Genomic DNA, 72,089 nt, shown 5'->3' with positions numbered 1-72,089 from the left:
ATCCAGGCGCATCCACACTGTAGCCTGCGTCCGAGCGCCATTGTTCCCTGGGGTCGCATCTTGTTCCCTTGTGTGGATGGACCACGTTGTGTTTTTCTTCATCCACTGATGGTCATTAGGGTTGTTTTTTAACCTACGACTCAGGACACCTGGACTAGATTATTATTCATGATTTCTTCCAGGTATGTGATCTTAGATTTAAATAAATAGCAGTGTGCCATTTGGATCACATGTGCTAGCTCTGTGTGAAACACATCAGTAGATAGGAAGAAGACGTTTAAAGAAGAGAAAATACAGACGGGCTGTGAATAGTACCTGGGAGGATACTGAATCTGCAACAGGGAAATGATGATAAAGGTTTTGGTGTGCAATGGATTATAAAAGGTGCTGTACGACAGAGAGAAGGTGTTCAGAGGGTGAGAAGGTACGCAGGTTTGTCTGGCCTTGAATTTTCAACCCACTACCTCATCATTATTTTATTAAAACAAAACTTAAATGCATTTCAAATCATTCTCTTTTCCAGATTAGGTAAAATTACATGCTGTTTTTCATTGGAAGTATTTTTGGTTTTTGGTGGAGTAATGCTCTTAGGGGCATTCCTCATTTTGTTTATTTTTGAGACAGGATCTCTCTGTGTTGCCTAGGACTGCAGTGGCATGGTCTCGAGTAGCTGGGATGAAAAGCACACACCACCACGTCCAGCTAATTTTTTATTTTTATTTTTGAGATAGAGCCTCACTCTGTTGCCCAGGCTGGAGCGCAGTGCTGCAATCTTGGCTCACTGAAACCTCCACTTCTCAGGGTCAAGAGTTTCTCTTGCTTCAGCCATCCGAGTAGCTGGGATTATAGGCATATACCACCACATTCGACTAATGTTTGTATTTTTAGTAGAGGTGGGGTTTCAACATGTTGGCCAGGCTGCTCTTGAACTCCTGGGCTCAAGTGATCTGCCTGCCTCGGTCTCCCAAAGTGCTGGGATTACAGGCATCAGCCACTGTGCCTGGCCAATTTTTAAAAAATTTAAGTTAAGCTTATTTAATTTTTAGTTTTTTAAATGTTTATTTTATACTCGGGTGCACGTGCAGCTTTCTGACCTGGGTACCCTGCATGATGCTGAGCTTTGGGCTCCTAATGAACCTGTCACCAGGTGGTGAGTGTCACACCTGGTAATACCTTTCCAGTCCTTGTCCCCCTCCCCACCTCTCCCCGCTAGCAGTCCCCAGAGTCTGTTGTTCCCATCTTTATTTCCATGAATACCCAGTGTTTAGCTCCCACTTGTAAGTGAGAAGATGTGATATTTGACTTTCTGTTCCTGCCTTAATTTCCTTAGGATGATGGCCTCCAGCTGCATCCATGTTACTGCAAAGGACATGACCTCATTCTTTTTATGGCTGTTTAGTATTCCTTGGTGTAGATGTACCACATTTTCTTTATGCAGTCCACCATGGATGGGCATCTGGATTGATTCCATGTCTTTTTTGTTTTGTTTTGTTTTTTTGAGATGGAGTTTCACTCTTGTTCCCCAGGCTGGAGTGCAATGGCAAGATCTCAGCTAACTGCAACCTCCACCTCCCAAGTTCAAGTGGTTCTCCTGCCTCAGCCTCCCAAGTAGTTGGGATTACAGACACGTGCCACCACACCTGGCTAATTTTTGTATTTTTAGTAGAAACAGGGTTTCACCATGTTGGCAAGGCTGGTCTCGAACTCCTGACCTCAGGTGATCCATCTGCCTTGGCCTCCCAAAGTGCTGGGATTACAGGCGTGAGCCATCATGCCCGGCCTCATTCCATGTCTTTGCTATTGTGAATAGTGCCATGATGAACATAGGTGTCCGTGCACGTTTTTGGTAGAATGATTTATTTTCCTTCGGGTAGATACTGTTTTTTAAAAAAAATTTAACAGCTTTATTGAGCTGTAGTTTACATACGAATTCATTTACCTATTAAATGCATGCAGTTTAGTGTTTTGTAGTGTATTCAGAGTTGCGCCACTATCACCAGTATCAGTTTTAAAGCATTTGATTTCTTTTTTTTTTTGAGACAGAGTCTCGCTCTGTTGCCCAGGCTAGAGTGCAGTGGTGTAATCTCAGGTCACTGCAGCCTCTGCCTCCCGGGTTCCAGCAATTCTCCTGCCTCAGTCTCCTGGGTAGCTGGGATTACAGGCATGTGCCACTACGCCCAGCTAATTTTTGTATTTTTAGTAGAGATGGGGTTTCACCATGTTGCCCAGGCTGGTCTTGAACTCCTGACTTCAGGTGATCTTCCTGCCTAGGCCTCCCAAAGTGCTGGGATTATAGGTGTGAGCCACCCTGCGTGGCCAAGCATTTGATTTCTTCAGTAAGATACTTTGTACCCTTTAGCTATCACCACCTTAACACCCCCTGCCCCCATCCCTAAGCAACCGGGAGTCTACTTTCCATCTCTATAGGCTTCCTTGTTTTGGATTATCTTATAAATGGGATTACACAGAACACAGCCTTTTGTGACTGGCTTCCATCACTCAGCAAAATTCCTTCAAGTTTCACTCATGTGGTGGCCTGTGTCAGTACCTCATTCCTTTTTAGAACTGAAGAATATTCCATTATATGGATGGACCACATTTACTTTATGCATTCATTTGCTGACAGGCCATTTGAGGTTGTTACCTTTAGGCTACTATGAATAATGTTTCTGTGAATATGTGTGTTTAGGGAGTTTACGTGGACACATATTTTCATTTCTCTTGGAGTTATACTTCGGAGTGGAAACCCACTGTTAGAAATAAACTTTCAGTGCTGCAAAACAAATAGCACTCGAATATAAATTTTATCAGCAAGGCAATTTACTTCTATAGAAAGGCGTGTCTTGCGGATGGAGCAATGGTGAGTGCATACCTGAACAAGGGAAGGGAAGGGGTTCTTATCCCTGACACAGGTAGCTCCTACTGCTGTGTTGCTTCCCTATTGGCTAGGGTTGCACTGCACAGTGTCAGTTAATTTCGATTGTCTATTTTAAAGAGAGCAGGGGTACAAGCCAGAGTGGCGGGGTGAGCAGTTTTGGCGGGAAAGACGGTTATGGTACAGGTGACTAAAGGTGACTCAGGTCAGAGCAGGTGACCAGCGGTGACTCAGACAGAGCAGGTGACTAGGATGAGTCAGGACTGTAAATATGTGGGCTGGGAGGGGGATGCTTGGAGGGGGATGTGCAGTTTTGGTGAGAGGAATGGGAACAGGTAAACAAGGGAACAGATGTGAACTACTGATTAGAGCTGGCGGGAAGGTTGTTTACTGAAACTAGGGGCAAGGAGACGAAGAGAATGAGGAAGTTAAACTTTAAAATGGAGAACAAAGAACAAGGAAACTGAACATACCGACATACCGATTCTTTGAGGAGAAACTTGGAGCTCACCGTATTTAATACCACCATGTTTTAGCTGTGAAATATTAGACTTGTCTTCATGTCTGCACACCTTTGTTTCCACATTTATAAAATACAGTAGTACTTTCCTGGTAGGATTTGCGTGAGAACTACATGATTTTAGTTTGCAAAAAAAGAAGTGGATGGTGCATCATGAGTGCTTCAAAAATAACAGCTATGACTATTATTTGTAAAAATAAGTTTGCAGAAAGGGAAAGCCTGTATAATGAAGGGGATGGATGAATGCTTGAACGTACAGGAGAGTTTACCATGGATTCACATTCCTTTGTTAAGGGTTGAATCAATGCCCAACTAAGATATGTTGAAACCTGAACCCCCAGTACCTGTGAATCGGGCCTTATTTGGAAATCGGGTCTTCGCAAATGTACTGAAGGGTGTACGTGATGTAAGCGATGCAGATGGAGGGTAAGGATCTGAAGGTGAAATCATCCTGGATTGGGGGGCCCTGAGTCTCCCGACAAGTATCCTTCTAAGAGACAAAAGGAGACAGACACAGAGAAGGAGGCCGCATGGAGAAGGCAGGGACTGGAGTGATGCGGCCACAAGCCCAGGGATGCTGCAGCCCCCAGGAGCTGGAGAGGCAGGAAGGATCCTCCACTTGAGCCTCTCAAAGGAACCAAACACAATTGCAATTGATTGAATGGTGATTCCCCCAAAATATGTTCAATTCCTAACCCCTTTAAATTCACAGAGCCTGTGAATGGGATCTCATTTGGAAATAAAGTCTTTGCAGATGTTATTGACTAAGGAATCCAAAATGAGCTCCTCCTGGGTTAAGGTGGGTCCTGCAGCCAACGACAGGCATCCTTCTAAGAGACGGAAGAGGAGACACAGACACAGAGGAGAAGGCCACGTGGAGACAGAGGCAGAGACTGAAGCAATGTGGCCACAAGCCCAGGGATGCTAGAGCCCCCAGGAGCTGGGAGAGGCAGGAAGGAGCCTCCCCTAGAGCCTCCGGAGGAGCGCAACTCTGACATATGTTGATATCAGAGTCCTGGCCTCTAGGACTGGGAGACGATACATTCCTGTTGTTTTAAGCTGCTCAGGTTGTGATACTGTATTACGTCAGCCCCAGGAAAATCACTTGGGGGAAACACATTTGACACTCAAGAAGTGCTTCCTGCTGGGCACAGTGGCTCACACCTATAATTCCAGTGCTTTGGGAAGCTGAAGTGGGAGGATTTCTTGAGACCAGGAGTTTGAGACCAGCCTGGGCAACAGGGCAAGACCCCATCTCTACAAAAAGTAAAAAAAAAATAGCTGGGGCTGGGCACAGTGGCTTACGCCTGTAATCCCAGCATTTTTGGAGGCAGAGGTGGGCAGATAACCTGAGGTCAGGAGTTCGAGACCGGCCTCACCAACATGGTGAAACCCTGTCTCTAGTAAAAATACAAAAATTCACTGGGTATGGTGGTATGCATCTGTAATCCCAGCTACTCAGGAAGCTGAGGCAGGAGAATTGCTTGAACCCAGGAGGTGAAGGTTGCAGTGAGCCGAGATCGCGCCACTGCACTCCACACTCCAGCCTAGGTGACAGAGAGAGACTCTGTCTTACAATAAATAGATAGATAGATAGATAGATAGATAGATAGATAGATAGAAAAATAGAAAAATTAGCTGGGGCTGAGTGCAGTGACTCACACCTGTAATCCCAGCACTTTGGGAGGCCAAGGCAGATGGATCACTTGAGGCCAGGAGTTTGAGACCAGCCTGGCCAACATGGCAAAAACCCATCTCTACTAATAATACAAAAATTAGCCAGGTGTGGTAGTGCACACCTGTAATCCAAGCTACTTGGGAGGCTGAGGCATGAGAATCTCTTGAGCAGTGAGCCAAGATTGCATCACTGCACTCTAGCCTTGGCAACAAAAGAAAATTCTGTCTCAAAAAAAAAAATAACAAAAATAAAATAAAATAAAATAAAAGGTCTGGCCCAGGTAGAATTCGTAGGGTGTTTCCTTCCTTCCTCCTTTACAAAAAGAACACCAAAACAGTAGCAAGATGACACCAGTGTTTCCTATCCTCTGGGGTAGCCCATTGGTGCTCTGACTTAGATCACTTGGACTGCTATGACAAAATACCATACAATGAATGGCTTTTAACCCATTTCCCATTTAGAAAAAAAAAAGGGACTGGACAGATCCATGATGGCCAAATAGGAAGAGCTCTGGAGTGCAGTTCCCAGTGAGAACGCAGAGGCCACCGCAGGTGATCCCCAGGCAAGCAGGGCCTGGAGTGGACCTCCAGCAGTCCTACAGCAGAGGGGCCTGACTGTTAGAAGGAAAACTAAAAAACAGAAAGAAGTAATCTCATCATCAACAAAAAGGACATCCACTCAGAGACCCCATCCGAAAGTCACCAACTACAAAGACCACAGGTAGATAAATCCACAAAGATGGGACGAAACCAGTGCAAAAAGGATGAAAACACCCAAAACCAGAATGCCTCTCCTCCCACAAGGGATAACAACTCCTAACCAGCAAGGGAAAAGGCTGCATGGAGAATGAGTGTGATGAATTGACAGAAACAGGCTTCAGAAAGTGGGTAATAACAAACTTCTCTGATCTAAAAGAACATGTTCTAACCCAATGCCAAGAAACTAAGAACGTTGAAAAAAGGTTTGACGAAATGCTAATGAGAATAAACAGCTTAGAGAAGAATATAAATGAATTGATGGAGCTGAAAAACACAGCACAAGAACTTCGCGAAGCATACGCAGGTTTCAATAGCCGAATCCACCAAGCAGAAGTAAGGATATCAGAGATTGAAGATCAACTCAACGAAATAAAACGAGAAGGCAAGATTAGAGAAAAAAGAGTAAAAAGAAATGAACAAAGTCTCCAAGAAATATGGGATTATGTGAAAAGACCTAATCTACATTTGATAGGTGTACCTGAATGTGACAGAGAGAATGAATCCAAGCTGGAAAACACTCTTCAGGATATTGTCCAGGAGAACTTCCCCAAACTAGCAAGGCAGGCCAATATTCAAGTCCAGGAAATACAGAGAATACCACAAAGATATTCCTCAAGAAGAGCAACCCCAAGGCACATAATCGTCAGATTCACCAGGGTTGAAATGAAGGAGAAAATACTAAGGGCAGCCAGAGAGAAAGGTTGGGTTACCCACAAAGGGAAGCCCATCAGACTCACAGCAGATCTCTCGGCAGAAACCCTACAAGCCAGAAGAGAGTGGGGGCCAATATTCAACATCCTTAAAGAAAAGAACTTTCAACCCAGAATTTCATATCCAGCCAAACTGAACTTCATAAGCGAAGGAGAAATAAAATCCTTTACAAACAAGTAATTGCTCAGAGATTTCATCACCACCGGGCCTGCCTTACAAGAGCTCCTGAAAGAAGCACTAAAGATAGAAAGGAATAACCAGTACCAAAACATACCACTCCAAAAACATACCAAATGGTAAAGAGCATCAATACAATAAAGAAACTGCATCAACTAATGGGCAAAATGGCAGGATCAAATTCACACATAACAATATTAACCTTAAATGTAAATGGGCTAAATGCCCCAATCAAAAGACACAGACTGGCAAATTGGATAAAAAGTCAAAACCCATCAGTGTGCTGTATCCAGGAAACCTATCTCACATGCAAGGATACACAAAGGCTCAAAATAAAGGGATGGAGGAAGATTTACCAAGCAAATGGAGAGCAAAAAAAAGCAGGAGTTGCAATCCTAGTCTCTGATAAAATAGACTTTAAACCAACAAAGATCAAAAGAGACAAAGAAGGGTACTACATAATAGTAAAAGGATCAATGCAACAAGCAGAGCTAATGATCCTAAATATATACGCACCCAATACAGGAGCACCCAGATACATAAAGCAAGTTCTTAATGACCTACAAAGAGACAGACTCCCACACAATAATAGTGGGAGACTTTAACACTCCACTGTCAATATTAGACAGATCAATGAGACAGAAAATTAACAAAGATATCCAGGACTTGAACTCAGATCTGGACCAAGCAAACCTAATAGACATTTACAGAACTCTCCACCCCAAATCCACAGAGTATACATTCTTCTCAGCACCACATCACACCTACTCTAAAATTGACCACCTAATTGGAAGTAAATCACTCCTCAGCAAATGCAAAAGAATGGAAATCATAACAAACAGTCTGTCAGACCACAGTGCAATCAAATTAGAACTTAGGATTAAGAAACTAACTCAGAACTGCACAACTTCATGGAAACTGGACAATTGGCTCTTGAATGTTGACCAGATAAACGATGAAATGAAGGCAGAAATAAAGATGTTATTTGAAACCAACGAGAATGAAGACACAGCATACCAGCATCTCTGGGACACATTTAAAGCAGTGTCTACAGGAGAATTTATGGCAACAAATGCCCACATGAGAAGCAAGGAAAGATCTAAAATCGACACTCTATCATCAAAATTGAAAGAGCTAGAGGAGCAAGATCAAGAAAACCCAAAAGCTAGCAGAAGACAAGAAATAACTAAGATCAGAGCAGAACTGAAGGAGATAGAGACACAAAAAACCCTTCAAAAAATTAATAAATCCAGAAGCTGGTTTTTTGAAAAGATCAACAAAATAGACCACTAGCCAGATTAATAAAAAAGAAAAAAGAATCAAATAGATGCAATAAAAAATAATAAAGGGGATATCACCACCAATTCCACAGAAATACAAACCACCATCAGAGATTACTACAAACAACTCTATGCACATAAACCAGTAAACCTGGAAGAAATGGATAAATTCCTGGACACCTGCACCCTCCCAAGCCTAAACCAGGAAGAAGTTGAAACCCTGAATAGACCAATAACAAGGGCTCAAGTTGAGGCAGCAATTAATAGCCTACCAACCAAAAAATCCCAGGTCCAGATGGGTTCACAGCTGAATTCTACCAGACATACAAAGAGGAGCTGGCACCACTCCAATAGTTTCAGAAAACTATTCCAAACAATCCAAAAAGAGGAAATCCTTCCCAAATCATTTTATGAGACCAACAGCATCCTGATACCAAAACCCGGCAGAGACTCAACAGGAAAAGAAAACTTCAGGCCAATATCCATGATGAACATAGATGCAAAAATCTTCAATAAAATACTGGCAAACCAATTGCAACAGCACATCAAAAAGCTTATCCATCACAATCAAGTAGGCTTCATCCCAGGGATGCAGGTCTGGTTCAACATACGCAAGTCTATAAATGTAATTCACCACGTAAACAGAACCAAAGACAAAAACCACATGATTATCTCAATAGATGCAGAGAAGGCCTTCAACAAAATTCAACAGCCCTTTATGCTAAAAACTCTCAATAAACTAGGTATCGACGGAACGTAGCTCAAAATAAAACCATTTATGACAAACCCACAGCCAATATCATACTGAATGGACAAAAACTGGAAGCATTCCCTTTGAAATCTGGCACTAGCCAAGGATGCCCTCTGTCACCACTCCTATTCAATATAGTATTGGCAGTTCTAGCCAGAGCAATTAGGCAAGAAAAAGAAATAAAGGGTATTCAATTAGGAAAGGAGGAAGTCAAATAGTCTCTATTTGCAGACGACATGGTTGTATATTTAGAAGACCCCATCGTCTCAGCACAGAATCTCCTGAAACTGATAAACAACTTCAGCAAAGTCTCAGGATACAAAATCAATATGCAGAAATCACAAGCATTCCTATACACCAATAACAGACTTAAAGAGAGCCAAATGAAGAACGAACTGCCATTCACAATTGCTACAAAGAGAATAAAATACCTAGGAATACAACTAACAAGGAACGTAAAGGACCTCTTCAAGGAGAACTACAAATCATTGCTCAATGAAGTAAGAGAGGACACAAACAGATGGAGAAACATTCCATGTTCATGGTTAGGAAGAATTAATATCGTGAAAATGGCCATACTGCCCAAAGTAATTTACAGATTCAACGCTATCCCCATCAAGCTACAAATGACCCTCTTCACAGAACTGAAAAAACCCCCTTAAACTTCAAAATGAACCAAAAGAGAGCCTGCATAGCCAAGTCAATTCTAAGCAAAAAGAACAAAGCTGGAGGCATCACGCTACCTGACTTCAAACTATACTACAAGGCTACAGTAATCAAAACAGCATGGTAGTGGTACCAAAACAGAGATATAGACCAATGGAACAGAACAGAGGCCTCGGAGACAATGCCACACATCTGCAATCATCTGATCTTTGACAAACCTGACAAAAACAAGCAATGGGGAAAGGATTCCCTATTTAATAAATGGTGTTGGGAAAACTGGCTAGCCATGTGCAGAAAGCAGAAACTAGACCCCTTCCTCACACCTTACACTAAAGATGAATTAAAGACTTAAACATAAGACCTAACACCATAAAAACCCCAGAAGAAAACCTAGGCAAAACCATTCAGGACATAGGCATAGGCAAGGACTTCATGACTAAAACACCAAAAGCATTGGCAACAAAAGCCAAAATAGACAAATGGGATTGAATTAAACTCCAGAGCTTCTGCATAGCAAAAGAAACAATCATTAGAGTGAACTGGCAACCAATAGAATGGGAAAAAAATTTTGCAATGTACCCATCTGACAAAGGGCTAATATCCAGAATCTACAAAGAACTAAAACAGATTTACAAGAAAACAAACAAACAAACCCATTCAAAAGTGGGTGAAGGACATGAACAGACACTTTTCAAGAGAAGACATATATGAGGCCAACAAACATATGAAAAAATGCTCATCGTCACTGGTCATTAGAGAAATGCAAATCAAAACCACATTGAGATACCACCTGATGCCAGTTAGAATGGTGATCATTAAAAAATCTAGAGACAACAGATGCTGGAGAGGATGTGGAGAAATAGGAACACTTTTACACTGTTGGCGGGAGTGTAAATTATTTCAACCATTGTGGAAGACAGTGTGGCGATTCCTCAAGGACCTAGAAATAGAAATTCCATTTGACCCAGCAATCCCATTACTGGGTATATATCCAAAGGATTATAAATCATTCTGTTATAAAGACACATGCACATGTATGTTCATTGCAGCACTGTTTACAATAGCAAAGACCCGGAACCAACCCAAATGCCATCGATGATAGACTGGACAGGGAAAATGTGGCACATACACACCATGGGATACTATGCAGCCATAAAAAATGATGAGTTCATGTCCTTTGTAGGGACATGGATGAACCTGGAAACCATCATTCTCAGCAAACTGACACAAGAACAGAAAATCAAACACCACATGTTCTCACTCATAGGTGGGTGTTGAACAATGAGAACACATGGACACAGAGAGGGGAGCATCACACACTGGGGTCTGTTAGGGGAGCTAGGGGAGGGGACAGCAGGGGGTGGGGAGTTGGGGAGGGATGACATGGCGGAAATGCCAGAAATAGGTGACGAGGATGGAGGCAGCAAACCACATTGCCATGTGTGTACCTATGCAACAGTCCTGCATGTTCTGCACATGTACCCCAGAAGCTAAAGTGCAATAAAATATATTTTAAAAAAAGGTATAGCTCGCTGCCTAACTCATTTAATTTTACATAAACATGCTCGCTCTTTGAGGCTGAAGGAAATCTAATTGATTTTCAATGTGAAAATAAAATACAAAAACTGTTCTTGGAGTTATTTCTAAACAGAGCTTGTGTCTAATCCTAATGTAAAATCGTATACATTTCTGTTACATTGGGATTAGAGGCAAGAGTATTCTCGGGGTGAATGGGAAATGGGTTAAGCACAAGACATTTATTGCTCATAGCTCTGGAGTCCAAGATCAAGTCCTGGCAGAGTCAGTGTTCATAGACTTGGCATCTTCTCGCCGTGTCGCCACATGGTGGAACAGGCGAGGGAGCTCTCTCGGGTCCCTTTTATTAGGGCACTAGTGACATTCATGAGGCTCCTGACTTCATCATGTTCCAAAGGCCTCACCTCCTAACACCATCACCTTGGGGGTTCAATTTTGATTTGGGGGTAACATAAATCCTGTCTTTAGCAAGCTCTATCAATGCAAGTCATTGTTTGACCACTTATTTCAGAAAAATCACTTTGCCCCCAATGTTGTACAACGAAGATCATTTTATTCTTCTCAAAAAAGCTTTTTTTTTTTTCCTAAAATGGTAACTACTGGTGTTAAAATACTCACAGTCAGCCGGGCGCAGTGGCTGACGCCTGTAATACCAACACTTTGTGAGGCCAAGGAGGGCGGATCATGAGGTCAGGAATCTCGCCAACATAGTGAAACCCCATCTCTACTAAAAATACAAAAATTAGCCAGGCATGGTGCCACGTGCCTGTAGTCCCAACTACTTGGGAGACTGAGGCAGGAGAATCACTTGAACCCGGGAGGTGGAGGTTGCAGTGAGCCAAGATTGTGCCACCGCACTGCAGCCTGGCAACAGAGTGAGACTCTGTCTCAAAAAACAAAACAATTAGCTGAGCATAGTGGTGCGTACCTGTAGCCCCAGCTACCAAACAGGCTGAGGCAGGCGGATTGCTTGACCTTAAAAGTTAGAGGCTGCAGTGAGCTGTGATTGCACCACTGCACTGCAGCCTGGATGACAGACCTGTCTGTCTGTATTTCTCCCCTCTCTTTCTCTCTCTCCATAGATAGATAGATACCTTTGCAGCCCTGTCCCCTCCCCTCCTCTCCCCTCTAGCAGTCCGCATGTCTACTGTTCCCATCTTCATGTCCATATATATATATGAATATTTTGTTGGACCAACTTCGGTACATTCTCAAACCTTTTAATCATTCACCCTCGAAGTACTGGTTTGTCACATTCTGAAGCTCCCTGTAATGGGATAGGTTTCTGATCACCGTTGAAGTGCTGGCCTGACATCATCTCAACCTCCCTGCATTAGAGTGGTTCCTGATAGGGAAACTTCATGTTTATTTCACATGTAGGCTAATTGTTCTGTCTGTTTGCGAGCCCTGGGAATTATGAAGGAAAACCACACCTGTTTCTTCTTTCCCACTAGCAGTGAGAGAGTTCCCGGGAGAGGGGGACAGATGCAGTCCCGGGAGGGTTTATTAGCAGCCCCAGTTGCTGATGCGCTCTCAGCCTGGGAGGAGCCCTGGGGCTTCACTAACCACAGGCTGGAGCTGCCACGCACCAGCTCCAGTGAGATCGGATTTTCATTTTCCTCCAACACTTTCAACCAGTTTCTGATGAAAGGACTTCTCCCAGTCACCAGAGAAAGTGACTTTGTATGTTCTTCCTCCAAAGCATTGCTGCGTGGTTCACGATTAGGGCTGCTTATGACAAAATATTCACTTTGGCAGTTTTGGAGAAAAAGGACAAATAAAATAATGCATTCCTGGGAGAGGTGTGCAGCTCATGCCTGCGATGGAGCACAGGGACAGGCGGCTGGGCGCCAGGAACCTCGGCTCTTTCTAGTCTGCACGCCTTCACTGCTCTTCCTTTAGGAAGATAACAAGTCTCTGCATGGCGTTTTAGAAATTGTGGCAAACACTGGGCACAGTGGCTTATGCCTGTAATCTCAGCACTTTGGAAGGCTGAGGTGAGAAGATCACTTGAGTCCAGGAGTTCAAGACCTGCCTGCCCCACATAGCAAGACACCATCTCAAAAAACATTGCGTGGCAAGGTATACATAACAGCGAATTTACCACTTGAACTATTCTCAAGTGTACAGTTGAGCGTCATTAAGTGCACTCGTATCGTACAGCCGTCACCACCATCCACCTCTGCAAATTCTTCATGTTCCCCAAGTGAAACGCTGTCCCCATGAAACTCTCCCAGCCACCAGCAACCACCATTCTGTCTGTCTCGATGAATCTGCCTACTCTGGAGGTACTCATATCCGTGAAATCATACAAATCATACAATATATGTCCTTTAGAGTGTATTTCTTTTTTAAAAAATTTCAACTTTTATTATAGATTCAGGGGGCACATGTGTGGGTTTGTTCCATGGACATAATGCGTGATGCTGATCCGGGGCGTCGTTCTGAAGCGACTCTGAAGCGATTCTGAAGCCGCGTCGTTCATCTCGGGTGATACCTGAGGTTCGTTGTCTCACGCTGAGGAAATCAAGGATGTGGACACACAGGAAGTGAGGTTAAGGGCGGAGGTTTAATAGGTGAAGGAACGAGAGCTCTAGAAAATTTCTTTCTGACCCAAGCGGGTTTTCTGGTCTGCGATGAAATGCAATGGGTTTCATAGATGAGCTTGATGAGGTGCAAGAGAATGCTTGGACCAGGTGTGTCATTTGCATAGAGCTCAAAAAACTGGTTATGGCTAGGCATGCCATTTGCAAAGGGCACCAAAACCTGGCCACCCTCACCCTCTTTTATTATGCAGATAAGTTCTGTACCTGGCTGGCACCATGTTGCCTGTTCCTTTAAGGTACACGTGGTGACGAAGGAAAGGGAAGGCGGAGCCTCCATGTTGAACATACCTGGCCCCCAGGCAGCCCTTTTCTGTCGGCGCAGCTGCCGGCTTTCACCCCTGCAAGCTTCCAGCTTGCTTATCTATGTCTGCAGCTTGATTTTTCAGGCTGCTCTTTGCTAGAAAAGAAGTGATTCTGGAGCTGCTTTTTGTTAAAAGAGAAATTCCGCCGAGGACTCTTTGACCCTGTGTGTCTAAATAATTCTTTCTAGCTCCTGTATGAATCCCATGACTCAGGTAGTGAGCACAGAACCTGATAGGTAGCTTCCCAGCCCCGCCCATCCCCTCCCCTCCCCTCTAGGAGTCCCCAGTGCTTATTGTTCTCATCTCTATGTCCATGAGTACCCAATGTTTACTTCCCACTTTATACGTGAGAAGATGACCGTATTTGGTTTTCTGTTCCTGCATTGATTTGCTTAAAATAATGGTCTCCAGCTGCATTTATGTTGCTACAGAGGACATGATTTTATTCTTTTGTATGGCTGTGTAGTATTCCATGGTGTATATGGACCACATTTTCCTTATCCAGTCCGCCACGGATGGGCACCAGGGTTGATTCCGTGTCTTTGCTATTGTGAGCAGAGCTGCAATGAACATGTGCGTGCAGGTGTCTTTATGTTAGAAGAATGTATTTTTCCTTGGGTATATAAGCAGAAGTGGGATTGCTGGGTTGAATGGTAGTTCTGAGTTACTGGAGAACTCTCCAAACTGCTTTCCATGGCGGGTGAATTAATTTACAGTCCCATCAGGAGTGTATTTCTGTGTTCAGCATCCATGCTTTGAGTTTGCCAGAAGGTGTTGGATTTGATATTCTACCCTGGGAGTGCATGTATCTGATTCTTCCACTCTCAGAGTGTTCATTGGAGTTGGAGTTTTACACTTGGCAGTGATGACTGAGGACCCCCAGATGAATCTTGGAGTTTGATCTCAGAATGTGGCAGAGGCTACACTCCCATGACCCAGCAGGAAGAGCATGCCTCCTGCATCCCATGGCTGAGGAGAAAGTGGCTTTTACAGATAGTTACAGGCACCGATAGCTCCACTTCCCTGAAAAGCTGTGTATTTTTTCCCTGCTGTTCTGAAGTATAGTTGCTGCAGGATTTGCATAGAGTGAAATGTGAGCTTATATTAGGTTGGTGCAAATGTAATTGCTGTTTTGCCATTAAAACTAATTGCCAGACTGGGTGCAGTGGCTCATGTCTGTAATCCTAGCACTTTGGGAGTCCGAGGCGGGTGGATCACTTGAGGTCAGGAGTTCAGGACCAGCCTGGCCAACATGGTGAGACCTCATCTCTACTAAAAATACAAAAAATAGCCGTGCATGGTGGCACATGCCTGTGGTCCCAGCTACTTGTGAGGCCGAGGCATGAGAATCACTTAAGCCCAGGAGACAGAGGCTGAAGCGAGAGATTACATCACTGCACTCCAGCCTGGACAACAGAGCAAGACTCCATTTAACACACACACCCCACACATTCTCAAGGGCAGACTTGAGGATGCTAGAACAATTTTCTTTTCTTTTGGTTTTGTTTTTTGAGACAGAGTCTCACTCTGCTGCCCACGCTGGAGTGCAGTGACACGATCTCAGCTCACTGCCACCTCCGCGTCCCGGGTTCCAGCGATTCTCCTGCCTCAGCCTCCCAAGTAGCTGGGATTACAGGCACCCGCCACCACGCCTGGCTAATTTTTGTATTTTTAGTAGACACAGGGTTTTGCCATGTTGGCCAGGCTGGTCTCAACCTGCTGCCCTCATGATCCACCCACCTCAGCCTCCCAAAGTGCTGGGATTACAGGCGTGAGCCACCGCGCCTAGCCTAGAACCATTTTCCACAACAAAGACTCACCACATTCACGCTTCCATGGGACATGGCAAGTCCACTTTGAGATGGGGCCTTTACTTTCCTGTGATTCTTCTTCACCATGCACCCATCTTACTGTGGTGTTCACAGAACAAGTGAAACTTTAGATTTCTCAGAGTGACAGAGTTTACTACAGCCTACATATCTGAAAACAAAGTCAACCACCAACCACCAAACCCACAAACAAAAGACAAAACTAAACAAAAATTCCCACAAATAAACAAGAAAAAACTCTCCCTGAGACAAGCCACAGAACTTTATTTTGGGAAAAGGAAACATTTTTTGTTGGTCAGGCTATCAGCTGCTATGCAATACTCTTAAAGATTTTTATCCTGAGCTAGTTTTTCGGAGGGAGGTGCTGTTTACATGCTATGTTAAAAATAACAAGCAGAAATTCATGAGACATTAATGATGATGGTTATACGAATAATGAGAATAATGACATTGGCATACATCATGTGAGTGAAAAAAATGGTGATGGTGGTGATGACAATACCATGAAAACTGCTTTTGCTCCGTGGAACGCCCTGTGAAATGGGGACCTGGCTGTGCCATTTGCAGTGTATTTGCCTAAAGCGCCATCTGGCGGCTATGTAGAGGAAGAATGCTGCTTTTCTGACCTTTGTTTTTATAATTCTTCAATTTCTCTTTATGCTCCTAAAAATTCTACATAATCCCATTTCAAACATTGCATTCATTCTTTTTTTCTCTTAGAAAACAATAAGGGTTTTCATTAAGAAGTAAGTCATAAGACCGCAAGAGAACAAGTAAAACTCTTAACAGGTCTCCCTCCGTCCCTCCCTCCCTCTTTCTCTCTGCAGGCTGGGGGTGGAGGGTTCAAATGGAATTTTCCTTGAGAAAGTAGCCTGCTCACTTCAGAAAACTGAATATTTTATTCAAAAAAGGTGAATTTTGCAGAATCAATTTGTCACACCTTTGCATCATTCACACTACCTTCCCTGCCCCGTTATTTAGACAACTCTAAGAAATACAATCTGTATGTGGACATAAAGTTGGGAACAGTAGATACTGGGGAATAGTAGAGGGTGGAAAGATGGGAGAGGCCAGGGCTGAAAAACTACCTGTTGGGTGCTACCCATGAAACAAACATGCCCTGTACCACCCGAATCTTAAAGGGAAAATTATATATAAAAAAGGAATACGATCCATAGAATATACCAGACAAAAGATGTCTGTTATGGTGGCTAATACACTTGGGGTTTAGAAAGGCAGTGGCGGCCACACACGGTGGCTCATGCTTGGAATACCAGTGCTTTGGGAGGCTGAGGCGGGAGAATCATGTGAAGCCAGGAGATTGAGACCTCACCGCTACAAAAAGAAAATTAGCTGGGTGTGGTTGTGCACGCCTGTGGTCCCAGCTGTAGGGTCCAGCCCTGCTGGGTCTAGAGGGTACTCTCTACGGGTGCCGAGACGAGAGACTGCGGAAATAAAGACACGATACTCTGAGATCGAGAGAAAAAAGAGTTTGGGCCCAGGGGACCAATACCACCAGTACGCAGAGATCGGCAGTGGCCCCGAGTGCCTGGACACTCTGACTTTTATTAGGTACAAAACAGCGGGCAGGGTAAGTAGGGTGAATCTTCAAACAGATCACATGTCTAAGGAGCAAGAGGTGCGGGACTTTCAAGTAGCCGAAGCAGGGGGCAGTGAGATGCGTCAGCACTTTATGTTGTGTGGGTTACCCCCATGTGGGCACCGAGGAAGGAGAGCCAAGCAGATCCCTGGCACAATTAGTGCCTGAAGAATATCCTAGTTTACAGTGTTACTCCTCAGTCATTTTCTTTATATAATCCTTCATATATAATCATGTATTATAGTCAGAACAATTGGTGCCTGAGGAATATCTTACCACTCAGTTATTTCCATATATATATATATATATATATATATATATACACAATTATATCTTAGTTCATAGTTGGAGGAATGCCTAGAGCAGACCTGGTACAGAGCATGAATTAAGGGATAAACAGCTGTACTTATATAAGCATATCTTGCTTAGAGTCAGAGGAATGTCCAGAGCAGACCCGGTGCAGAGCATGATTTAAGGGAAAAACTGTTTTACCAGGACAAGAACCTGGCCCAGGCAGCAGTGTTCTGTGTCGTAAAGATACCCACTGTATGGCAGGCTTGGGGTGAGAGCCTCTCCTCCTGAAAAGGAGTTGCAGGACCTTGCGTCCAGTTCCTGTGGAAGGCTGCCCTCAGACCGGCAATCCTGTGGGTAACCCCCCATGTAGGCATCGAGGAAGGAGAGCTAAGCAGAACCCTGGCACAATTAGTGCCTGAAGAGTAGCTCAGTTTACAGTACTGCTACTCGGCTATTTCCTTTATCTAATCCTCTCTATATAATCATATATTAGTTTATAGAATTAGGGCCTGAAGAGTAGCTCAGTTTACAGTACTGCTACTCGGCTATTTCCTTTATCTAATCCTCTCTATATAATCATATATTAGTTTATAGAATTAGTGCCTGAAGAGTAGCTCAGTTTACAGTACTGCTACTCGGCTATTTCCTTTATCTAATCCTCTCTATATAATCATATATTAGTTTATAGAATTAGGGCCTGAAGAGTAGCTCAGTTTACAGTACTGCTACTCGGCTATTTCCTTTATCTAATCCTCTCTATATAATCATATATTAGTTTATAGAATCAGGGCCTGAAGAGTAGCTCAGTTTATAGTGTTACTACTCGGCTATTTCCCTTTATGTAATCCTCTATGTATAATCATATATTAGTTTACAGAATGAGTGCCTGAAGAGTATCTTACCACTCAGTTATTTCCATATATATATATATATACATATATCTTATCTATATCTTAGTCGGAGGAATGCCTAGAGCAGACACGGTACAGAGCATGAATTAAGGAAGAAGCAGCTTATAATCGGAGGAATGTCTGGAGCAGACACAGTGCAGAGCATGATTGAAGGGAAAACAGTTATACCAGGACAAGAATCCATGGCCCAGGCGGCAGCGTTCAGTATCGTAAAGATACCTGCTGTGTGGCAGGCTTGGGGCGAGAGCCTCTCCTCCTGATAAAGGAGTTGTAGGACCTTGCTCTAGTTCTTGTGGAAGTCTGCCCTCAGACCGACAATCCCTCAAGCATCCGAGGGCTCAAAAACCCCTCCGGATAATCGCACCTTGGTGACTGTGAACTTTATCATCAGCTCTTGTTACTGTGCTGCTCGAAAAGCATCTTCCTACAGAACTCATTGGAAGCTGCCAGCAGGTGGCAGTAGACCCCGACAGCTCTGTCACTGCTGTGGGACTTAAGCATTCTCCTATGAATCTTCTTAGAAGTAGCATGCCCATAGACAGAGGTATTGCACACTGCACCCTCTTCACTGCGCACGGCCCACCTCCTTGCCTCGGTGACCTAATGGGGGTGGACCCCTTGTTTATTGCACACGTGATTGTCTTGACCCTATCACTGTCCTTAAGATGACCTCACTCACTACCCTTCCCTCTTTTTGGTACCCAATAAATACAGACGCTCCTGGACGTTCGGGGCCTCGCCTGTCTCCGCTCATAGGTGACGCGGCCCCCTGAGCCCAGCTGCTCTTTTCCAGTCCTTCTGTGTCCTGTCTCTTTCCCTCTTGGATCCTGCGCCTCAGCACAGCAATGGGGGACACTCCACGACCCTGTAGGGCTGTGGCTCTCCAATGTTATGCTTGCCAAGTAAGAACAAAGGCTTCAAAAATTATGCTACTTCTTACTATCTTCAAGAGCAAGCAGGTGCAGCAGTAGGGAGGGAAAGCAGACACGGACTGTAACCAACATGGCACACACCACAGACAGGTAAGCCCCCGGGAAGCTGCGGGGCGGGCTGACTGATCTGTCTTTCCACAAGAGTGTGGGGGAGTGGTGTTCTCCAGCTCACCCAAGGACGGGGATGTTCCCTTCCAAGGTCTGCTGAGTAGCGTGTGCTTCCCCAGCACTGGCAATGCCACAGATTTTAGACGACCTCCAGCAACCCTGATGCGGGTGTGACAGAGGGCTTGGTTTCGGCATTCAACAGTTTATCTCTGCTGATCGCCACCAGTCGATGTTGGAACGGTATTAATGCTCTTGCCTTGTGGTCACATTCCATAGTGTCCCCATAAGTCCCCGACCACAGCAACCCCAAAGTTCCTAGATAATTATGCATAAAGTATAAGGCTTTAATCAAGGCTTAATATTCAATAAGACTAATATCTAATCACTCATGATATTTATTCCTAGATTTTTCTTTCTAAATTCTATTTATTAAACAGGAACTGGCTGAAGCTTCAGTCTCCTGCCTTGGCACTTACGAGACTTTCTACCCACACCCAGCTACTTGGGAGGCTGAAGTATGAGGATCACCTGAGCCAAGGAGGCTGCAGTGAGCTACGATTGCACCACTGCACTGGAGAACAGAGCGAGACCCTGTCCCTTAAAAACTTAAAAAAGTTGGTGGGGATGTGAATTCTAGAACTTTCTCTCCTCAAATATTTAGAACAGGGTGACATGATACACAACCTTCTTTAAAGAGCTTAGCAAGAGGACAGAGGCTCAGCATTTGAAGGAAGCTGAGTGAGACAGATTAACCGATAAGCCAAGTCACCAATTAACAATTAGTTTTTCCCCGGTACGGTGGCTCACGCCTGTAATCCCAGCACTTTGGGAAGCCAAGGTGGGAGGATCACTGAAGCCCAGGAGTTTAAGACCAGCCTGAGCAACGTAGCAAGACTTCATTTCTACAAATAAATAAATAGCTAGGAATGGTGGCACAAAGCTGTGGTCCCGCCTACTCAGGAGGCTGAGGCGGGAGGATCGCTTGAGGCTGGGAAATGCAGTGGCGTGATCACAGCTCAGTGCAGCCTCAACTTCCCAGGCTCAAGCAAACCTCCCTGTGTCCTCACATGGTCATCCCTGTGTGTGTGTCTATGTCCTATTATTTTTTCTGAGACCTAATATATGTATGTATTTTTTCTAGACACGGAGTCTCCCTATGTCGCCCAGGCTGGTCTCAAATTGTGGCCTCAAGCGATCCTCCTGTCTCAGTCTCCCAAGTAGTTGGGACTACTAGCAAGCACCACCATGCCCAGGCAATTTTAAAACGTTATGGCTGGGCGTGGTGGCTCACACCTGTAATCCCAGCACTTTGGGAGGGTGAGGCAGGCGATCTCTTGAGCTCAGGAGTTCAATACCAGCCTGGCCAACATGGTGAAACCCCTTCTCTACTGAATATACACAAATTAACCAGGCGTGGTGGCGGGCACCTGCAATCTCAGCTACTGGGGAGGCTGAGGCAGGAGAATCGCTTGAACCCGGGAGGGGGAGGTTGCAGTGAGCCTAGATCGCGCCGCTGCACTCCTGCCTGGGCGACAGAGGGAGACTCCGTCTCAAAAAACAAAACGAAGAACCCCACAACAACAACAACAACTAACTTTTTGTAGAGACAGTCTAGCTATATCGCCCAGGCTGGTCTCGAACTCTTGGCCTCAATACATTCTCTCGCCTGGGTCTCCCAAACTGCTGGGTTTACAGCACTCGGCCACAGCTTGACCTTTGTTGGTAGAACTACTCAGAAAATATAGCTGAATCAGAAATTGGTTTGTGCCAACTGAATCCCACCCAATCTATCATCGCACCAGTTCTCATCTACCTTTTTCGCGTGTTGGAGAACTAACTAGCAAGGCAGGGGCTGCAGCTCGTGGGGCCTGGCCTCCCTCACGCGGCTCAAGCTCTCACAGGGGCTCTTGCGCCGCGGCCGCCACACGCCCGAAGGCCGTTCCCACCGACGGCGGAGCGAGCATTATCGCGCAGGAGAGGAGCTGCGCGCCCAGAGCCCGCCCCGAGGCCACAGTCCCACCCCTCGCCACCGCCCCAGGGCTCTCCGAGCCCCGTGACACTCCAGGGCAGCGCGGACGGGAGCCGGGCCTTCTGGGGGCGGGGCGGACATGGCCCGAGATGCCCGGGGTCAGGCAAGAGACCACGAGTATGCGGTGGTCACCAGCCTCACCGGCCCGCGAAACGGACGTTTTGGTCCGCAGCGCTTCGATACCAGATTTTGTTTCCGTATGCCTGTCACTTCCGGCACTTAGAAAAACCAATCGTCAGGCCCGAGAATGCAAGACCAACGCACTTAGTGAGGGAGGCAGCCAATCCAGTTGCTCGTTACTTCCAGTGTCGCGGGCACCCTTACGCCAGACTCTGCCCAATCGTTACCTGGAATTCCTCCTAGTCCCGCCTCAGGGCCGTCACAATTGCTATCAATCCCGCCTTATCCCTTTACCCCATTGGTGCACTTCTTCCTGACGCCATGACGTTGCAGCACCTGCGGCCGGCCAGGGCAGGCCAATGACGGTGGCGGATACCCCAGGCCAATAGGCGGGAGCGTGTCATGCGGCCAGCGTCCGCCGCTGGGTCCTAGGGTCCGCCTCTGAGTCCTGTACAACGAATCAAGGGCTCCAGCCGGGAAGTCGCTGCCGCCAAGCCCGCCGGCCGACGGCGCCTGAGTAACGCCTGCATCGGTGCCGCAGCGCTCGCTCCAGCCGCGGCCCCGACCAGGGTAGACCCTGCGGGGGGAAGTGTTCGCTACATGCAACCCCTTGAGGGAAGGAGTGTGCGCAAGGAAGCCCCACGTGGATTCTTCCAGACTCTACTACCTGCGCCTTTTCCCTTACCACCCAGCTCTGTGTCCACAATACACTGCTGCCGGGAATCTTAGAGCCGAGTACAACTGTATGCTGTGTCGAGTCTTTCTAGAAAATCCCCAAGCATGACGGCAGTCTTGGGGACCCCCAACACACCCTGGCAGAACAAGACTGTGAGCAGGGTCTAGACCACTCAGACATACCGCGCACACCCAAAGGCGTGTCCACACTCAGAACCGTCAGCGGGCAGTCACTCAATTCAAAATGTAGGCCTGGGAGCCTCCACTCACGGTTCTCATTTTTCTCCCTTTTTCCTGTCCCCAGCCCTGGGTACCTCTGCTGTGCCAAAGACCGGGTAGCTGCTGGCCCGCAGCAGGGAAGAAAGCATAGACGAAGTGATGAAGATGAGACTTCAGGTCATGATTAGCGCCTGTAATCCCAGCACTCTGTAATCCCCGCCTCCCGCCGCGGCCCCGCCTCCCGCCGCGGCCCCGCCTCCCGCCGCGGCCCCGCCTCCCGCCGCGGAGAAATCTGTCCGTTCCACGCCTAGGACCCCGCCTCTGGGCAAACGGAGGCCCTTGTCCCTGCGGTCGCTGCCTGGGAGGGGGCACGAGCTCCCCAGGCGAGGTGACCCGCAGGAGGTTTTGTGATGTCTGGCGGCCCAGGCCCAGGGGTGGTGTGTGTGCTGCGGGTGGAGGGCGGTCTCCGGCGTTCCAGGGAAGGCACCCGGCCGATCTGGAAGGCTCGCTGGGGCGGTGCGGGGGGAAGCTCCACCTCTCCGAGCGTCTCCCGGGGAGACCCAGGGCGCAGGGACAGCCCTACTCGGGGACCCTGAGCCGCAGCGGCGGGGCAGGGCCCTCCCCAGGAGGCCGGCACCCAGGGCCCTTAGTCCTGCGACAGCGTCAACACCTGGAGCCACCAGGAGCTGTAAGAAGGAAGGATCCGCCCCTCGAGCCTCCAGGGGGAGCACAGCCTTGCCCACACCTGGATCTGATTCCTGCTGGCCAGTGCTGGAAAAGAAGCTTTTAAGCCACTCAAATTGTGGTTATTTGCTACCGCATCCGTAGGAATTTAAAATCTAAGAGGTATGAGTTTTATGTTGCTGTCAAAAGGCTTCTAGGACGAGTAGGTATTTCACCTAGATAGCTATAGCTTTTTCTTCTCTTCATTGGCATCAGAACTCAGTTGATGTCCTCCGTCGTGCTATCTCAGTTGATTTTATTTACTCTTTAATCCTCTGTTCTAAAACAGTGAACCTTTATTTTTCTTTTTTTTTGACCATACCTAGACAATGAACTTTTTTATATTGCTTAATTCAGTATCAGTGTCTTTCTGGTCAACTTGAGACCAAAAACCTTTTCACTTTGGGTCTGAGAAGCAGCAGAATCCCCCCCCCTCCTCTTTTTAGAGATGGGGTCTCTCTGTGTTGTCTAGGCTAGAGTGCAGTGGCATAAGCCTAGCTCACTGCAGCCTCAAACTCTTGGGCTTAAGTGATCTTCTGGCGTCAGCCTGTTTAAGCTGAGACCACAGGTGTGTGCCACTACAGCGTATTTTTTTTTTTTTAAACGTATTTGTAGAAATGAGGTCTCACTCTGTTGCCCAGGCTGGCCTGAGACTTCTGGCCTCAAGTGATCCTCCTCTTTGGCCTCCCAAAGCGCTTGGATTACAGGTGTGAGCCACCATGCTTTGGCATGGTGGGGTATGCGGTAGGAGAGCGGAGGTGGTGGTAGTGTCTCCATGTGGACTCTCACAAAAAGTGGTGTGGCTGGATACTGGATGCCCACTTATTTAGTGGCATCTAAATTCCTGTGCTAAATTAGGAAATAGAGGCAGCTCTTGAGGGATGATGCTTGGACCAGCCAGCTCACAACCCTTATAAATAATTGATACCATTGGTTTTGATGCCATGTCCTCTTAAACAGTTGTTGATTGAAATGACATATCATTCCAGGTGAGCTTTTCCAGATAAACTGTCCTGGAACTTCAGACTTTGTCGGGTGAATTGACGTGGAATTTCAGAATGGGCTGGAATGTCCAAGATGGGCGTGTCCAATATTCAGCTCCGTGTGGGGAAACTGGTGGTGGCCAGGGCTGGTCGCAAGCTGAGTTGTAGGGGTGACAGTTCATCTGAGAAACAAAAATACATGCAAGTCCTGGTTCATGAGGAGTGATTCCACAAATAGTGACCGTGGAAGTCAATGTTTAAAAAACAAATCAATTGATTCCGGGCATAGGCGTGCAGGTTTGTTCGCAGATATGTTGTTGCCTGGTGGTGGGGACTGGCCTGCTATCCCCCACACAGTGACCACAGGACCAGCTAGGTCATTTTTCAACCTCATCCCCTCCCACCTTCCCCGTTTTTAAGGTGTCCAGTGTCTGTTATTCCATTCTATAGGTCCATGTACACCCATTTTTAGCTCCCACTTGTGAGAACAGGTGGTATTTGATTTTCTGTTTCTGAGTTACTTCACTTAGGATAATGGCCTCCAGCTCCATGTATCTTACTGCAAAAGGTACAGTTTCATTCTTTTTAATACATGCATGGTATTCCTTGGTGTGAGTATACCACATTTTCTTCATCCAATGAACACTTATGTTCGTTCCATGATTTTGCTATTGTGAATTGTGCTGTAATAAACATGTAAGTATAGGTATCTTTTTTGATAATTTCTTTTCCTTTGGGTAGATAATCATAGTGGAGTTGCTGGGTCAAAGGGTAGATCTATTTTTAGTTATTTGAGAAATCTATATCCTGTTTACTATAGAGGCTGTACAATTTACATTCTCACCAACGGTGTATAAGCGTTCCCTTCTCTCTGCATTCTTGCCAACATCCATCTGCTGTTTTTGGAAGTCAACGTTTTTCTACAAGACCTTCATATTGGCTATAAAAAAAAGTGATACCTTGGAAGAGAGTCTATTTCTGGACAGGCATAGAGGGAAACGGGAATGGTCAGGAAACACACCGGGATTATAGGAGAGCTTCGTTATTTTGGTCTGGCTTGAGCCCATAAATGGAGTAGTCTCTTAGTGGAACAAAATCTCCTCCATTTTAATGGTAGACGCCAGAGGCAATAGCAGTGAAAGAGCCATTAAAAAAGTCAAAACCAGAGGAATCATTTGACTAGAACCTTCAATGGCTTTGAGTCGCTATGCCAGAGAGTTCAATTATGTTGTCTCTGCCGTGAAAAACCCGTCTTTTTCTTGTACTTACACCTCTTGAACAGAATCTCACAAAAAACATGCCCTAATGACACGGTCCCTCTTAGACACTACACCAGGAAGTGCTTGGGCTTTGATGGTGTCCAGATTGTCTGAAGTCTGCAGAAAACTGCAGCAGGCAGAGGCCTTTGGGTGGACCATGTTCCCAAGATTATCACTTTGTACAATATGGCTCTGGGGAGAGCGAATTCACGTGTAGGGTGTTCTGAGGAACCAGTGTCGCGCTGCTCTCCTAAGGGTCACTTATGGCAATGCCTGAATTATGTGTAATTACAGCAGCCGTGGGTCTAGAGCTTAAGCCTCCTACTTCCATAGAACAAATGCATTCGTAGATTGGAAGGCACCTTTCAGATTTTCTAGGCTGCCTACCTAATCCTGTAATCTTGGCACTTTGGGAGGCCAAGGCAGGCAGATCACTTGAGGTTAGGAGTTCAAGACCAGCCTGGCCAAGATGGTGAAACCATCCACACACACACACACACACACACACACACCCAAAATACGAAAACTAACTGAGTGTGTTAGTGTGTGCCTGTAGTCCCAGCTACTCGGGCGGTTGAGGTGGGAGAATCCCTTGAACATGGGAGACGGAGGTTACAGTGATCTGAGATCATGCCGCTGCACTCCAGACTATGTGACAGAGACCCTACCTCAAAAAAAACTCCGAAACGGACTCTTGAGAAGTGAGCATTTTGCAGCGTTTGATTTGGGAGCGACTGTTGTGCTTCCTCCTAACATCTCAAAGGACACAGGATGGCCTGAGCTCCTAGGTACCCTGGGTTTCCCAGTAAGAATTCCACGGTGGGTGAGAGAAATGCAAATTGTCTCTGCAGAGCAGCAGACCCTGGAGCTTAAAGACTTCTCTCTGTTCACAGATTGCTGCATGGGGATGGAGAGGAAATAGAGGGGGAACAGATCAGCTGCTGCTGCGCACGCCTCTCTTTCCGTTTCCCAGCTGGTGTTTGAAGGCTGTGCCAGGTGTTGGGTTGCAGGATGGTGGAGCCCTGGATCTTTGTGAATCCGTGACCGGCTGGCCGTCTGCATTGGCTCAGCCTTACTGCAGATACTGATCTTCGTTTCCCTCTCCAGCTATGCGCTGGTTTTCTGCATACCACTTGGAATTCATGTTGGCTCTCAGTCTTCTGACTGTCACATGAGAAGGAACCAAACAATGCATTATTTTCAGAGAATGTATCTGCATATGGCTTCTTGTCTGCCAAGTGTTGCACATTAGGCATTTATATTGAGAGTTTCAAATAAATCCCTGCATTAATTCTGCAGGCAGAGACATTGGTGTTAGCACCATTTGATCACTTGAATGCATGTCATAACAGCATTTTAATGTGCTTACGGCAGGGGGGATGAGGCCATATCAGGGATGCACCTGGTTGTTATTAGGGTTAAAAACAGCAAGATAGCTGGGTGCGGTGGCTCACGCCTGTAATCCCAGCAGTTTGGGAGGCCAAGGAGGGAGGATCACCTGAGGTGAGGAATTCAAGACCAGCCTGGACAACGTGGTGGAACCTGATCTCTACAGAAAATATAAAAATGAGCTGGGCATGATGGCAGGTGCCTGTAATCCCAGCTACTCAGGAGCTGAGGTGGGAGAATCACTTGAACCAGGGAGGCAGAGGTTGCAGTGAGCCGAGATCGTGCCATTGCACTGCAGCCTGGGTGACTGAGACTCTGTCTTAAAAAAAAAAAAAAAGTGCAATAGATTGTTGTAAACTACAGTTACCTGCTGATCTCCTGAACACTATGTCTTATTTCTTTTATCAAACTGTGTATTTGCAAAGCGGGAAGATTGCTTGAGCTCAGGAGTTTGAGACCAGCCTGGGCAACCTAGTGAGACCCTGTCTCTACAAAAAATACAAAAATCAGCCTGGCATGGTGGCACCTACCTGTAGTCCTAGCTACTAGGGAGGCTGAGGTGGTAGGATCACTTGAGCCCAGGAGTTCGAGGTTACTGTGAGCTATGATTGCACCACTGTACTCCAGTCTGGGCAACAGAGCAGAAGCCTGCCACCAAAAAGCAAAACCCCTCACATATTTGTACCCATTAACCAAGCTGTTTTTATCTCCCTTCACAGCCTCTGGCAGCCACCAGTCTACTCTCTATCTCCATGAGATCCAGGTTTGAAGCTCCCACATGTGAGTGAGAACATGCAATATTTTTCTTCTGTGCCTGGCTTATTTCACTTAATATAATGACCTCCAGTTCCACCCATCAACGGAGGATTTACTTCAAGAAACTTGCAGTGGTGAGTTCTTTCTCTCCCTCTTCGAGATGCAAATCTTCTCTCAAATCCTCTTCTAGCCTCTTGCTAGTGTTACAACCCAGGAATGTCTTTCTTAAGACCTCAGAGCCACCCCTTTAAAATGTAGCAATTGAGGATGATACATCTCTCAGTCTTTGTAGAAGGGCAGGTTTCCAGTTTTGAAAAATTCCAGTGAGCGAACACAGATGGCTTTACCGCATTTCCTAACCTCTTCCTAACCTCCAGCTCCTTCTCAGCATCTCACCCCAGCACTTAAACCCTCCAGCCTTTTGTTTAACAAAGCTAAGCTCCTTCTCTCTTCGGTGTGGCAATAGTCCTGACTCAAGCCTGCCTTGCACGTTTAACTTGTCTGGTGCATTCTTTTCTTTGACAATGTCCGGATCAAACGGCCCCACAAAAACATCGAGTGTGATTTTAGCCTGAGAAGCGGGAGGGTGAGAAGACAGATGTGGAGCCAGCTGTGTGGGCAGGGGACTCAGCCACCCCCTGAACCTCTCCCAGTCTCATCTGTAAGTGCAGTGCCCAGGCAGCAGCGCCTCTCCCCCGAGGCTGGGGCGACGGGGTAAGTTTGACTATTGAGGGCACCTGCCACAGGGTTAGTCCTCAGGGTACGGTCGCCAGTGGGTTTCCTTCGGTTGACTGCTGACAACGCGTTTGTAGAACGGCAGCCCGCACTAGGCGATGTTGAACACACAGAAGACACGGCAGTGGGAAAAGCAGCAGGAGCCGCTGCCCTGAGGAACCTCCAAGCCCAGGCAGAGGGCCAGCCGCACAGGGCAGCGTCAGGTGGGCTTGGGGTGAGCGGGTGGGGGTGTGTGTGCAAAGCGGGCTGTGAGTGTGTATGCGAGTGAGCACATGTGAGTGTGAGAGACTGTGATGGAGTGTGAACAAGTGTGTGTGCGCAAGTTCGTGTGCGTAGGAGTGCAGTTGAAAACCTGCGTGTGTGTGGTCCTGAAGGTAAATTAGGGACTGAATGTAGAGGATATGTGAGTGTGCATGGAACACTGTTAGTGTGTGTGTGGCAAGTGTGTATGCGTGTGAGGACAGGCAGAATTGTGTCAGTGTTGTGACGATGGGAGTGTGAGTGAGTGTATGAGCGTGCAAAAAGCTGCAGCGTGAGTGTCTGCGTGGAAGTGTGTGTGTGAACTACGAAGGCATGTAATGTGTCAGCGTGTGATTGCGCAGTGCAAGCGTGCATGGGAGGGTGAGTGTGAGTTAGTGTGACTGCTTGCTAGTGTGTCTATGAGTGTGTGCCAGTGGGTATGAGTGTGAGAGCATGTAAAAGTGTGTGTGTAGTGTGACAGTTGTGTGTAGCATGACAGTGTGTGTAGTGTGACATTGTGTGGCTGTGTGTCAGTGTGTATGAATGACGGTATGTTAAAGCATGCATGGGTGTATGTGTGAGTGTGTCTGTTGAGTGTGCGTGTATAAGTGAGAGTGTGCATATGTGAGGCTGTGACTGTGAGTGTAACTGAATGAGGGTGTGAGTGTGAATGCGTGTAAGTGTATGCGTGTGCACGTGATGCTGTAAGTGTAGGGCTGTGATGCATGAGTCTGTAGGTGTGTTTTTCAGTGTGTGACTGTGTATGTGTGTTGGGTGTGGACCTGAGTGTGCAAGTGTAAAGGGCATGCGTGTGCAAGTGTGCAAGGGCAAGTGCAAGGGGCACGAGAGTGCAAGTGTGTGTGAGCGTGTGCATGAATGAGTGGGAGCGTGTGCAGGGGAGTGAGTGCGTGTGCCTGTGTGAGTGCACCCAGAGCGTGGACGGGTGCAAGCCTCCCCCACTAACTCCTGTTCCTTGCTGAAATCATCTCTCCCACCTCCCTCCCTGCCACCCCCACAGTGTGCCCCGTAAGAGTGCTGGCTTTTCCTGCCTGGTGCTCTGTCCTCTCCCCACTTCAGGCATCCCTGCACACCCGTTCCGTACACAAAGGATGTACCTGTTCTCTGCATCCGTGAGTTCTGCACTGCAAGGGGAGCTCCCCACACCTGGTCTACAGACCATCGCCCACCCCCCAGTGGCTGCCTGGCGGGATGAGAGGGCACAACAGTGGGGACAGCTGCTGCCAGCCCCTAACCCTACTAAACTTCCATAGAGACCCAGGGACATTCAGAAGTGCAGTGACACCATGTCTTTGATGGCTTAGGAAGGATGCTGATTCTCCCAGGAGGCAGGATTGAGGGCTAGAAGGTTGGGCAGGGGAATGTTTGAATAGCCGAGGTGAGAAAGCGGGGGGCCGGGGGGGGGGGAAGTGATATAGCAGATAAAATCCAAGGTAAAATAAAATATAGCCATCTAAAGGAACAATGTTGGACAATATTGGGCAGATCTAAAGACTATTCTCGTGTGGGCAGTCATGTTATCTACTATGCCTCCCATTGGAAATTTATATTTTCTTCGAATGTTGTTATTCTAACATACACTTAACTATTTCAAAGCATAGAATTCAGTGGCATTTAGTACACAGCATGCATCCTAGTGTACGACCGTCACCTCCATCCAGTCCCTGAACATTTTTATCACCCTCAAAAAAGAATATCACCCCCATGTTCATCAAGCAAAAGTTCATTTTAATTATTAAAAAAAAATACAGGCATCAGAATTTTGAGCCCTAGTTCCCACTATTGTTTTTTTATTTTTTGAGGTGGAGTCTCGCTCTGTCACCAAGGCTGGGGTACAGTGGCGTGATCTCAGCTGACTGCAACCTCTGCCTCCCGGGTTCAAGCGATTCTCCTGCCTCAGCCTCCCAAGTGGCTGGGATTACAGGCACCCACCACCATCCTGGCTAATTTTTGTATTTTCAGTAGAGACAGAGTTTCACCATGTTGGCCAGGCTGGTCTTGAACTCCTGACCTGAAGCGATCTGCCCGCCTCAGCCTCCCAAAGTGCTGAGATTACAGGCGTGAGCCACCACGCCCGGCCTACACTTATTTGTGAAAAGCAATTCTTGATTTCATTTATTTAAAAAGGATCCTCTCCCCTCTGCTATGGTGATTTTATTTGCGTGTGGCTTAAATAGCAAATTGAACCCACTAGATGGCACCAAACACCAGCATTTAAAAAAACCTTAACTCCAAAACCAATGATTTCTCACACATTCTGGTGTTCTCTCTTAGACCCTCATGTGAGGTTTAGCTGGGGGGTGAAAATGTGTGAATGGCAATGTTTTTGCAATGGAAGGAGCGAGGGGTGGGAGGTTGGGGAGGGATAGCATGGGGAGAAATGCCACATATAGGTGAAGGGGAGGAAGGCAGCAAATCACACTGCCACGTGTGCACCTATGCAACAATCTTGCATGTTCTTCATATGTACCCCAAAACCTAAAATGCAATAAAAAAAGGAAAAAAAATAGTCTCAAACAAAACAAAACAAAACAAAACAAAGAAAAGGGATCCTCTCCCCTCTGCTACGGTGATTTTTTTTGGTGTGTGTATGTGGCTTCAATAGCAAATTGAACCCACTAGATGGCACCAAACACTAGCATTTAAAAAAACCTTAACTCCAAAACCAATGATTTTTGACACGTTCTGGTGTTCTCTCTTAGACCCTCATGTGAGGTTTAGCTGGGGGGTGAAAATGTGTGAATGGCGATGTTTTTGCAATGGAAGGAGCTATTTAAAAGGGATCCTCTCCCGTCTGCTATGGTGATTTTTTTTGGGGTGTGTGTGTGGCTTAAATAGCAAATTGAACCCACTAGATGGCACCAAACACTAGCATTTAAAAAAACCTTGGCTCCAAAACCAATGATATTTGACACGTTCTGGTGTTCTCTCTTTGACCCTCATGTGAGGTTTAGCTGGGGGGTGAAAATGTGTGAATGGCAATGTTTTTGCAATGGAAGGAGCTATTTAAAAGGGATCCTCTCCCCTCTGCTATGGTGATTTTTGTGTGTGTGTGTGTGTGTGTGGCTTAAATAGCAAATTGAACCCACTAGATGGCACCAAACACTAGCAATAAAAAAAACAACTTAGCTCTGAAATCAATGATTTTTGACACATTCTGGTGTTCTCTCTTAGACCTTCATGTGAGGTTTAGCTGGTGGGTGAAATGTGTGAATGGCGATGTTTTTGCAATGGAAGGAGCTATCTGGTGTAGATAACCCATTTATGTGATTATTATTGCATCGTAGGTCAGCCAGGTGTGCTTAGAATGAGAAAAATACATTTTCCCCATAATTTCCAGGTGAGGTCAACCAAAGGTGAGTGAAGGTGGCTTAGTCACCTGCTTGGGGCACTTCCAAGGCAAATGCTGAGGCTCCCAGAGAAGAAAAATTAAATACACAGGGATAATGAGATCATGCAAATTAAAAAAAACCGTAATCCCAGTGGAATAGCTTAATTTGTTTATAATGGAGGTATTTACCTGTCTGAGCTATTATGAATAAAAGTGCATGATATCAGTGGACACATCTGTGCCCATAGGCTATTTCTAATTTTTTTTTTTCTTGGTTATATGTTTAGGTTAATACGCTGCACTGTTTTTCAAAAGTTGTTGTCTCACTTTGCACCTGAGAATGTAGGAGGGTTGTAGGTGCTTTATATTCAGTGCTTGTTATTGTCAAGCTTGAAAATGTTATTTATGTTCATGATCGTTTAGGGATATCTCACTGTGGCTTCCATTTGCATTGATCTGATCACCAATAATGATGGGTATCTTTGCTTATATGCCTATTGGCTCCGTGTGAGAGTGTGTGTGTGTGTAATTTTTCTGGTAAGTATTTGTTGAAATATTTTGTTGGTAGTCTATTGGGTTGGTTGTCTTTTGTAATTCAGTTGTTTATATATTCTGAATATATAACAAATATATTTTATGTAATATTTTCTCCCAGTGTGTGGCTTATCTTTTCTTTTATTAATGATGTTCTTTAAAGAGAATTTTACATTTTTGATAAAGTCTGCTTCGTTAATTTTTAAAAATATTATGATTCATGCTTTTTGTGTCCCATCTAAAAACTCCTTCCTTTTTTTTTTTCTGTTTGCAACCTCTGCCTCCCAGGTTCAAGCAATTCTCCTGCCTCAGACTCCCAAGGAGCTGGGATTACAGGTGCACACCAACACGCCAGGCTAATTTTTTTTTTTTTTTTGTATTTTTTGTAGAGACGGGGTGTCATCACTGTTGGCAATGCTGTTCTAGAACTCCTGTCCTCAAATAATCCGCCTGCCTCGGCCTCCCAAATTGCTGGGATTACAGGCATGAGCCACTGTGCCCGACCCTAAGAAATCATTTCTATACCAAATTCAAGAAGACTTGTTGATGTGTTTTCACCTAGATGTTTAATAGTTCAGCTTTTTCATGTAGGTCTATGATACATTTTGGTGCAACTTTGTGTATGGTGTGACAAAAGGGTAAATTTAAAAAAAATTTCTGAAAGAATACTTACTATTTTTACACCATTTCTTCAAAGGCTTATTCTTTCCACATTGAGTCAATTGCGCATGGCTGTGTGGTTCTATTTCTGGACTCTATTTGAAATCATTGTTCTCCCTGTCTGTCCTACTGCCTGTGACACGTGATATTGATACTGTTGCCTTCTAGTATGTCTTGAACTTAAGAAGCATATGTGCTCTAATTCTGTTCTTTATCCAAATTACTTTGCTATTCTAGGTCCTTGGCATTCGCAGGTAAATGTTGGAGTTAGTCAATATAAAAAAATCCTAATGAATCATTGCTTGGCGTTTCATTGAATCGCACATCTAGTAAGGGGAGATTATCACCTTAACAATGCCAACTCTTTCAAATAACAAAGGTGATGTATCTTCCATGTATTGCTCTTCACAAATTTCTCTCACCAATATATATATTTAAAAAATGTCAGTGTCCAGGTGTTGCATGGATGATTTGCTCAATCTATGTCTCTCAGTACTACGTGCTGTTGTAAATGACAATTCAAATAATTTGTTTTCCAACTTTTTGTTACTGGTATAATTTAATTTTTAAAACAAGTCATGTATTCTGTGACCTTCCAAATCCACTTATTAGTTCTGGTAGCTTTTCTGTAGATGCTAGAGAATTTTCTACATGTTAGATCATGTCATTATGAATAAAAACTACTTTACTTCATTCCAATATATACCTTTCCTTCCTTCCTTCCTTCCTCCCTCCCTCCCTCCCTTCCTCCCTCCCTCCTTCCCTCTCTCCCCCCTCTTCCTCCCTCCCTTCTTCCCTTCCTCCCTTCCTCCTTCCCTCCCTTCTTCCCTTCCTCCCTTCCTCCTTCCCTCCCTTCTTCCCTTCCTCTCTTCCTCCTTCCCTCCCTTCTTCCCTTCCTCCCTCCCTTCCTTCCTTCTGAATGGGATTCCCAGTAAGATCTTTAACCTTTTTGTTTTACCCAAAAAGCAAGACAGCTGCACTCTGCATTCATGTTTCATCCTGGGTCTGTCTCAGTGATGAGGTGGTTCCTACAAATATGGTTGTCTCTGTGCTTTCTCATTCAATACCATTTTCTCTTATTGTTCAATTTACACTGGTTGCAGAGAAACTCTTACCATGAGTCCATAGCACACTTTCTCATTATTGACAACAAGAAATATTTGTCTTGGACTTCTGGTTTCTCCTTTCATGGAGAACTGATTTTTCCTGAATATTAGAATTTGCAGCCAGGGTTATTTTCTCTGTCTTCTTTCACAGCCCTGTGTGGCTTCCACTGTTTGTGATCCTGAATATTTTGTATCTTTTAGTCTCATAAATGGGAAGTCACTTTTTCTGTTTTTCACCTTTATTGTGTTTTTTGAAATGATTTCCAAGCAGAGGAGAGTTAAAGATGGCTTTATTACGCCATTTCTAACCAGAAATATTTCTCTTAAATAAGCATTTTAGCAACAAGCTCTTCCGTCTGCTAGGAATAGAGGGTGAAGATGTAAAAAGACTTACACTGTTTCCATTTAGCAATGGGGCTGCCTTGGTAGCATGAGGATTTCTTGATAAAGAAGAAACAAATCAGAAAGATTATATCTGTAAATTTTACATGTTAACCAGCTCTTTGTAACTCTTAGCAATATATGTTAATGTTTAAGCATAAAATGTAGCTATTTCAACTATCAGGAATTTTAGAACTAGCTTTCTTCCTGAATTGTAGTAAAAACCAACTATTGATGGAGTGGGAACTTTTGTCTAAATCAAAAAAGAAAAAGAAAAAAAAGAAAAATCAGCTATTTAAAACTAAAATAGTATGATTTTTGCCTCTTTTCAGTGATTTTGGCTTTCTTTTCATAACTTAAAAAAATTGTCCTGTCACATCTGTGCTGTTATATAATGCTGATTGGTTCTTCGGATAGTTTTTAGAATCAGATTGAGGACTTAATTTTATGGAAAGTCTATTCCAAACTATTCATAAATGCAAAAGCGATGGAGAATAGAAATCATCATAACAGGACATTAAAATGATATTAATTTTCTGTTAAGTACTGAGTTTATGTTCTGTCTATATTGCAATAGTATTTCTAAAATGAAAAATAAATAGTTTCAGGCCATTTTTGTTTGCATTAAGCATGCGAACCTACTCTGTCTTACACATTTTGAGGGAAAAAATTGCTTCTGCTGGCAGGCATTAGAAATGTGAATATTAAATTATTTATATTCAGTGGGGGTACAGTTGAATAATAGCACATTATAAGGGATCATTTAAAAGTAAATGGAAAACATTATCTGAATCTAAGTATACAAATCTGTGCAAGTAGCGTGCTATCGTGGTTCGGTTAAACAAATGCCCTTAGGAATTTTAAGAAAGCATTGGTTGCCAAATCAATTTGTGTTTGGACATTGAAAACAACATAATAAGACCTAAAAGAGGCGGGGTACAGTTTTTTCACGTTTTCAGAATTGTGTTTTCTTTTAGTTTGCTTATGTACACATTAAGATTTCGTCTTGAGGAGAGGCTATTATAAGTGTGTGTGGGGAGTGCAGTGGGTGGTGTGGGGTGGGACACTCCCCATGGACTCATTGAGAGTTTAAAAATAAGGCAACATGTCCTCCCATTTTTTTAGTCCATTTTTAAGGTTTTTATGCATTTTTAAATTTAATTATATTTATTCCTTTGTTTCCCAGGCACCGAGCGAGGCGCCGAGGATGCAAAATTGAACAGTCTTCCATCATGAGATTTCTAAACTAAAGAACACAGCAGGCAGACAAACGAAAAGTCAGTAATGGCTGAGCGGTGATGTGGGTAATGCACACATGTGATATGTGATTGCTTGCAAACCAAGGAGATTTGCATGCGATACCCAGGAAGCCCATCGAAATAAAAGGACCTGTGAAATGGAGTCTTTATTCTTTATTTTTTACATGTTATTTATTTCTTTGGTATTTTCAATACTCTCTCCTTCCCGTGTTTGCTTCTTGCACTCTCTCCTTTTCATTCCTTCCCCCCTCCCTCCCCACCTTGCACCCTCCATGCCTCGCTCCCTCTCCCCCCCACCCCTTGTCTATCTTTGTATATACACATAAGGAAGTATGCATAAAACATATAATGGATTGAGTTTAAAGAATAATTTAGAAAACTAATATCCATTACTTAGGATATTAATTTTGAAAAACAAAACGAAAAATGCCAACCCAATAATGAGACTTTCAGTCCTTCTATCTTTTGTATTGTTTACTGTCTATGTAAATATCCGTCAACAACACATTGGTTAGTTTTGCCTGTTTCTGAACTTCACATAAATGATATCATAGGGCATGTAATTCTGTCTGATTTGGTTCTTTCACTCAGCATTATGATTTTGAAATGCATTCATGTTGATACATGTACACGGAGTTTATTCATAATCACTGCAGTTTTATTGTGTGACTCTGTCCTATTTTATTCATCGAGTCAAATGTTGATGAGTGCATAGGTTGTTTTCGGTATTCTCTGGTCATGGACAACGTGGGTCTGAATATTTGCTCATGGGCTTTGGCAGTTTTTTTTTTTAACTAGGGCGCTAAAGAATGAGCATGTTCAAGTTTACTAGAAAATTCTCACTGATTCCAAGGTGATTTCGGGACTATTTTATCCTTGCCAAAAAAAATGTATATGAGAGCTTGACTGCTTTCTATTCATATCAATACTTGGTGCAGCCAGACTATTAACTATTCCCAGCCGTTGGCAAGCAACTTCTTTTACCCTCTGCATTTCTGTCGTTATTATTGAGGTTAAACGTTGTTTTGTAGATAGCCGGGCCACTGTTAGTTCATTCTGTCTCTCAATAATTGCGTGTTTTTTTCAAGTTTGTGGATGTTGTGACAAAGCAATTCATAATTTGTACAGATAGTTTTTAAGATTTCTGCTTCCTTAAGTGGTCAAGAGATGTATCCTTATGCTTTTTATTAATTTGTAAATATTTAAGAGGTACAGGTACAATTTTGTTACATAGATATATTACCTACTGCCTTCTGGGCTTTCAGCGTATCCATCACCAGAATAACGCACATTGTTACAGAAATTACAGAATTTCTCATCCCTCACCCCCTGCCACCCTCCCACTCTTTGGAGTCTCCAACGTCTATTTTCCACTCTCTACGTCCATGTGTGCACATGGTTTAGCTCCCACTTAGAAATGAGAGCATCTGGTATTTAACTTTCTAAGTTATTTTACTCAACATAATGGCCTTCATGTTGTTGCAAAAGACATGGTTTCATTTATTTTTATGGCTAAATAGTATTCCACTGCTATTTAAATAAATGTAGATAATACCACATTTATTTTTTAATTCTCATATATATATATTATTTTATTTTATTTTATTTTTTTTTTGGAGCTGAAGTCTCGTTCTGTTGCTCAGGCTGGAGTGCAGTGGCACAATCTCAGCTTGCTGCAAATTCCACCTCTTGGGTTCAAGCAATCCTTCTACCTCAGCCTCCCGAGTTGCTGGGATTACCAGTGTGAGCCACCATGCCTGGCTAATTTTGTATTTTTAGTAGAGACGAGGTTTCACCATGTTGGCCAGGCTGGTTTTGAACTCCTGACCTCAGGTGATCCATCTGCCTCAGCCTCCCAAAGTGCTGGGATTACAGGTGTGAGCCACCGCCCGGCCTGGCCTATGCTTTTCGACCAGCAAAAACAGCCAATGATTTCAATCCTTGGACGGGGTGACCCGCTCCACTACAAGGAAGACTTCCTGTTTCTGCCTGGCCAGTATGAAATCAAACAATAGCCCTCAGCAATTTAATGGACAAATCACTCCTCTGCCATTAGCCAGGGAGATCCACATCTATCATTTGAGAGATCAGCTGTTACTCTGTTCTTGGAACAACTCAAATTTTGTAAAACACAGAAGGCTCTCCTTATATCATCCCAAAGTCACCAGTCAATGGGTTAACTGGTTAAGTGTCTTCCCTTTTTCGTCTTTCCTGGCCCGGCCCTAGCCAAGTGTCTTCTCAAACAATTGATTAGTGAAGTGTAAATAAGTCATTCAGCTGACTCTTTCAATTGCCTTTTGAGACTATCTTTTTAGAGTATGCAGATGAAGTTTGAAAATTACTGAAGGTTTTGCTACTGTGAGGAAGAATATAAAAAGACAATGTCAGTGCTTCACTTTCTTCTTCTTTCTGGTCCATTGGTTAAAAATTATCTTTGGGGCCGGGCGCGGTGGCTCACGCCTGTAATCCCAGCACTTTGGGAGGCTGAGGCGGGTGGATCACGAGGTCAAGAGATCGAGACCATCCTGGTCAACACGGTGAAACCCCGTCTCTACTAAAAATACAAAAAATTAGCTGGTCATGGTGGCGCGTGCCTGTAATCCCAGCTACTCAGGAGGCTGAGGCAGGAGAATCGCCTGAACCCAGGAGGCAGAGGCTGCGATGAGCCGAGATCGCGCCATTGCACTCCAGCCTGGGTAACAAGAGCGAAACTCCATCTCAAAAAAAGAAAAAAAAATTATCTTTTAAAAATCATCTTCCAATTCCCTAACAGCAGTGTAAAGCTTACTTACTATATCTTGTGTAACAGCCACTCAAGTCCAGGCATGATGACTCATGCCTGTAATTTCAGCACTTTGGGAGGCTGAGGCAGGAGGATGGCTTGAGGCCAGGAGCTCAAGACCAGCCAGGGCCACATAGAGAGATCCTGTCTCTACAAAAAAAAATTTTTTAAAGTTAGCCAGATGTAGTAGAGTGTGCCTGTAGTCCCAGCTACTCAGGAGGCTGAGGTGCGAGGATCCCTTGAGCCCGTAAGTTCAGGATTGCAGTGAGCGAGCTGTGATTGCACGGCTACACTCCAGCCTGGGTGACAGTGTGAGACCCCGTCCCTAAAAAACAAAAACAAAACAAGACAAACAAACAAAACTCACTCAAAATGTTGCCAAAACCCGAATCAGTTTGGAAAGGGTGAAGATGTGTATCTGTGGAGATGGTCTCAGTAACGCATTTAGTGAAGGAAGATTCCCGTGGAAAGCAGCACGGGCCTGAAAGAACACGCTCTAGGCTCTGAAAATGTTTCCAAAGTCAAGTTCTAAGCGTGTGAAATCAAGAACAGCACCTATGGGTATGTGGATAGCTCTAAGGAGATTACTTTGAAAGAGTCAAGATTCTTTATCTGTGTACTTTCACAGATTTAAATAAAACACGTGCATTTTAGAATCGTTAGTGTTGCCCTTAAATGTAATGCTTGGTACTCCCCAGTACTAATAGTTTCTGTGGCTCTATGTGCAGAAAACAGAGGTCGCAAAATGGAAGTTTGCTGGCCGGGTGCAGTGGGTCATGCCCATAATCTCAGTACTTTGGGAGGCTGAAGCAGGAGGATGACTTGAGCCCAGGAGTTCGAGACCAGCCTGCGCATCATAGGGAGAGCCTATCTCTCCAAAAAATTTTTAACAAATTAGCTACATGTGGTGGTGCACACCTGTGGTCTCAGCTACAGCTACGTGGAGGCTGAGATGGGAGGATTGCTTAAGTCTGTGAGGTTGAGGCTGAAGTGAACCATGATCGTACCACTGCCCTCCAGACAGAGCGATAGAGCAAGACCTTGTCTCAAAGAAAAGGAAGTTTAAACAAATACATTTCTGCATTCTTTTTATTCATCTCATACTACCAAATGGTAAATGAAGATGTTTCATTTTCTTCACTCAATCGTTCAATGAAAATATGTTGGAGAATCAGATGGCTTTGTGTTTGTCGTTGGTTTTGATTTGGGGATAAATAAAGCATTCTGACCCCTCCATGTTCATTGCCCAAGAGTATTTTGTGTATTGAATTTGCTTGAATTATTCTGAATTAATGACTGACTTTTTTTATGTACAAATATGTTGAGCACAGGTCTAAGCCAGGTAGTATAATTTTTTTTCTGGCCGCCTAAAAATTCAAAAGCTTTAGGAATATTTTTATTTTTTCTTTATTATGAAAATAACATGAATGCCCTTTGGAATTGGTGATCTCTTGGGGAAGATAAAGTTATCTACTTATAAATAAATAATAACCCAGGTTCAAGGATCACATAAACTTTCTACAGAGAAAATAACACAAGAAGTCAACACAAGACAAAATTAAGCTGTGTCTGTAAAGTATCAAAAGTCACTTAGTGAAAAAAGCCAATTATAAATAAGTTTAATCAATGATTAAGTTTTCATTTTTCAGCCTGTACACCTGGCTTTCTTTCACATCCCCAAAATCTGGGCAACTGTATCTCTGTAGTACGTAAGTAACTGGGTGAGAAGGGTAACTAGGCAATATAATATTATCTCCAACAATATTTTGGCTGTTTTGCCAAATTGAATGAGCACTTTCATGGTGTATATGCACAGATCAATAACTTTTCTCTTTGAATTTAAAAGACATTCAAAGAAATTTAGACAGAGTGCATGAATACAAGGCTTTAATATTTTCTCATCTTCCTACTTCTCGATAACAACTTGTTAAACATTTCCACTGTATTGACCTTTAAAAATGCCCTTATGAGGGAGAAGTTTGTTTTTTGTTTTAGACAGGGTCTTGCTCTGTTGTTCAGACACAATCACAGCTCACTGCAGCCTCCACCTCCTGGGCTCAAACGGTCCTCCTGCCTCAGCCTCCTGAGTAGCTGGGCCTGCAGACTGTGTTACCATGCCTGGCTAATTTATTTTATTTAATTTTTTTTTAGAGGTTAGGTCTTGCTATGTTGTCCAGGTTGCTCTCAAACTCCGAGGCTCAAGCTCTCCTCCAACGTCAGCCTCCCAATGCTGGGATTACAGGCATGAGCCACCAGGCCCTGCCTGAAAGAAGTTAGAGCCAAAGTTCCTTCAGGGAGAAATCCTTCTTCATTTTAAAGTTCGGTTTTCCCTTATTCCAGAACCATGTATTAAAAAATTAACATATCATTTTGACTTCTCATTACCTGATTCTTCTGTTTCTCCCTCAGAATATTTTACCAGGCATATAACAATATACGGCAATAATTAGACTCCAACTATTTGCTATGAGAAACAAATGTATTTATTCATTGGTGTTTCATCTTGGCATGAAAAGACGCCAAAAATCATAAATGAAGCAGTTAATACATGAGTTATTGTTAAAGGGAGAAAGTCCAATGTTGTAAATTATTTCTCACAGCAAATTTAAAATGCAAACATGCTTCGTCTTTTTAAAGTTAATCTTTTTGTTCCATTATTAAATATCAAAGCACCTGAGCATTTTTCTTTTTTTTTGAGACAAGGTCTCTCTTGGTCACCCAGGCTTGAATGCAGTGGCATGAACATGGCTCACTGCAGCCTCAACCTCCTGGGCTGAAGCGATCCTCCTGCCTCAGCCTCCTAAGTAGCTGGGACCACAGACATGCACCCCCATACCCGGCTAATTTCAATTGTTTTTCTAGAGATAGAGCCTTGCTATGTCGCCCAGCCTGGTCTTGAGCTTCTGGACTAAAGTGATCCTCCTGCTTCAGCCTCCCAAAGTGCTGGGATACCAGGCATGAGCCACCATGCCCAGCCTGCCTGGGCATTTCTGAAAAATATCCCAGTTTTTCAGTAGAACAAAGAGAGTTTTCTCATTCTACCAACAATAGCGCTTCCCCAAAGAGAAGTGGGTGCACCAGCGAGGTAGAACTGGCTCCAAATGGTGGATGACTGAACGCTTGCATTGATGATGACTCCCAGCCTTCTGAAAGCTGCCTTGGCAATAACGTCTATCAGCAGAGAATGTTTCATGGAAAGACATGGCCATGTGTCCCCTTTTCTGGTTCATAAAGAGTTCAGCATGAGAAACTATCAGTCAGAGAGAGAGAAAAAAATATAGACACTTTCTTTTCCTGAGATGGAAATTTCATTGCTTAAATGATAAATATACTTACAGAACAGCCAAAACGATGGTGCTTTAAAAGACATCAAAACTAAAGCCAATTCTCTTTTCTGAAGGAAAAATGAGGTTGTAATATTTTAATGTGGCTGCTGTACTTGTGTGTGCAAGTGCTTATAGAGAGAGTGGAGGCAGGACAGGTTTTTAGGAAGTTGAAATTATGAATTTGAGTGAGTCCAGACCCTGTCAGCCCAAGTTCAGATTTGAAACGTGGTGTTCACATGCCACTTCATTAAGCTCTTGAAATACATTGAAATTAATGATGTAAGATACATTTTGTTTAAAAATACTGTAAGCAGGGAAAAAATCAGAGGTGGTTACACAGATAATAAACTTTCCGCATTGTAAATTTCTGGAAATTTGAAATCCATACAAAGTTAAACAGCTGGATGTGGTGGCTCATGCCTGTAATCTCAGCTCTTTGGGAGGCTGAGGCTGAAGGATCATTTGGGTTGGAAGTTCAAGACCAGCCTGGCCAACATGGTGAAACCCCATCTCTACTAAAAATACGAAAATTAGCCGGGCATGGTGGCAGACACCTGTAATCCTAGCTGCTTGGGAGGCTGAGGCAGAAGAATCATTTGAACTCAGGAGGCAGAGGTTGCAGTGATCTGAGATCCCACCACTGCACTCCAGCCTGGGCAACAGAACAGGACTCTGTCTAAAAGAAAAAAAAATCCAACCAAGAAAAACAAAATTAAACACCAAATCACTGAGAATATGTTTTTGTTTTTGTTTTCCCATGAAACAACGTATCATTTTGTGTCACTTTGGGGTCTTTTACATTTCTCTTCCATCTGTTTTTCAACTTACAATAATAATCAGATCATCTTTTATAATTCAGAATAATAGAATTTGTTATTTCTGGATCTTTTCTTGATATTGATTTGCAATGCCACAAAATTTCTCAGCGTGGACTCTCCAAAACTGGCTATGAACATACTATGTTTCAAAATACATTTGCAGAATAAAGTTTCCATTTTTATGATCCAAAGCAATTTATTTGAAGGAAAGGGGGAAAATTTGTAATTAAGATGTGATGGGTGAGGACTTTGTCAACTTTCTAGGAGAATACTTCATTATGGAGAAATGCATTGACATTTCTAATACAGAGAAGCGTGATTTTCTACATGTGTATCTTTTGTTATTTAAATGGAAGAGATATGGGGATTATTTCACATTTATGAATTTTAAAAATTAAAGCCACAATGAGGAAAGCAAGTAAGCATGAGGACGATTTCATAATTAGGACTTGTAGCTTTCCAGGAGCTAGACCGAAACAAATTTGAGTCTTTGAGGTATCTAAAGCAGTCCCTGTTGCAGTAAGCACTGATGGAGCTTAAAGAGCCATCTTTCTAGATTTCAGTATGGTCAGTCACTGACCAAAACGAAAATGGCGTGTAATCCCAGCACTTTGGGAGGCCGAGGCGGGTGGATCACGAGGTCAAGAGATCGAGACCATCCTGGTCAACATGATGAAAGCCCATCTCTACTAAAAAATACAAAAATTAGCTGTGCGTGGTGGCTCACGCCTGTAGACCCAGCTATAGAGGAGACTGAGGCAGGAGAATTGCTTGAACCCAGGAGGCGGAAGTTGCAGTGAGCCGAGATCGTGCCACTGCACTCCAGCCTGGCGAAAGAATGAGACTCCATCTCAAAAAAAAAAAAAAAAAAAAAAAAAAAAAAGGAAATGATGTGATTGATGCAGGTGCAATGCTACTTTCAAGTCCAAAAATGAAATCTGCAACTAAGCATGTGTGGGGTGAAACGCGGGGTCCAGTGTCTCCATAGTCACCTGTGTGTTGTCCTGAGTGGTAGCAGACATGCAATCGAAAGGAAAACATGAGAGAGGAAAGAGATGCGGCTAAGAGGATGGAGAAAACGAGAACAAATCAAAGGACAGAGAGAAAGACAGCAGAGGGCTAAGCGGAAAGGAGAAGCTTTAAATCAGACTGCCACAAAACACAACTTTTTCTTATGCTGTCAACATGGAGAACTGTGATTTCCTAAGGAAGAAAATACTTTTATTTTCTGTGCATTATGGTCCATGCTGTGTTGACTATTTGTGCAAACATGTTGTTCTGCCTTGAGATAAAACAGAACACAGACCAATAGCTTACAGGAAACAAATTCTTCCAGCAAAGTTGTAACTGCTCTTAGCTTCCTCTTCTGCAGAGAGGCAGTGCTGAGTGCTGGAAAGAATCTCGGTGTAGGTTTTGGAAATTCTGGGCTCACCGTCCAACTCTATGATTTTGGGCTGTGTAAACTAAGAATTATCTTCTGGGAGCCATTTCTTCAACTGTACAATGTAAGTGAAACAACAACAACAACAACAACACACACACACACACACACACAGAGAGAGAGAGAGAGAGAGAGAGAGAGAATTAATATTGGAGAAGTTTCTTAGCAAATATTTGAAAAGTGAGTTTTGCTCAGTTAGTCTCCACTGAATGGCTAAGTTCTAAGTCTAGAAGAGTCCCTCTCTCTCTCTTTTTCTTTTTAAAATATTTGAGACAGGGTATTGCTCTGTTGCTCAGGCTGGAACGCAGTGGTGTGATCACAGCTCACTGTAGCCTCAACCTTTTGGACTCAAACAATCCTCCCACCTCAGCCTCTTGAGTAGCTAGGACTACAGGTACACATCACCACATCCAGCTAACTTTTAATTTTTTTTTTTTCGTAGAGATGGGGGTCTCACTTTGTTGCTTAGGAGGGCCTCAAACTCCTGTGCTCAAACAATCTTCCCACCTTGGCCTCCCAAAGTCTGGGATTATAGATTTCTTAATGTTTATTTTTGCTCCCTCATAGAGCTGGGAGAGGAGCCTTAACTACCAGGTACTCATTGTGTTAGAACTAGCGACCTTCACCTGGGCATCTCTCCTTAAAATCCACTTACTATAGGTTTAGCAATGGTGTGTCTTTAACATGTATGGCTGGGCGTCGTGGCTCATGCCTGTAATTCCAGCACTTTGAGAGGTCAAGGCAAGTGGATCCCCTGAGCTCAGGAGTTCAAGACCGGTCTGAGCAGCATGGCGAAACTCTGTCTCTACCCAAAATACAAAAATTAGCTGGGTGTGGTGGTGTGTACCTGTAGTCACAGCTATTCCGGAGGCTGAAGCGGGATGAATGTTTGAGCCTGGGAGGTCAAGGCTGCGATGAGCTGAGATTGCACCACTGCACTCTAACATGGGTGACAGAATGACCCCTATCTCAAAACAAAACAAAACAAACAAAACAAGTGTGTCAGACCCCTGGGGGAGGGTCTCATTTTCTGGTGCAGGTTAGCCCAATAGTACTCAAAGCCTGTTCCATGAAGACGCATCTTCAGCAGGATCAGAGAGCACAAAAGATGCAAATTCTTGGGTTGTCCCGTTTGCCTACTAAATCAGAACCTCTGGGCTGGGGTCCAGGAATCCATGTGTTGCCAGGCCTTCCAGGTGATCCTTATGTGAACTAAAGTTTGTGCAGCCAGGCTCTGCTAGAAAGTGCATTGGACAGGGAGTCAAAATAGGGCTTTCCTTCTCACCTCGACTAACAATTACCTTTGTGAAGATCATTTCATCTCTTCACATCTTAGATTCCCCCAATATACCCCCTGCTCTTTGATGGTGTGTCGAAGCGTGCAGAGATTGCATCATGGACAGCAGGACAACAGAAAATGAAGTGTGTTTGGTTTGCAGTGCGATGACTTGGGGAAGCTCGAACCATTATTCGGCTTTCTCTGTGCGCATTTGGCCAAAACAGCTGGACTATAAACATTTTCTTTGAAGACTGGTTTAAGGAGATGGCAGTACACCAAACTTCCTTCTCTGTTGACTTCGGTATCTGCTGTGATATGCTTTTTGGTTTTGGTGGGTGGCAGTGAGTATTAACTTGGATATAATGTGAAGAAAACTTCCAAATAATGAGTGTTCTCTCCGAATGGAGTAGTCTGTCTACTGTCATGGGAGGTTTCAGGCCACATGGCTCATCCTCCAGGGTGAGGAGGGAGATTCTGGAACCAGGTGAGAAACTAGAATTCATGGCTGTCGATACATCTTCTGACTGTGAAATTTTGGTTCAAAACCTAGTGACGTCATGACTGCTTATAAATGCTTTGTGAATGAAAACAATGTTACTGGAAGAAAAAATTGGTTAAAAATGGTGAGAGACCCAGTGTGGTGGCTCACACCTGTTATCCCAACACTTTGGGAGGCTGTTGGGAGGGTCGTTTGAACCCAGGAGCTTGAGACCAGCCTGGGCAACATAGTGAGCCCCTGTCTCTACGAGAAATATAAAAAATTAGCTGGGTGTGGTGTGACACATGCCTGAAGTCCCAGCTCCTTGGGAGGCTGAGGTGGGAGGATTGCTTAAGCCCAGGAGGTTGAGGCTGCAGTGAGCCATCAGCCATGATCCTGCCACTGCACTCTAGCCTGGGTGGCAGAGTGAGACTCTGTCTCAAGAAAAAAAAAAGATGGTGAGAAAAACAAGCAGATGAATATTTCAAACAATGCTAATAAAACCGTTTAAAGATTTATAAGAAAAAAGTAAGCAACTTGGAACATTCTGCAAAAATATAGCAAATATATTCTCACACCATTCATTAAAATAGATTTGAGGCATCTGATGTCAACTTATTTTTCCCTTGGCCTACCCTTAGGATGTGGAATAAACTTGATTGAACTCAGCTTCTGATGGGAATGTGAGTTCTTCCCAAAGTACAGTGTAATACATTCCACTATAATTCCAAATTATTATTACAACAGTCACACCTTGACAAAATAAAAGAATTGGAGTGAATAAGCATCCCAACTCCTGTTGTTAAGAATTTATTAGGTATTAATTTTTAAATTAAGTGTTGAATATTTAGTATGAAGTAATGTTACATATTAAATATTAAGTATTCAATATTTAAAATATCAATTGCAACATTAACTTAAATAGAAAAATTAAGTTACACATTACTCAGTCATGAATTTAAAATTTTTCTTTATGGATTTAGTGTATGCAAATGGAGATTCTTTTTTTTTTTTTGAGACAGTCTCACTCTGTCACCCAGGCTGGAGTGCAGTGGTGTGATCTCGGCTCACTGCAACCTCTGCCTCCTGTGTTCAAGTGATTCTCCTGCCTCAGCCTCCTGAGTAACTGGGATTACAGGCGTGTGCTACCACACTTGGCTAATTTTTTTATTTTTAGTAGAGATGAGGTTTCACCATGCTGGCCAGGCTGGTCTTGAACTCCTCACCTCAAGTGATTCACCCACCTTGGTCACCCAAACTGTTGGTATTACAGGCATGAACCACCACGCCTGGTCACATTTTTTTACATGGATATATTGTGTACTGGGCTTTTGGTGTAGACATCACCAGAATAGTGTACATTGTATGCATTAAGTAATTTCTGGAACTAGGTAAGGAGCTAGAATTAATGTACCCAATACTGTACAGTATACACCCTCCTCCCCACATTTTCTAGTTTCCAACGTCCATTATGCCACTCTCTAGGCCCATGTGTATACTTTATTTAGCTCCCACTTCTACATGAGAACATGCAGAAATTGACTTGACTTTTAGATTTTGAATAATTTCATTTAATAGGCTCCAATTCCATCTATGTTGCTGCAAAATACATCATTTCATTCTTTTTATAACTAATATTTCATTGTGTATGTGTGTGTGTGTGTGTGTGTGTGTGTGTGTGTGTATACATAATTTTCTTTATCCAGTCTGATGGACACTTAGGTTGATTCCATATCTTTGCTACTGTAAAAAATGCTTCTATAAATATGGGAGTGCAGGTGTCTTTTTGATGTAATGATTTCTTTTCCTTTGAGTGGATACCCAGTAGTGGGACTGCTGGATGGAATGGTAGTTCTGTTTTAGAAATCTCTGTATTGTTTTCTGTAGAGGTTGAACTAATTTACATTTTCACCAGCAGTGTATAAACCTTCCTTTCTCTCTGCATTCGTGCCAACATCTGCTATTTTTTGACTTTTTAATCATAGCCACTCTGATTGGTGTAAGATGGTGTCTCATTGTAGTTTTAATTTGCATCTATAATGATTAGTGTTAATCATGGATTTAAGCATACTCTGTTTTAGTTAGTTTTATATGCTTACATTTACATGTTAATACTCTGTTTTAGTTAGTTTTATATGTTTTGTTTAACATGTTTACATGTCAAATAAAAGCTGACATTCCGAACAGATCTTAAAGCAATGTGTTACCAGAAAGAATCATTTTAGTTCTGTTGAAGTCATGTATATATCTGCCTTCTAAACATACATAAACCTCAAATGTCCTATGGGAGATAGATTTGAAAGATGTTGATAACAGAGATGGTTTATATTTTTATTTCCTAAGTCATTATAATTTTATAATGCTGATAAAATCTGCCCAACAGAGAAAAATAAAGTTCTGTGAATGTGCCTCTGCATGTCCAACACAGAAATCAGTTACCCTGTCCAGGACAAAATAGGAATCACAGAAACAGAGAAATTAAAATGTTTGGAAATAAAATTAGCATTACATATTCCTTGGTAAAATTATGCCTACAAATATACACCAACAAGGAATCACTAATTATTTCTCTGTGACACACTGCCCTGAAACTTAGTGGCTAAAAAAACAACTACTCACTTAGTGCAAGAGTGTCTGGTTTTGTAATTTGGACAGGGCTCAGCTGGGTGGCTCTTGTTGTCTTGCCTGGGCTCCCTCATGTATCTGTGGTCAGTTCACAAGTTGGCTGGGGGCTGGTGGGTCTAGGACAGACTCAGGCATGGTGACAACACATTTTAGCTTCTAGAGGTTTGAATGAACTCCAGTAGTTTGGCTCAGATTTGTACATGTGGGACCTGGGCAGAGGTCCAGGAACTGAAACATGCAAGACCTTGTGAAGCTCAGGTTTAAAAGTGGCATGCTATCCCTTCCACTGTATGCTGTTGACTAGAGAAAGCCAGTGCAGATTCCAGGGAAGGCTAATGCACTTCGTTTGTTAATAGGAGGAGTGACAAAGTCGTCTTGCAAGGGGTGTGGACAGGGAGGAGCTATGGCAAGTGGCCAGTTTGCAATGGACCACAAACAGTAAAAGATACTATTGTTGAGTTCTCTGAAAGTATATTTCATCTCAAAATAATAAACAATCTAAGAGTAGTGTTGATATCCCTCTTGAAAAGACCACACAGCCAGATTTTTAGGCTTTCATATTGATTACGATGATACCAAAAAATTAAACTGTATTGGATTAACTTGGAAATAAACAAACAAAGCACAGTACAGATTTTTAATGGTGCACTTCCATTATTCATTATATAAAGTATTTAAATCCAGGAACAGATAATAGGAATTGTCAAATAGAAGCACTTTAATTCAGAGCCATACAGATGTGTTACTAAAGTTTCACTTACCTCTAGCCCCTTTAATGCACACTCACATTTTTAAGGGAAAAGAGTGAACTAAAATGGAACACATAACTTTCATATAAGGAGAGGGGGAATATAGAAATAGATTTTAACTAAATCAATTCAAGAGTAGGCAGGAAAGAAGAAAATAAAGAGCGTTTGGTAAGTGGAAACCTCAAAATAAGCAGGAGAAAATAAGATAGAATATATCAGATATAAGAATAAATGGAGCTCTCTTTGCCATCTTTTCTCATTTCTTGGAGTTGCTGCCATGAATGTTGGGCTTTGCAGTTTAAGAGGGTACAAGATCTACCCCGGACACAAGAGGCACTACGCCAGGACCAAAGACAGGAAGGTTTTCTAGTTTTTTAATGCAAAATGCGAGTTGGTCTTCCTTTCCAAGAGGAATCCTTCGCAGGTAAACTGGACTGTCCTCTACAGAAGGAAGCACAAAAAAAGGACAGTTGAAAGAAATTCAACAGAAAAGAACCTGCCGAGCAAATTGCAAAGGGCCCTTACTGGTGCAATCTGTTGCTGACATAATGGCCAAAATGAATCAGAAAATTGGCGTTAGAAAGGCTCAATGAGAACAAGCTATCAGGGCTCATAAGGAAGCAAAAAAGGCTAAGCAAGAACCTAAAAAGACTGCAGTGGCTGCTGCTAAGATACCGATTAGGTTGGTGCAAAAGTAATTGTGTTTTTTGCCAAAGACAGCACCTAGGCAGAAGCTTGTGAGGCTTGTGAAAGTTTCAGCTCCCCAAGTTGGTAGAAAACGCTAAGCTGGCAGATCAGATTTTAAAGTAAAGTTTGGACTATAACTTGAGGTTGCGCTGGAGATTTTACTCTCCTAACAGGCATGATGGGCCTTACATGGTCATAGGTGAACTAATCAAATTAAGTAAGATGTAGGTATTTTATTAAAAAGTCTATTTGCTTAGCTGGGGTGTATAGGGCACATTACATAAACTTCTTTGTCTTAGTTTTTTGGTTACATGGCTGTAACTGCTAGGATGTTGCATGGATTTGCCTGGCACGGTGGCTCATACCTAGGCAGGTGCCTGACCTCAGAAGTTCAAGATCAGCCTGGGCAACATGGTGAAACCCTGTCTTTAAAAAAAATACAAACCCCGTCTCTACAAAAAATACAAAAAATATAAAAATGAGCTGCAGGTGCATGGTGGCATGCACCTGTAGTTTCAGCTATTTAGGAGGTGGAGGTGGGAGGATCACATGAGCCCAGGAGATCGAGGCCACAGCGAGTCAGAATTGTACCACTGCATTCCAGCCTGGGTGATAGCGAGACCCAGTCTCAAAAAAGAATAAAAAAACATGTACTTTTTAGATGATTTTCTCATTAAATTACCTTTTCCCATGATAGACAAATTTAGTTTATACTGGGTTTGCCTTGTAGTCATTGGTATCTTGCTTATCACTCGCTAATAGCTGAGTTGCAGGTGCTTAAACTATCAGCTGTATTAATCTGCCTTTGCTTACCGAAAATATGCCTAAACGAAAAGCATGGCTGCCTGAGTAAAGAGTAGCCTTAGCTAGACTCCTAGAGTAGTTTGTTGAGCTGGAGGTATGCCAGAGCCATGCTAAATTGCAAAAATGACTGAATAAACTGCTGATACTCAAGAGATATGTATATTTAAGATGTGATAAAACAGTAGTAATCATAACTTACATGTAAAGAATAGGCTTGTCCTTCTACAGAAAGTAGATCATTTTTAACCTGCCACCCTGTGCCAAGTTACAAGGGTACAACAGTGAACAAATCACAGTGTTCTTTCAGAAAACATCAGAATGCTCGGTGAGGGTGAGTGAGTGTCCTCCATCCCCATTCTATCCAAGCTGATAGAATTAATTTTTCTTTCTAGCGCATGCTACATTCAGATACCTAAGTGTTGCAGATAAAATGAGTAAGTCCCTTTAGGAACCTGAAAATGGAAACCATATGTAAAATCAATATAAGAAATATGTAAGGGCCAGGCGCGGTGGCTCACGCCTGTAATACCAGCAGTTTGGGAGGCTGAGGCGGGAGGCTGAGGCAGGAGGATGTCTTGAGGTCAGAAGTTCAAGACCAGCCTGGCCAACATGGTGAAAGCCTGTCTCTACTAAAAATACAAAAATTAGCTGGGTGTGGTGGCATGTGGCTGTAATCCCAGCCACTTGGGAGGCTGAGGCAGGAGAATCACTTGAACGCAGGAGGTCGAGGTTGCAGTGAGCCAAGATCGTGCCACTGCACTCCAGGCTGGGCAACAGAGGGAGACTCTGTGTCAAAAAAAGAAAAAAAGAAGTAAGATAATACAGGCTTTTGCTCATAAAAGCAAAATGTTAAGATTTTGCTTTGGGGAAAAGCTCCCTTTTTTTGGTATAGACAATATGTTATATTTAGGAAATTACTGGGAAAATAAAGTCATACCCAACTTGAATGTAGAGTTATGCTTGATAATATTTGGAGACTAAAATGTTCCCTTAAAAAAAAATAAAATAAATGTGAATGGATTAAACTTGCCTCTTAAGAGACAGGTTTTTTCTGAGTGACAAAAAATAAAAATTTAAGGAGACACAAGTGAAGCATAGAAAACATGAAAGTTTGAAAATAAATATTAAAAACAGAGAAAATGACACAAATAAAGCTGGCATAAATAATGTATTAGAAAAACAACTTCCAGGCAGAAACAGTTACTAGGGATTACAGGATTCATTGCTTAAAAAAAGAAACAATTGGGCAGGGCGCGGTGGCTCACGCCTGTAATCCCAGCACTTTGGGAGGCCGAGGCGGGTGGATCACGAGGTCAAGAGATCGAGACCATCCTGGTCAACATGGTTGTCATAATTATAGAGAGAAATTAAAAATCACAACTGTGTAAAAAATTTAATGCTCTCTTGAAATATGTCAAACAGATTTTTTTAAAAAGAATAACACTGAGATCAACACATAGATAATCAGGTTCTTCCCAGGTGACTACCGCACAATGTTAAATATGGTTTCTCTTTTACGAATGTTAAATGTGATTGAGATGGCATTCTTTAATTAAAATGCAAAAATAGAAATCATTTATAAGAAGATAGCCTTTTCCACCCATACATTTGGAAAGTAAAATCAAAATTCTAAATAATTCACTCATCAAATACTTAAAACTACAAAGAAAATGACAAAGTATTTAGCATAGCATCACACGGAAGTACCTTGCACCTAAATAGATAAGTTGATATTGGGAGGGAATGTGTAACTTTAAATGCATATTCTAGAAAATAAGAACTGTTGAAAGTCAATGAATTAAATATTCAACACGAGAATTTTTAAAGCAGTGAACAAGAAAATCTACAAAAGATATCACAATAAAGCAAATTTATCAAAACAAATGAATAAAATACAGCACAACAAACAGAAAATTAATAACACAGGAACAGAAAACCAAATACCACATGTTTTCACCTGTAAGCGGGAGCTAAACATTGGGTACTCATGGACATAAAGATGGGAACTAGCGATACTGGGGACTCCTAGAGGGGATGAGGAGTCAGGGGGTGTTGAAAAACTACCATTGGGTACAACACTCACTTCCTGGGTGATGGGGTCATTTGTACTCCAAACCTTAGTGACATGCGATTTACCCATGTAACAAATCTGCATATGTACCCCCGAACCTAAAATAAAAGTTTAAAAAAAGATAATACAGACAAAAATAACAGTGAATTAAAACTTGAAAAAAACAGAGTGAATAATTAAACCAAAGGCTAATTTAAAAAAATTACTAGTGAAATAGAAAACTGTAGCAAGATTAAGCCAGAATATAAAAACACTAAGACCAGTAAAAAATATTAAATACAAACAGGGCGTGAAAACTAACAGATAAAGGCAAACCGAACATCTTAGAACAGCAGAAGGAAAAAGGCAAATTCAAGTAGACTAAACAAAATTGGAAGAGTACATATTGTTTTAAGGAGTCTTATTACATTGACTCAACTCTGCGCAATTGAAGTATTTCATTACTCAAAGTAGAAAATAATTATACCTTAAGCATCTTAATTGGTGAACAGACTGCCAGAAGTTTGAATGATCAACCTACACATCATTTCTAGCTTGAAGCATAATAAATGACCCAAAACAGATTCTGTTAATACATTTAGGGGATACGTTGCTTTTTAGTGTAAGTAGTAAAATAGTTTCATGGGAAATTTGTGAGACCAGAAAATTGTGTTATACTTTGGAAAGATTACAAGGCTAAACTCTGTTGTCAAAATAACAGATATCCCTTTGCTCAATCTCTTAGAGTTTTAACTGAGAGGTACATCACAGTATGTCTTTTCTCCAGATTGGCAGCATTTCCTATGCTTTAATCCAGCAGTTCAACAGCAACAATAGCAACTGAATACAACGACAAACTGGAGCAGTTAACTTAATGAGCAAACTGGATGGCAGGCTTGTTATCAGAGGGTGGGTTGGTAGGTAGCAAATGAAATATTGCAGAAAAGCTATGGTCCAGAAGCAATGAATAGAAGGCACTGAAGACATTCCTAAGCGGTGGTGACGAATGAGCCCATGCGACATGGACATCCATAGACAAATTAAACAGTCGTTCTCTCAGTCTTGTTACAAGATATGGTAGGTGGCCAATGTCAGTCCTGCTAATATCTGGGCTCCAACAGAATACATTGGAAATCTTAATATACCCCCTTAAAAATGGGGCCAATCCATAGCCTTCAAAAATCACACCTCTGGGTCAGGGGCAGTCACCTTTAATCCCAGCACTTTGGGTGGCCCAGGCTGGAGGATTGCTTGAGCCCGTGAGTTTGAGAAAAGCCTTGGCAACATAGTGAGACCTTGTCTCTACAGAAAAAAATGAAAATTAGTCACTACACACTTGTAGTCCCAGTACTCGGTGGCTTAGGTGGGAGGATAGCTTGAGTCCGGGAGGTTGAGGTCACAGTGAGCCAAGATCACGCCATTGCACTCCAGCCTGAGAGCAAACCCTGTCTCAAAAAACAAACAAACAAGAAACGGCCAGGTGCAGTGGCTCATGCGTGTAATCCCAGCACTTTGGGAGACCGAGGTGGGTGGATAACAAGGTCAGGAGTTCGAGACCAGCCTGACCAATATGGTGAAACCCCGTCTCCACTAAAAACAAAAATTAGCCAGGTGTTGTGGAGCGCACCTGTAGTCCCGGCTACTTGGTAGGCTGAGGTACGAGAATCACTTAAACCTGGGAGGCAGAAGTGGTAGTGAGCCAAGATTGTGCCACTGCACTGCAGCCTGGGCGACAGAGTGAGACACCGTCTCAAAAAAAAAAAAAAAGACACCCGAATATTCCCAAATCTGAATGGTCAAGGAGCTTATATCAAAGAATTTTTCTTTTTTTTAGTAAATAGAATAACCTTATGTTACAGTACACAAGGGTTAGGGGGTTTTATGTCAAACTGAGCTTGGCTAAAAGAAACCTCAAAGCGCCACTTAATTCAGAGCTGGTACAGGAAGCACAGCATTCAATAAACACAGCAATGGTGAACATCAAATAATTTGCTGTGGCAACAAAACAAAACCCAAAATTATTTTATTTAAAGCTTTTAAATTCAGGGGTGCATGTGCAGGTAGGTTACATAGGCAAACTCGTGTCATGGGGATTTGTTCTACAGATTATTTCATCACCCAGGTATTAAGCCTAGGACCCATTAGTTACGTTTCCTGATCCTCTCCCTCCTCCACCCTCCATCCTCAAGTAGGCCCCAGTGTGTGTTGTTCCCTTCTGTGTGTCCATGTGTTCTCATCATTTGGCTCCCACTTATAAGTGGGAACATGTGGCATATGGTTTTCTGTTCCTACATTAGTTGGCTGAGGATAATGGCCTCCAGCTCCACCCATGTTCCTGCAAAGGACATGATCTTGTTCTTTTTTATGGCTGCATCATATTCCATGGTGTAAATGTACCACATTTTCTTTATCTAGTCCACGTTGACGGGCATTTAGGCTTATTCCCATTCAAATGCAATCACGGTGCTAACATAGTGCTACGAGATCTTGAGATTTGCCAAAATACAAAATAGAACATGAGATGTTTTGGGAAACAGATGCCTATTGTGGAGTGGGACGCGTTTATGTGAAGGCTTTTATGTGTAACAGTAGCCAAGAGAGAGCTAAAAACAAATGTGTATAGCTACTTTCTCCACTCGGAGATGATGGTGCTAGACACAAGACCAGACATTGCCATCCCGCTGTGTTTTGTTGGTGAAAACAAAGTGAGTGGGGAATTTGATTCGAACTCATCACCGCTATTGCATAAACAGAGAAGACCAAGTGCCACTCATGGTTTGAGCTAGTTTAAATGGTTAGAAAAGGAAGAAGATGTCAGTTAAAGTTTTGTTCTGGTCTTTCAAAACCTCTGTGAACTGAAACCCTGCAGAGTCATAGCACCCTTCTTACTGTTCACCCTAATACCATCTTAGGAATAGACCCTCTGTCTTCTACTGTGGTGTCTTTACATTGCATTACTCTTCTTTTGCTGTGTAGCAAACATCTGGAAATGTACAAACATTTTGTTTTTGTTTTTTGAGACAGGGTCTTGCTCTGTCAATCAGGCTGGAGTGCAGTGGCGAGATCACAGCTCACTGCAGCCTCGACCTCCTGAACTCACGTGATCCTCTTGCCCCAGCTTCCTGAGTAGCTGGGACTACAGGCATGTGGCACCATGCCTGGCTAATTTTTGTATTTTTTTGTAAAGATGGGGTTTTGCCACGTTGCCCAGGCTGCCCTCAAACTCCTGGATTCAAGCAATTCATCTGCTTCAGCCTACCAAAGTGTTGGGATTACAGGCGTGGGCCACTGTGCCCCGCAGGGCTATGTCTTTTATGGAAACCCAACTAAAGAAAGGATTGCATTCAAGCCCCTTAGGTAGTCGGAAAAGTCCATTTACTGGGAAAAGTCCACTCTAGGAGCTGAGTGTCGTCCCCTGCCAACAGTCAGCAAGAAAACACAAGATTGAGGTCTCTGTTTTCTTGCTGACTGTTGGCAGGGGACCACACTCAGTTCCTTCCTAGAGGCTGCCCCGGGTCCTTGCCCTAGGGGCCCCTTCACAAGCAGTTCTAAGCATGGCTGTTTGCCTTTTCAAGGCCAGCAAGAGAAAAGCCAGTAAGAGAATCTTAATTACTTTGAATCTCTCCCTCACAGAAGGCTTGAAGCTGTTTATTTTTAAAGACTCACCTGCTTAGATGTGGCCCACTCAAAATCATCTTAAAGTCATGACTCAAAGTCAGTTGTTTAGAGACCTTAATGACATGTTCGAAGTCTCTTGACTTGCCCATCAATGGTAAGCTGATGAAAGCAAATGTGGTATATATACGCCATGGAATACTGTGCAGCCATAAAAAAGAATGAGGTCATGGCCTTTGCAGGAACATGGATGGAGCCGGAGGCCATTATTCTTAGCAGACTAATGTAGGAACAGAAAGCCAACTGCTGCACGTTCTCACTCATACGCAGGAACTAAATGATGACAACACACGGATGCATAGTGGGGAGCAACACACACACTGATGTCTACTTGGCGGTGGAGGGTGGGAAGAAGGAAGGGATCAGGAAAAACAACAATGGGTACTAGGGATAGAATCTGGGCGATGAAATAATCTGTATGACAAGCCCCCATGACACAAGTTTACCTATATAACAAACCTGCACATATGCCCTTCAACTTAAAAGTTAGAAAACAAAGATGTTATTGCCATGTGCCATCCCCCGACCAAAAAAACCAGTAAAATCTCTTTACCTTTAATATATAATGTACCTTAATCGAAGGACTGACTAGCTTATTCTATTCTTAGCATCCATAGCAGGAAGTAGAAATTATGGGGAGCATCGTAAAAATTCTGCTGACCACTGCCCACCTCTGACCACTAATGGTATGCATCCTTCCCAAACACAAAATGCGTTCACCTCCTTCAGTGCTCCCAGGAGTCTCCTCCTACTCTTCTTGAAAGGATGTTGCTCTGTATCTTTAAGTTTTCTTGAGTCCCCAACTTACATTGACTTCAATTTTTTTAAATTTGATTTTTCACAATCAATTTATTCCTCTATGTTTGTTTTTCTCCCTTGCTGCTTTGAGGGTAGAAACATTCCTTGTATTTCTTTGGCATATCGCAGAAACTAAAATGTAGCTCAGTAAAATTGTGTACAACTCACAAATACTTGTTCATTCACTGGACAATTTTATAGGGTGAGACTGCAAAAATTAAGGGCTCCTAAAAATAATAAACTTAAGAGATGGAACAAATGTGTAAGAAAGAGCCATGAAAACTAAATTCTCAAGTAATTCACAATGGGTGAAATACTTAGGATATTATATTATTCTAATACGGTCTAAAATTCTAATATGTATACTAATCTGATGATATTGAGATTAATAGATATATTAATGATCAAGTGGAGGGAAAATTGTGAGCTATGTGAGATGTTCTTCAAGCACCAGCAACTTCATAGTTGAGATAATCCAATAGGGAGACACATTTTTAAAAAGTCTCTTGGGATGGACCATTAAAATCTTTGATACAGAGAAAAATTCTGCAAAGGCTTGAATTAGAACCTCGCCACCCTTCTCTGTGGCATGTCCAGATTGTTTTAATACATATGCATTTTCAAACGGCCAAAAAAACAAGCAAAACAAATATTTCACAGGGTTGATTAGTCTTTGCCTTCGATAAAAAGAAAAAAAATTGGGGGCGGTAGAGGGAGCTGTTGCCCCGTGGAAGATAGATACTAAAGCTGTCTTCCATCGCTCTTTCCCACCTGGACAAAAATAAATAAATAAGAATGAAAACAAACCCCGACAGTTAGAAAAGAAGAGCTACTATTATTCTCGGTGACTTGATGATCACAGCCTGAACTGTGGAGTTTGGGAGAGGCTCTGTGGGTTTGCTTTGCTGGAGCCATAAATGTTCAGGGAGCAAGCCATGCAAGGCTGAGCTGCCCAAGTTAGCAGTTTAATTAATCTCGCAGGCTCGGTGGGGACTTTTGGGTTTATTCATGAGCTGCAAGGGTGAAGCCAGATACATGTGTCCATGCTGAGGCAAAATGAGGGCAGAGTGAACAGGGGGTAAGTGCATGGGTCTGCATGTGCCAGAAAGAGAGACGAGGAAAGAAAAGAACTCGGTGGACGCCCATTGTCAAAGGCAAAACAAACCTGGCAGACCTGTTTCACCACCTTCCAATCAATACATCTTATCTATTCACATTTTCTGCACGCTGCACCAACATTCGTTTGCTGATCAGATTCTAGAATGTGTGCATCTGTGTGTCAAAATGAAGATATGGTCTGCCCCACACTTTGGGGAAAAGGGCATCGTTGCTGTGAGACACTTGATACAAAATATTAGTTCTAGCCAACTGTTCAAAACTCTAGCAAGTGAATATAAATGCCGTTTTTGTTTGTTCTTTATGTTTTTATTCTTACATTTGGTGGGAAATTTTCTTGAGTTGCTTTTTTTTTTTTATTTAAAGAAAACAGTTTTATTGAGGTATAATTGATCTGCGAAAGAGGCACATATTTAATGCATACAATTTGATGAGCTTGGATATATACGTGCACCCATGTTACTGTTGGGACTGCTGTCGCGAAACCTCAGTTCTTGTGTTCTTAGTTTCAAATAACTTAAACAAGAGACACACAGCAAAGGAGAGGCAGCATAGAGTAATTTCTTGCAGAGGAAAAAGAGTGTTTGGAAAGTCAGGGGCAGAATAGAGTCCACCCTGAGAGAGTGGATTGAGGGCAGGCTTTTCGTAAGGGTGAGACGGAGGGAGACAGTGTTGACTATTGCTGGAGAATCTCCCTTTACGAGTCTTCCATGATGATTCATAAGTGGGTGGGAGAGGTGTTGCTAGTAAGCCTGTTCTGGGAGGTCCTCTGGGGGCACTGCAGGTCTCATTAGCATCTTATATGTCTACCCACAGGTGGGCTTTTTACTATGAACAGTTTGAGGACAGGTAACATCAAAATGCGCATGCTCCCTAGAAGGGACAGTCCCTACCGAAGAATTGCTTTGCTTGAATGAGCTCAGTGACAATGCAAATACTGAGGTTTATTGTGTTGACTGTACGGTCATCAGGGTTGCTGTGTCCCGAGAACAAGGTCACTTCCTTCAATACTATCATCACTATCAAGATGAGGAACATATCCATTACCTCCAAAAGTTTTTTCTGTCCCTTTTTCTTTTTTGGATTTTTCTTGTGTGTGTGTGTGTGTATGTGAGGACTAAACTCTGATTTTTTAAAATTTTGACCAAATTCATATCTAAAGGGGCTGGGAAGTCATGCCTACAAACCATAAATTCTCATCGGATGGGTTTTATTTAACCCTATATATTGTGACTTACTTTCCTATATGACTCTGGCGTAACATTACGTGACAAAGGAGAAAATCAAAATATTTTACCCCAAAACATGTTTCTTTGCCATATTTTGAAATGGCCCTGCAAAGCCATCCTTTGTGGGGGGAAATTTGCATCTGTAGAGGATCTCTATTCACACGGCTAGATCTTTTTCTTCCAGGCTCTCCTAATCCTGAAGCGATTAACTGAGAGTCTGGCACCTCTTAAAGGGCCTGAATAGGAAACATTTGTCGTCTGTTGTCTCTACAGGCAGGCACTATGAGACTGCAAAAGAACCTTGGTGTCCACACTCTATTACCTTAATCTGAACATTTCCCTTCTACTGATCCCAGGTCTTTAGACAAACTCAACCAATTGTCAACCAGAAGATGTTTAAATTTACCTATAGCCTGGAAGCCCCCCACTTTGAATTGTCCTGCCTTTCTGGACCAAACCAACGTATTTCTCAAATGTATTTGATTGATGTCTCATGCCTCCCTAAAATGTATAAAACCAAGCTGCACCCTGTCTACCTTGGGCACATGTTCTCAGGACCTCCTGAGGGCTGTGTCATGGGTCATGATCACTCCCATTTGGCTCAGAATAAATCTCTTCAGATATTCTACAGAGTTTGATTCTTTTTGTTGACAACGTACGTGGTAAGAACACACAACATGAGATCTACTCTCTTAACAAATTTTTAAGAGTACAAAATACCACATGATTCCATTTGTGGTGTTATATGCTGGCTTTTGTTCATGGTTCCTGGCCCATAACTCCCATAGCCCTGGTTACAGTCTTCTGTCAAAATACTGGGTGTGTCAGGCCTCAGGGGCAGAACTTTCACCTTCTCCTGCATTCCTTTCATTCTAATGTTCCCCTGCCTTTCTGAGTGTGGGTTTTAAGCCCCTCCTGATATGAACAGGAAAGAGGGAAATATTGGGTAGAGGAAGGCGGTTCCCCGGCAAAGGCCTCACCCTCAAGCCTGGATACCTGCATCTCTAACTGGCAACAGTAATTCCTGTTTTTGCACCTAAAAGTCGATGTTTGGCCCACCACACCCCTCTATGCTGTACTCATATAACCCCCAAACCCCCGGTTTCAGAAGGAGATGAGAGGCAAATAGAAGAGCAGAAGAGTGGCAGAATGGTACAGCAGAGAGAAGAAAAGAAGCATCCGAATGCTGAGAGGAGTTCAGCTGGGGATGGCTGGAGAGGAGATGGGCCACTGGGCTGTCAAACTCCAGGGGAAGACCGTCTTCCCACTCCATCCCCTCTTCTAGCTCCCCATCTGTCTCACTGAGAACCACCTCCAGCACTCAGTATAAATCCCTCACTCATCTTTCAAGTCCATGTGTGAGCTGATTGTTCCAGGATGCTGGAGAAGAGCTCGGGATACAGAAAGCTGTCGCACTGGCCTGTCCTTGCAAAAAAAGGCAGCAGGGCCACTGAGCTGGTTAACACCTAAGTTGTCCGCAGATGGCAAGGCTAAAAGGGCACACTGTAACATACGCCCACTTGGGCCCCTGTCAGTCTGTGTGCTCTCTCTCTTGTAAGGGGTTTGAGCAGCAGCCGTGACTGACCAGATGAGTCACACCTCTGTCACATGTCCTGCGAAGGAGGGTCAGGAAACTCTCCATTTCACTCCCATGAGAGAGTCCCACCCTATTCCCTGGGGGAGAAAATGCTGATGTCATGAAGCTTCCATAAAACTCCAAGATGACAGTGTTCAGGGAGCTTCCAGAGAGCTGAAGACATGGAGGTTCCTGGAGGATGGTGCCTCACCGAGGGCATGGAAACTCTGTGCCTGTTCTGCTGACAAAAAGAGTCAAACTCTGTAAAATATTTGAAGAGATTTATTCTGAGCGAAATATGAGTGACCATGGCCTGTGACACAGCCCTAGGATGTCCAGAGAACATGTGCCCAAGATGGTTGGGGTGCAGCTTGGTTTTATACATTTTAGGGAGGCATGAGACATCAATCAAATAAATTTAAAAAACACATCGTTTCCATCTGGAAGGGCAGGACAGCTCGAAGAGGGAGAGGACCTTCCAGGTCATAGGTAGATTTAATTTTTTCCTGATTGGCAATTGGTTGAAAGAGTTATTATCAATAGAAAGGAATATCTGGGTTACAATAAGAGGGTGTGGATACGTACATTTTATCATGCAGATGAAGCCTCCTGTGTAAGTTTCTTATCAGACGTGAGGTCTGTTTGTGTTGATGTTAATGCTGGAGGGCCATAATGAGGCATGTCCAACCCCCACTTCCCATCATAGTATGAAACAGTCTTTCGGGTTAAATTTTAGAGTCCTCCAACAGAGGAGAAAGTCCACTCAGATGGTTGAGGGGGCCTCAGAATTTCATTTTTGGTTCCCATCCCCAAATCTTGTCCTAGACGTCCTCATCTGTATCCTTTGTAATATCCTTTATGATAAACCAGTAAGTGTAATTAAGCATTTGCTTGAGTTCTGTGAGGTGCTCTAGCAAATTAATTCAACTCAAAGAGGAGTTTACAGGAACCCCAACTTGAAGGTGTTCAGCCAGAAGTCCTGAGAACCACCTCCACCACTCGATACAATCCCCCTCACTCATCTTTCAAGTCCGTGTGGGACCCGATTGTTCCAGGATAATCGACAAGAGGTTGGATTTGTGACTAATGTGTGTGGCGGGGGCAGTCCTGGGAACGGAGCCCTCACCCTGTGAGATCTGATGCGAACCGAATTAGAGGACACCTGGCTGGTGTCCACTGCTTGGTGTGTGTGACAAAACCCTCCACACATTTGGTCACAGAAGTCTTCTGGGTTGATGATTTTCTGTGGTGTGAGAGCAGAGGGAAGACAGTCTGAGGTGAGTTTTTGCCTCTGCACCATTCATATGAGGTATCTAAAACAGTCAAACTTAGAAAAGCAGAAAACAGAATGGTGGTCGCTAGGAAAGGCCAGGAGAGGGAAAAGGGAGATATTGATCCATAGTTCAGTTACTTGACATGAGTGACTTCTAGAGATCTGCTGTACGTCACAGTGCCTAGAGTTAACAACAAGGTTTTACGCACTCTTGAGCAACTCCTAAGAAGTGACTGATCATGCTTTTGACCTTGCAAGGAAAAATCGTGGTAGAAAGCAAAAATCCCTTGACATGCTTTTCAACAACTCAAGATGCTATTTAAAAGCTTTGAACATTAATAGATAGTTGTAAAGCCTTAACCTTTTACGAGAGTGGTTTTATGTCTTTTAAATGAAAAGAAGCACATTTCATTGTATTTTAGCTGCACTTTTGTCCTGTAGTAGCTGAATATTCAGAATCTCAGATTTTCGTCATCTGCTGAATAGAAGCTGGCACTTTTTATCCTTCATGTTTCTCTTTGATAGCCCAGCTGTGTAGATCTAAAACTCAAAAAAGTTTACTTTATTTTTTCTCCTTAGGTGGGATTTATCTTCTTTAAGACAACTTCCTGACCTTGGGCACACAGAAGGCAGCTGAAGGCAGTGTTGGACTCTGTCATTTCAAGCAAAATCACATTCAATTTTTTGAGAGCCGCAGGCTTGGGTGGTGTTAAATTGTGTCATTTTAGTATTAAAGAAACACGATAAAACTTTCAAAGCCTGATCGTGTGTCTCAGCTGTTTACTGTGGAAAGGTAGGAAATTGGCTAGAGCAAAAACTATTCATGTGAAAAATAAGGATTTCAGGTACCTCAGACAAGCACAGAGACATAACCCACGGTTTAAATTGGTATTGGTGTGGCTATATTTGGAGGCATAAAAAAATAAACAGATGTGGATTTATCAAATGAACCCAAGCGAGGCCAGGTCAAAGGAAATTTCCAGAAGCAACTCCACACATTAAATTTCTCTTTCTAATACAAAATGACACTCTTAAACAAAGAACAGGCTGTACCAGCAAGGACATTTTATCTCTAAAGGGGAGAAAAAGTCTTGGCACCATTTTCTGTCTTTTCTTTACAGTTGGTCTCATTATTTGGGTTATATTACAATTAATTACTCAGGAGAGATTTTCCTTTCTCTTTCTCCTCTTGTCTTTCTTTCTTTCTTCTTTCTCTTTCTCTCTCTCTCTTTCTTTTTTTGTCTTGCTTTGTCACCCAAGCTGGAGTGCAGTGGTGTGTCACCCTTGAACTCCTGGGCTCAAGTGATCCTCCCATCTCAGCCTCCCAAATAGCTGGGACTACAGGAGTGCACCACCAAGCCTGGCTAATTTTTTAATATTTTTGGAGAGATGGGGTCTCTGCATGTTGCCCAGGCTGGTCTTAAACTCCTGGCTTCAAGGAATCCTCCCACCTGGGTCTCCTAAAGTGCTGGAGTTGCAGGCATGAGCCCACCATGGCGGGCAGGAGAAACTTTGTATAAGAGCAAACATGTCGTGGGGTGGGTGTTGCAATACCATATACTGACGATTTCCAAGGCTATATATGTCCCGGTTTAAGGAATAAAACATAGTTGATGCACATTCATCTTGTATCAGTACCTGAAAGTGATTTTCAATGGTAAGAAGACTAGTTTATATTTTCAATATTTGGATAACCCTTGAACAACGTGGAGCTTAGGGGCACGGACCCCCCAACTCAGTCAAAATTCAACGTATTACTTTTAACTCCCCCAAAACTTAACTGCTAATAAACTGCTGAAGACCAGAAGCTTTACAATGACATAAACAGTCAACTAATATATATTTTGTATGTTATACATACTATATACTGTGCTGTTACAATAAAGTAAGCTAGAGAAAAGGAAACGTTATTAAGAAAATCATAAGGAAGAGGAAATAGATTTACCGTTCATCAAGTAGAGGTGAATCGTCGTAAAGGTCTTCATTTCATCGTCTTCACGTTGAGGAGGCTGAGGAGGAGAAAGAAGAAGGGGTTGGTCTTGCTAAGGGATGGCAGAGGTGGAAGAAGATTCATGTGTAAGTGGATCTCCAATGCAGTTCAAACCCGTGTTGTTCAAAGGTCGAGAGTAGATCCTTCTTCTAAAGGCAGGTGTGCATCACCTTTACCTGGCCGTCATAGTTCGCCCACATAGGTGTGTAGGCTGTGACTCAGGCTTGATGCTCTCAAGTTACCACTCTCAGTTTTGTTCTCTGCTATTTTTGGAAGGCCAAGTAAAATATGGAAAAAAATACCTCATAGATAGTCAACTCTTTCATGGAAAAAATGCTGTGAAACTAATTGTGTTTCATAGAAGTATGTCATATTCTTTTAGGAACTCAAATATTTGTTTGCAGTAACATATATCTATATATGCTCACACATACATGTATGAAACCTAAATAGGTCATCTAGTCTAATTTTTTTTTTTTTAGGTGGCTGGATATCTAAGTTTCTCAGGACAGATAACATTTTATTTATTTATTTTTTAAAAAAACTTATTCCAAACAGAGCACGGTGGTTCATACCTCTAATCCCAGCACTTTGGGAGGCCAAGGCAGGAGAATTGGCAGAGGCCAGGAGTGTGAGACCAGCCTGGGAAACATAGGGAGAACCTGTCTCTACAAAAAATATGAACATCAGCCAGGTGTGGTGGTGTGCACCTGTAGTCCCAACTACTCAGGAGGCTGAGGTGGGAGGATTGCTTGAGCCTGGGAGGTGGAGGCTGCAATGAGCCATGATGGCACCACTACACCCAGCCTGGGTGATAGAATGAGGTTCTATCTCAAAAACAAAAGGAAACAAAACCAAAAACAAAAATACCTTATTCCTATACCCGAGGATTGTGAAATCAATCTTTCCTATTAGCCTTGCCTAATATATCATGAATTTGTAATTATATTGACTTAGAAGTCATTAAATAGTTCCTTAATAAAAAAAAAAAAAACACCCAAATACTTTCTGGACATGTTTTAGCTCCCTGTTTATTTCTCCACTTTACACTAAGGATAATGTATTATTATCTTCTTTATGCAATTAAAATATTTTGAAGATAATTCAGCTAATCATCTTTAAACTCCTCATTTTCAAGCTAAATAGGTAAAAATTCTATTACTTTTTTTTGAACTTTCTTTCTAAGGCTGGCCTTGCCATACATGTAAAATCTGAACTGTGTGTGTCGACTTTGACTCAAGGGTTTGGTTTAGTGATGAACAAGCGCTTGCTTCTCACTAAGGTTAGGTGACAAAGGGCTATTTGTAACCAGACTTCCCGCGGCAGAATAAAGCCAAGCACAGCCCTGATTCCGAACACGAAGGTTTTGTTCTGACTTTGGAGTCCCAAAGTATGTTCTCTTTATGAGGCCTAAATGCAGCAACAGAAGTTCAATTTTATTTTATTTTTCAGTAGAGACGGAGTTTCATCATGTTGGTCAGGCTGATCTCAAACTCCTGGCCTCAAGTTATCTGCCCCATCTTGGGCTCCCAGAATGCTGGGATTACAGGCGTGAGCCACCATACCTGGCCAGAAGTCCAATTTTAGAACACATGGTTCCATTTCCAGCTTAAAAGGAAGAGCTTCCATGCGTTACATTGGCTACTTCTTAACCTTGCCTTGGTATTTTTGAAGGATTTAAAATTTAAACCAAAATGTTGCTTGACTTATTATTATTATTATTATTTGACACAGAGTGTCATTCTGTCACCCAGGCTGGCGTGCAATGGCACCATCACAGTTCACTGCAGCCTTGACCTCTCCAGGTTCAGGTGATCCTCCTATCTCAGTCTTCTGAGTAGCTGGGACTACAGGTGCACACCACCATGTCTGGCTGATGTTTGAGGTTTTTCTAAAGATGGGGGGGGTCTTGCCATGTTGCTCAGGCTGGTCTTGAACTTCTGGCCTCAAGCCATCCACCCGCCTCAGTCTCCTAAAGTGCTAGTATTACAAATGTGAGTCACTGTGCCCAGCCTTGACTTATTTTTAATCTGTGATGATAGACTATCAGCCATTTCAAATCCTTTATGAAGTTTGACATAGGGCATATGTGATGTTATAATGCTCGAATTAGTAGACAGCGGTGTAGGCCACAGGATTGTTTATGCCTGACGAACTCCTGCTTTGGTGGATCAGGGTACTTTTGTTCTATCAGGCCCTTGCTTGAAGCCAGCGCCTGGCCGTCATCTCTGTGAGGCTTGGTGTCGATGACGTTTTCGCTGCACACACACTGTGCTGGACCTAGTCTATTTGATTTCTGACTACGTTGTTGTGATGATTAATTTTAGGCGTCAACTTTAGTTCTCTGAGGGATGCTCAGCTAGCTGGTGGGACACCGTTACTGGGTGTGCACCTGCGAGGGGCTGTCTGGAAGAGACTGGCCTTTGAATTGGTGAAGTGAGGAAGGCAGACTCACCCTCAGCAATGTGGGTTGGCACGATTCAGTCAGTACAGGGCCTGAAATAGAATAAAATGACCGAGGAAAGGTGAATTGCTCTCTCTGGAGCTGGGACATCCATCTTCTCCTGCCCTGGGACACCAGAACTTCAGGTTCTCAGGAGAGAGAAACTTCATATCTGGAACTGACACTAGTAACCTCCCAGATTCTCAAGTCCTTGACCTCTGACTGAGAGTTACACTGTGGACTCCCTGGTTCTCAGCCTTTGGAAACAGCTGGAATTACAACACCAACTTCCCTCTTTGTCCAACTCACGCATAGGACCTTTCAGCCTCCATAATAACTTCAGTCAATTCCCATAACACATTTTTATCTATCTATCTATCTATCCATCTCATCCATCTATCCATCCTATTATCTCTCTATGTATCTATTATATCTATCTATCTATCTATCTATCCATCTCATCCATCTATCCATCCTATTATCTCTCTATGTATCTATTATCTCTATCTATCTATCCATCTCATCCATCTATCCATCCTATTATCTCTCTATGTATCTATTATCTCTATCTATCTATCTATCCGTCTCATCCATCTATCCATCCTATTATCTCTCTATGTATCTATTATCTCTATCTATCTATCCATCTCATCCATCTATCCATCCTATTATCTGTCTATGTATCTATTATCTCTATCTATCTATCTATCCATCTCATCCATCTATCCATCCTATTACCTCTCTATGTATCTATTATCTCTATCTATCTATCTATCCATCTCATCCATCTATCCATCCTATTATCTCTCTATGTATCTATTATCTCTATCTATCTATCCATCTCATCCATCTATCCATCCTATTATCTCTCTATGTATCTATTATCTCTATCTATCTATCTATCCATCTCATCCATCTATCCATCCTATTACCTCTCTATGTATCTATTATCTCTATCTATCTATCTATCCATCTCATCCATCTATCCATCCTATTATCTCTCTATGTATCTATTATCTCTATCTATCCATCTCATCCATCTATCCATCCTATTATCTCTCTATGTATCTATTATCTCTATCTATCTATCTATACATCTCATCCATCTATCCATCCTATTATCTCTCTATGTATCTATTATCTCTATCTATCTATCTATACATCTCATCCATCTATCCATCCTATTATCTCTCTATGTATCTATTATCTCTATCTATCTATCCATCTCATCCATCTATCCATCCTATTATCTCTCTATGTATCTATTATCTCTATCTATCTATCTATCTATACATCTCATTCATCTATCCATCCTATTATCTCTCTATGTATCTATTATCTCTATCTATCTATCTATGTAACCTATCTCCATCATGTATCTATCATCTGTCTATATCACCATCATCATATCTATCGTCTGTCACATCTATCAATCTTCTGTCTATCAATCATCTATCTATTATTTTTCTTTTTTCTTTTTCTTTTTTTTTTGAGACAGCATCTCCCTCTGTCGCCCAGGCTGGAGTGCAGTGGTGCAATTTTGGCTCACTACAGCTTTCACCTTCCAGGTTTGAGCAATCTTCCCGAGTAGCTGGGATTGCAGGTGTGTGCCATGGCTAATTTTGTATTTTTAGTAGAGAAGGGGTTTCACCATGTTGGCCAGGGTGGTCTCAAACTCCTAGTCTCCAGTGATCCCCCTGCCTTGGCCTCCCAAACATATAACATGACATATATAATGTTCTATATAACATATATGTAACATATATAATGTATATATGTTATACTTATTATATCTCATAACATATATTTTATAAATTATATTATATGTTTTTATATAACATATAAAAATATATTTTATTTATATAGTAATAATTCATATATTACATAAATATATTTTATGTAATAATACTTTAATACATCATATGCAAATATATATTTTATGTAATAGTTTACAATAGTAACATATAATACATTATATATTTTTGATATATGCATAATATAATATAACAATATATTTAGTTATTCATTTCCTCATTCTTTTATCTGTTTACTTATTTATGATTATTTTTTGAGATGGAGACTCACTGTATTTCCCAAACTCAAGTTGTCCTCCTGCCTTGGCCTCCCAAAGTGTTGGGATTATAAGTGTGTGCCACTTTGACGAGCCAAAAATATAATTATTTTTATATAATAAATTATATGATATAATTAATTAACATATTTAATTAACATAATATAATTAATTATAATATAATCTATATAATGTGTGTGTGTATTTATATATATAAAACTCATAATGTTCATCTTTTGCGTGATGCAGTTCCAGCACTTCCAGCATGGTCTTTCATTTTATTCTGCTGTTTCTGGTCACAGTTGAGAATGCAGTCTCTGCCTCCGTCTCCATGTGGCCTTCTCCTCTGTGTCTGTGTCTGTGTCTGTGTCTCCTCTTCTGTGTCTTAGAAGAAACCCTTGATTGCATTTAGGGCCCATCCTAATCTAGGATGATCTCATCTCAAGAGCCTTCTCCTGATTATATCTGCAAAGACTGTGTCAAAATACAAGGTCCCATTTACAGGTTTGGAGCAGTAGGACATGAACGTGTTTTGGGGTCAGCATTGAACCCTTTACAGCTGTATCCAGTTTCCTGCAGAGGCTCGAGGGGAGGCTCCTTCCTGCCTCTCCCAGCTCCTGGGGGCTCCAGCATCCCTGGGCTTGTGGCCGCATCACTCCGGTCTCTGCCTCCATCTCTACATTGCCTCCTCCTCTCTATCTGTGTCTTATCCTCTTTTTACGAGGTCAGCAGTCACCCTAAATCCAAGATGATCTCATCTCAAGATCCTTAAGTAATTATATCTGCAAAAACCCTATTTCTGAACAACATCACATTCCCAGGTTCTGGGAGGACATGAATTTTTGTGTGGTCACTCTCTAACTCAACACATCCTCTCCATTTCTGGTACAAAACATTTTTTTCAAGCTGACTCTCTCTTTAGAAAAGAGTCATTTTTATTTTTTCTGTACCCACATCGCTAAACACAGTGGCTAACCTGGAGTTTGACTTTAATAAACGTGTGTTGATCAGTTAAATGTAGTTCAGTTTACAACTACGATTCAAAAACGAACTTAAAGTGAATTTATTTAGAATTGCATGGTATCATTTTTGCTACTTTGAAGCGATTGATAGTTTTTATCTGTTTCATCTCTTAGAGACTAGAAGCAATGACACCTCAGTTCTGAAGAGTTCACCTGCTGTCCAGGTCTTGGTTTCTAATTATTATTTCCCACGGAAAGGAACCATGGCTACTTAGAGAAATGCCTAATATTATAGATGATGCCTTTATCTATAAGATATAGGACTATATAGGTAGGACTGAGGCAGGGAAGGCCCAAGATGAGTCTCAGATACCTTTTTGTTCCCAAAATTAAGAAACTGCTCAAATGTATGATCAAGACATTGAAAGGACACATGAGTCACCTTGAAAGGGCTTTCAACACCCGAATATGGGACAAGTTGAGGAATAGAATAACTAAGGACAATTATACCTTTTGAATACAATAAGAACCCCCAAGTCCATGCTAATCATACAGTGATCAATCCCTACACAAACATATAAGTAAATGTGAAGACTCTTCCTTGTAGAAAAAATGTAGAAAAATGACATAAAAGTGAAAATCACTATTTTGCATTTATCGTGGTCAGAGTTGATTCTGGCAAGGTTCATCAAGGGATGCTAAAATCTGGAGATGAGCGCAGTTCTATTAGGAACAGGACAGTTGCCAAGGCTCAAGGTATTTTGCACAGGTTATTAATTGTGTAATGAAATTTGTAAGTATGCAGGGAGAAATGGGACAACTCCTTAACTGAGTGACTAAAGTTTGTGTAGCTGATGTAGAGAAGATGGACAACAGGCGTCTCCGTGTGTGAATGATACCTAGGCAAGAACTCAGCCTACCTTGTGTGTCTTCCAGCCCAGATTTCATAACCAAATCTCATCACAAGGAAGCAACCTGCAAACTCAACATTTTCTAAGATAGAGCGGATAGAGTTTTGAAAGAAGGTGAACATTCTGAATGTCAAGGTGAGGCTGAGGTGCTGTACCAGATTAAGGAAGAATAAAGACCTGTGATCACTAAATGCAGTCTTTGGCTCTGGATTGCATCCTGTGGCCAGAAACAAACAAAAACACAAAAAAGCTACAGAACACACGATTTGGGCAATGGATGAAATCAGAATATGGGTTGTACAGAGATAAAATATTGTACGAACATTCTATTTCTTGAATTTGGTAGTTTTCTTTTTTCTGTTGATCTTTAATAGTTGTACATATTTTTTAGGGCACATGTGATGGTTTGGATTCTGTGTACAATGTGTAATGATCAAATCAGGATAATTGGAGTTTTCATCATCTCAAGTATTTGCCACCTTTTGCGTTGGAAACATTACAATTCTTCTCTTTTAGCTATTTTGAAAGATGCAATAAATTACCCTGAATCATAATTTACCTACTATACTGTTTTTTTTTGCATTGTCCTTACCCTGGTAGAGTACCTACTGTACTATGGAATACTAGAACTTATTCATTTTAACTGCACTTTTTCTAACTATAATGTTCCTGTGTTTAGAAGAGTATCCTTGTTCTTAGGAAATAAACATTGAATTCTTAATGTAGTAAAGGTCTTGATACATACAGTCTACCGTCAAACAGTTCAGAAAACTTACGTATGTGAATTATTTAACTATATTTACATGTACGCACGTATGTATATCATACGTGCATGTATTTGTCTATATAATCAGAGAGTGATAAAGCAACTACTCTGGCAAAATGTTAAAAATTGGTGAATCTAGGTAAAAAGTGTATAGCAATTCTTTGCGACTTTTAAATTTCTGAACTTATTTCAAAATTTAAAAGTTCAAAAAAGGTTTTTTTAAACTTTTTATTATTTTAATTAACATTAAAAATATATGTAATTGAGATGGAGGTCTCACCATGTTGCT

General features: G+C 42.7%; 1 long non-coding RNA gene and 1 pseudogene across 5 annotated transcripts; both read left to right on the top strand.

The window, feature by feature from the left end:
- Positions 1-22,874: 22,874 nt before the first annotated feature.
- LOC105721668 (uncharacterized) lies at positions 22,875-48,263 on the top strand. 5 transcript variants are annotated; one of them, XR_010338175.1, is made up of 5 exons: positions 22,875-23,423; positions 27,651-27,821; positions 32,935-33,584; positions 35,879-35,969; positions 39,462-48,263. It is a non-coding gene; the product is annotated as an uncharacterized LOC105721668 (long non-coding RNA). The 5 variants fall into 5 exon arrangements; XR_010338174.1 differs by lacking the exon at positions 39,462-48,263 and having other exon boundaries at positions 32,935-33,132; positions 33,443-33,584; positions 35,879-36,119; XR_010338176.1 differs by lacking the exon at positions 39,462-48,263 and having other exon boundaries at positions 32,935-33,132; positions 35,879-36,119.
- Positions 48,264-49,726: 1,463 nt separating this feature from the next.
- Positions 49,727-50,234, top strand: LOC105721633 (large ribosomal subunit protein eL24-like; annotated as a pseudogene).
- The last annotated feature ends 21,855 nt before the right edge of the window (positions 50,235-72,089 follow it).

The sequence above is a fragment of the Aotus nancymaae genome, unplaced genomic scaffold (assembly GCF_030222135.1).
Source record: "Aotus nancymaae isolate 86718 unplaced genomic scaffold, 86718_ANA_hifiasm-v0.15.2.pri h1tg000058l, whole genome shotgun sequence".
NCBI classification, from domain to species: Eukaryota; Metazoa; Chordata; class Mammalia; order Primates; family Aotidae; genus Aotus; species Aotus nancymaae.
Note: the sequence above shows the minus strand (reverse complement) of the source record. Positions and strands in the feature narration are given on the sequence as shown.